The sequence below is a fragment of the Dromaius novaehollandiae genome, chromosome 5, assembly GCF_036370855.1.
Source record: "Dromaius novaehollandiae isolate bDroNov1 chromosome 5, bDroNov1.hap1, whole genome shotgun sequence".
NCBI lineage: Eukaryota > Metazoa > Chordata > Aves > Casuariiformes > Dromaiidae > Dromaius > Dromaius novaehollandiae.
Window position 1 is genome coordinate 14,124 of NC_088102.1, and position 68,314 is coordinate 82,437.

At 55.3% G+C, this 68,314-nt stretch overlaps 1 long non-coding RNA gene across 1 annotated transcript in view; it reads right to left on the reverse strand.

Annotated features, from left to right (window-relative positions):
• Nucleotides 1–642, reverse strand: part of LOC135328627 (uncharacterized) — a 1,339-nt gene extending 697 nt beyond the window's left edge. The window contains exons 1-3 of the long non-coding RNA XR_010389586.1: nt 586–642; nt 168–339; nt 1–49 (exon numbers count right to left, since the gene is read on the reverse strand). The exon at nt 1–49 is cut by the window's left edge and continues 535 nt beyond it. This is a non-coding gene — a long non-coding RNA (uncharacterized LOC135328627). The remainder of the gene's footprint in view (nt 50–167; nt 340–585) is intronic.
• Nucleotides 643–68,314: the final 67,672 nt, after the last annotated feature.

Below are 68,314 nucleotides of genomic sequence, written 5' to 3' on the forward strand. Positions count from 1 at the left end.
CTCTTCACACTCTTCACATAAAGTCTAGACTCTTCCATAACTCTGCATACTACAAAAAAAACTTACTCACTTCCTCTTGGAACAGAGCTGACAATATTTCTGAGGAGCAGCAGAACATCTGGCAAGCAAGCCGGAAACCAGAGTAGCTGACGAGAACGATATCTCACATGCATCCACATTACTGGACATAAGGCACACAAGCACTACGTAGAGCGGAAACGTAGATGGAAATGTTTTCCGGGGACCCCTGTTCTGTCCTTTTCTCTGCAATCCAGCTGAGGGACAAACAATTCTTCGAGTGTCATCATCTTCAAAGAGCCGAGCGATGAAGCTGCATCCCTTCCGCAATAAACACAGAAACGCAACAAAACAATACTGATGGTTAACAAAAGATACGACTGCAGACGCGGAAGCCCTCTTCCACCCCTGAACGCCCCGCGCCAAGACACCGACGCAAAACCGAAACTGCCTGCTTTAAGCGATTTTTCTGGCAGGCTTACGGCTCCACCTTCAGCCATCCCGTTGCTCTAATCTTAAGGAACAGCCTTTGCATCTCCAAATGCAGCAATAACTCTTCCTGGATACCTTTGCTTCTGCAAATGCTGCTATTCGCCGAGACAAGTTCAGACCACTAACCCCAAAGGACAGCAAACGCAGAATGAACTCCCTGCCACCAGGCCCTCGGTTTATGTACCCCTAGCCCCGCCCACTGCCCTACCCACAAGCCCTGGGAAGGGGAGGGGCAAAGCACTGCCAGCCATAAAGACAGAGGGCTAGGGAAGAGCAAGGCTTTTGCTTCCACTCTGTAGCTAGGCTGCAGAGCACAGAAAGGCTAAACAGACCTCTTGGATAAAATGGACCATCTTCTTTGTTACTAAGACTTCATATACTGTATCCATAATACCAGGAGGTCTGTTATTAAATTCTTTTACCCTAACTAGCACTAGCCTTTACACTGAAAACTAGAAATCAGTTCTGCTTAGGCTTAGAAAGAAAACTACAAGATTCCACATAACCTATAAAGGGAACGCTACACCACACTGCTCTAATTGCTTCACACCTGTATTGAATACAGCTGTTGTAGGAAGACAGCATTTCCTCTAGGGCAAACCAAGATATCTAAATAACCCCCCGGAACAACGCTGCTTCTGTAATGTGAGTACTTCCAAACAGGGGTATTTCCTGTATAGTACCTAGAGTGCTTAGAAAAAGGGGCCACTGGGTGGAATGGAGAGTTCCCCACGGGAATACTACCTCTGTATGCCTAAGTGGAGGACTCGCACGAGGAGGGAAGAGGGATGCTAAGAGGGCTGGAGAACCCACGCAGGGCTCTGGGGCACAACAAAGGCTTCCAGAAGCAGTTATGAATGGATGACAGTGGTCACACAAGGACTAAAGGGCCAAAACAGAGCTCAGGCACAAAAGAAAGGCTGACAGAGTAGTCCAGAGTAAAATAAAGGGGTTCCTCAGAGCTCTACAGGACCAATAGAGGTCTATGCAGCACAACAAAGCTCTAAAGAAGAATCCAGAGCAGATTAGATATCTCTTACGCAGACTAGAGAACAACTAAAAGAAGGCAGAAGAGAACAAGTAAAGCCTCCAAAGGGGTTCAGAAGAAAACATGGGTACTCAGGCACCTAAACAATGAAAACAGCGCTCTAGGGCATAAGAGAGGGCTCAGGAAGAATTCTGAGACCACTAAATAACTCCTAAAGGAAATAGCCAAAAGACAGCTCTAGGGAACAAGGAAGGACAAAAGAGTAGTCCAGAGGCCACTAGAGAGGTGCTAAGCAGCCCGCATGGCCAAGGAATGACTCTGGAGAACAAGGCAGAAATCTGAAGGGCTTCTGAGGAGACTAGAGAATTCCAAAGGGGGCTGTGCAGCCAGAGGACAGCTCTGGTGCAGAACAAGCACCACACCCCAGGAGTGGTTCTGAGCAGACCAGAAGGCTCCTAAGGGGACTAAAAGGCAAAAAAACCAAAACTGGCTAACGTGACTGACTTCAGGAGGTGCTCTGAGGAGACAGGAAGGCTCTTATACTATGCAGATGACCAAAACAGGGCTGTGGGGCACAACGAAGGCCTCCAGATGGGTTCTCAGTGCACTATAGGGGGTCCTAAGGGAACTGGAGATCCAAAACACAGCTTTGGATCATGAAAAAGGCCTTTACAAGCCTGCTGAGGGGACTAGAGGGGTGCTGAGGGGTCTGGAGGACAAAGAGAGCTCTGCACAGAAAAATAAAAGCACAAGAGATGAGACCAAAGCAGAACAGAGGGCTGCTAAGTCTGGTAGGGGAACAAAAAAGGGCTCCACAGCATGAAGAAAAGCTCAACAGGAATTCTGAGGCTTCTAACAGGGTCCTAAAGTACTCTAGATATCCAAAATGGAGCTCTGAGGCAAAAAAAAGGTTAATCGGATTAGGGCTCGAAGACAGCCAGGTGGCCCAATTCAGTGGAAAACAGTCGTTGAGAGCGCAGTAGAAGGGTGCTAAGGCGTCTACACTGTCAAGAAATGCTTCTGGGGAAGAAGGGAGAAATCTGGAGGGGTTGCGAGGAGACTAGAGGGGGTCTAAGGCATCTGGAAGGCCAGAACAGAGCTGCGGGGCCCCATTCTGTGATAAAGAGGGGTCCAGAGCGCACTAGAGGGGTACTAAGGCGTCTACACTGTCAAGAAATGGTCTGGGCAAGAAGGAAGAAATCTAGAGGGGTGCCAAGGAGACTAGAGGGTGTCTAAGGGGCCTAGCGGGCCAGAAGACAGCCAGGTGGCCCAATTCCGTGGAAAAAGGGGTCCAGAGCACAGCAGAGAGCTGCTAAGGCGTCTACATCATCACGCAATACCCCTGGGCAAGAAGGGAGAAATCTGGAGGTGTTGCGAGGAGACTAGAGGGGGTCTAAGGGGCCTGGGGGGCCAGAAGAGAGCTGGGGGGCCCCACACTGTGGAAAAGAGGGGTTCAGAGCACACTAGAGGGGTGCTAAGACATCTACATGGTCAAGAAATGGCTCTGGGCAAGAAGGGAGAAATCTGCAAGGGTTGCGAGGAGACTAGAGGGTGTCTAAGGGGTCTGCGGGACCAGAAGAGAGGTGGAGGGCCGCATTCTGTGGAAAAGAGGGATCCAGAGCGCAGTAGATGGGTGCAAAGGTGTCTACAGGGTCAAGAAATGCCTCTGGGGAAGAAGGGAGAAATCTGGAGGGGTTGTGAGGAGGCTAGAGGGTGTCCAAGGAGTCGGAGGGTCCCGAAGAGAGCTGGGGGACACCATTCTGTGGAAAAGAGGGGTCCAGAGTGCACTAGAGGGGTGCTAAGGGGTCTACACTGTCAAGAAATGGCTCTGGGAAAGAAGGGAGAAATCTGGAGGGGTTGCGAGGAGACTAGAAAATGTCTAAGGGGTCTGGGGCGCCACAAGAGAGCTGGTGTCCCAATTCTGTGGAAAAGAGGGGTTCAGGGTGCAGAAGAGGGGTACTAAGGCATGCAGATATTCAAGAAAGGGCTCTGGGGAAGAAGGGAGAAATCTGGAGGTGTTGTGAGGAGACTAGAGGGTGTCTAAGGGCTCTAGGGGCCAGAAGATAGCTGGGGGGAGCATTCTGGGGAAAAGAGGGGTCCAGAGTGCACTAGAGGAGTGCTAGGGCATCTACATGGTCCATAAATGCCTCTGGGGAAGAAGGGAGAAATCTGGAGGGATTGCAAGGAGACTAGAGGGTGTCTAAGGGGCATGGGGGCGACAAGAGAGCTGGGGGGGCCCATTCTGTGGAAAAGAGGGCTCCAGCACACACTACAGGGGTGCTAAGGGGTCTACACTGTCAAGAACTGCCTCTGCGGACGAAGGGAGCAATCTGGAGGGGTTGCGAGGAGACTAGAGGGTGTCTAAGGGGTCTGGGGGGCCAAAAGAGAGCTGGGGGGCGCAATTATGTCATAAAGAGGGCTCCAAAGCGCACTGGAGGGGTGCTAAGGCATCTACATGGTTCAGAAATGCCTCTGGGAAGAAGAGAGAAATCTGGAGGGGTTGCGAGGAGACTAGAGGGTGTCTAAGGGGTCTGCAGGTCCCAAAGATATCTGGGGGGCACAATTGTGTAGAAAAGACGGGTCCAGAGCGCACTAGAGGGGTGCTAAGGCATCTACACTGTCAAGAAATGTCTCTGGGGAAGAAGGGAGAAATCTGGAGGGGTTGCCAGGAGACTAGAGGGTGTCTAAGCGGCCGGGGGTCCCAAAGACAGCTGGGGTCCCCATTCTGTAGAAAAGAGTAGTCCAGAGTGCGCTAGAGGGGTGCTAAGCTGTGTACATGGTCCAGAAATGCCTCTGCGGAAGAAGGGAAAAATCTGGAGGGGTTGCGAGGAGACTAGAGGGGGTCTAAGGGGTCTGGAGGTCCCAAAGATATCTGGGGGGCACAACTGTATAGAAAAGAGGGGTCCAGAGCGCACTAGAGGGGTGCTAAGGCGTCTACATGGTTCAGAAATGCCTCTGGGAAGAAGGGAGAAATCTGGAGGGGTTGCGAGGAGACTAGAGGGTGTCTAAGGGGTCTGGGGAAGCAGAAGAGAGCTAGAGGGCCCTATTCTTTGGAAAAGAGGGGTCCAGAGTGCACTAGAGGGGTGCTAAGGTGTGTGCATGGTCTAGAAATGGCTCTGGGGAAGAAGGGAGAAATCTGGAGGGGTTGCCAGGAAACTAGAGGGTGTCTAAGGGGTCTGGGGGGCCAGAAGAGAGCTGGGGGGCCCAATTCTGTGGAAAAGAGGGGTCCAGAGTGCACTAGAGGGGTGCTAACGCATCTATACTGTCAAGAAATGTCTCTGGGGAAGAAGGGAGCAATCTGGAGGGGTTTCGAGGAGACTAGAGGGAGTCTAAGGGCTCTGGGGGTCCAGAAGAGAGCTGGGGGGCCCAATTCTGTGTAACAGAGGACTCCAGAGCGCACTAGACGAGTGCTAAGGAGTCTACATGGTCCAGAAATGCCTCTGGGGAAGAAGGGAGAAATCTGGAGGGGTTGCGAGGAGACTAGAGGGTGTCTAAGGGGTGTGCAGGACCCACAGATATCTGGGGGTCACAATTGTGTACAAAAGAGGGGTCCAGAGCACACTAGACCAGTGCTAAGGGATCTACACTGTCAAGAAATGCCTCTGGGGAAGAAGGGAGAAATCTGGAGGGATTGCAAGGAGACTCCAGGGTGTCTAAGGGGTCTGGGGGCCCGAAGAGAGCTGGGGGGGGGGCCATTCTTTGGAAAAGGGGGGTCCACAGCACACTAGAGGAGTGCTAAGGCGCCTACACTGTCAAGAAATGCCTCTGGAGAAGAAGGGAGAAATCTGCAGGGGTTGCCAGGAAGCTAGAGGGTGTCTAAAGGGCCTCGGGGCCCAGAAGAGAGGTGCGGGGCCCAATTCTGTGGTAAAAAGGGCTCAAGAGTGCACTAGAGGAGTGCTATGGCGTATACACTGTCAAAAATGCCTCTGGGGAAGAAGGGAGCAAGCTGGAGGGGTTGCGAGGAGACTAGAGGGTGTCTAAGGGGGCTGAGGTTTCCGAAGAGAGGTGGGGAGCCCCATTCTGTGGAAAAGAGGAGTCCAGAGCGCACTAGAGGGGTGCTAAGGTGTCTACATGGTCCAGAAATGCCTCTGGGGAAGAGGGGAGAAATCTGGAGGGGTTGCGAGGAGACTAGAGCGTGTCTCATGGGTCTGGAGGTCCCAAAGATATCTGGATGGCCCAACTCTGTGGAAAAGAGGGGTCCAGAGCGCACTAGAGGGGTGCTAAGGCGTCTACATGGTTCAGAAACGCCTCTGGGGAAGAAGGGAGAAATCTGGAGACGTTGCGAGCACACCACAGGGTGTCTAAGGGGTCTGGGGGCCAGAAGAGAGCTGGGGGGGCCCATTCTGTGGAACAGAGAGGTCCAGCGCACACTAGAGCGGTGCTAAGGTGTCTACACTGTCAAGAAATACCTCTGGGGAAGAAGGGAGAAATCTGGAGGGGTTGCGAGGAGACTAGAGGCTGTCTAAGGGGGCTGGGGGGCCTGAAGAGAGCTGGGGGGGGCATTCTGGTGAAAAGAAGGGTCCAGAGTGCACTACAGGGGTGCTAAGGTGTCTCCATGATCAAGAAATGCCTCTGGAGAAGAAGGGAGAAATCTGGAGGGGTTGCGAGGAGACTAGAGGGTGTCTAAGGGGTGTGCAGGACCCAAAGATATCTGGGGGTCACAATTGTATACAAAAGAGGGGTCCAGAGCACACTAGACCAGTGCTAAGGTGTCTACACTGTCAGGAAATGCCTCTGGGGAAGAAGGGAGAAATCTGGAGGGATTGCAAGGAGACTCCAGGGTGTCTAAGCGGTCTGGGGGCCCAGAAGAGAGCTGGGGGGGGGGGGGCATTCTGTGGTAAACAGGGCTCAAGAGCGCACTAGAGGAGTGCTATGGCGTATACACTGTCAAAAATGCTTCTGGGGAAGAAGAGAGCAAGCTGGAGGGGTTGCGAGGAGACTAGAGGGTGTCTAAGGGGGCTGGAGGTCCCAAAGAAATCTGGGGGGCCCAATTATGTGATAAAGAGGGGTCCACAGTGCACTAGAGGGGTGCTAAGGCGTCTACATGGTTCAGAAATGCCTCTGGGGAAGAAGGGAGAAATCTGGAGGGGTTGCGAGGAGACTAGAAGGTGTCTAAGGGGTGTGGAGGTCCCAAAGATATATAGGGGTCACAACTGTGTAGAAAAGAGGGGTGCAGAGCGCACTAGAGGGGTGCTAAGGCATCTACACTGCCAAGAAATGCCTCTGGGGAAGAAGGGATAAATCTGCAGGGGTTGCGAGGAGATTAGAGGGTGTCTAAGGGGTCTGCGGGGCCCGAAGAGATCTGGGGCCCAATTCTGTTTAACAGAGGGGTCCAGAGCGCACTAGAGGGGTGCTAAGGTGTCTACATGGTCCAGAAATGCCTCTGGGGAAGAAGGGAGACGTCTGGAGGGATTGCGAGGAGACTAGAGCATGTCTAAGGGGTCTGGAGGTCCCAAAGATATCTGGATGGCCCAAATCTGTGGAAAACAGGGGTCCAGGGCGCACTAGAGGGGTGCTAAGGCATCTACATGGTTCAGAAACGCCTCTGGGGAAGAAGGGAGAAATCTGGAGAGGTTGCGAGGAGACTAGAGGGTGTCTAAGGGGTCTGGGGGCCCAGAAGATAGCTGGGGGGCCCAATTCTCTGTAACAGAGGGCTCCAGAGCGCACTAGAGGGGTGCTAAGGCATCTACCCTGTCAAGAAATGCCTCTGGGGAAGAAGGGAGAAATCTGGAGGGGTTGCGAGGAGACTAGAGGGTGTCTAAGGGGCCTGGGGGGCCAGAAGAGAGCTGGGGGGGGCCATTCGGTGGAACAGAGAGGTCCAGCTCACACTAGAGGGGTGCTAAGGTGTCTACACTGTCAAGAAATGCCTCTGGGGAAGAAGGGAGAAATCTGGAGGGGTTGCCAGAAGACTAGAGGGAGTCTAAGGGCTTTGGGGGTCCAGAAGAGAGCTGGGGGGCCCAATTCTGTGGAAAAGAGGGGTCCAGAGCGCACTAGAGGAGTGCTAAGGAGTCTACATGGTCCAGAAATGCCTCTGGGGAAGAAGGGAGAAATCTGGAGGGGTTGCGAGGAGACTAGAGGATGTCTAAGGGGTGTGGAGGTCCAAAAGATATCTGGGGGTCACAACTGTGTAGAAAAGAGGGGTCCAGAGCACACTAGAGGGGTGCTAAGGCATCTACACTGTCAAGAAATGCCTCTGGGGAAGAAGAGAGAAATCTGGAGGGGTTGCCAGAAGACTAGAGGGAGTCTAAGGGCTCTGGGGGTCCAGAAGAGAGCTGGGGGGCCCTATTCTGTGGAAAAGAGGACTCCAGAGCGCACTAGAGGAGTGCTAAGGAGTCTACATGGTCCAGAAATGCCTCTGGGGAAGAAGGGAGAAATCAGGAGGGGTTGCGAGGAGACTAGAGGATGTCTAAGGGGTGTGGAGGTCCCAAAGATATCTGGGGGTCACAACTGTGTAGAAAAGAGGGGTCCAGAGCGCACTAGAGGGGTGCTAAGGCGTCTACATGGTCTAGAAATGCCTCTGGGGAAGAAGGGAGAAATCTGGAGGGGTTGCCAGGAGACTAGAGGGGGTCTAAGGGGTCTGGGGGGCCAGAAGAGAGCTGTGGGCCCTAATTCTGTGGAAAAGAGGAGTCCAGAGCACACTAGAGGGGTGCTAAGTGGTCTACACTGTCAAGAAATGGCTCTGAAGAAGAAGGGAGAAATCTGGAGGGGTTGCCAGGAGACTAGAGGGTGTCTAAGGGGGCTGGAGGTCCCAAAGATATCTGGGTGGCCCCATTGTGTGGAAAAGAGGTGTCCAGAGTGCACTAGAGGGGTGCTAAGCTGTGTACATGGTCCAGAAATGCCTCTGCGGAAGAAGGGAAAAATCTGGAGGGGTTGCCAGGAGACTAGAGGAGGTCTAAGGGGTCTGGAGGTCCCAAAGATATCTGGGGGGCACAACTGTATAGAAAAGAGGGGTCCAGAGCGCACTAGAGGGGTGCTAAGGCGTCTACATGGTTCAGAAATGCCTCTGGGAAGAAGGGAGAAATCTGGAGGGGTTGCGAGGAGACTAGAGGGTGTCTAAGGGGTCTGGGGAAGCAGAAGAGAGCTAGAGGGCCCTATTCTTTGGAAAAGAGGGGTCCAGAGTGCACTAGAGGGGTGCTAAGGTGTGTGCATGGTCTAGAAATGGCTCTGGGGAAGAAGGGAGAAATCTGGAGGGGTTGCCAGGAAACTAGAGGGTGTCTAAGGGGTCTGGGGGGCCAGAAGAGAGCTGGGGGGCCCAATTCTGTGGAAAAGAGGGGTCCAGAGCGCACTAGAGGGGGGCTAAGGCATCTATACTGTCAAGAAATGTCTCTGGGGAAGAAGGGAGCAATCTGGAGGGGTTTCGAGGAGACTAGAGGGAGTCTAAGGGCTCTGGGGGTCCAGAAGAGAGCTGGGGGGCCCAATTCTGTGGAAAAGAGGACTCCAGAGCGCACTAGACGAGTGCTAAGGAGTCTACATGGTCCAGAAATGCCTCTGGGGAAGAAGGGAGAAATCTGGAGGGGTTGCGAGGAGACTAGAGGGTGTCTAAGGGGTGTGCAGGACCCAAAGATATCTGGGGGTCACAATTGTATACAAAAGACGGGTCCAGAGCACACTAGACCAGTGCTAAGGGATCTACACTGTCAAGAAATGCCTCTGGGGAAGAAGGGAGAAATCTGGAGGGATTGCAAGGAGACTCCAGGGTGTCTAAGGGGTCTGGGGGCCTGAAGAGAGCTGGGGGGGGGCCATTCTTTGGAAAAGGGGGGTCCAGAGCACACTAGAGGAGTGCTAAGGCGCCTACACTGTCAAGAAATGCCTCTGGGGAAGAAGGGAGAAATCTGCAGGGGTTGCCAGGAAACTAGAGGGTGTCTAAAGGGCCTCGGGGCCCAGAAGAGAGGTGCGGGGCCCAATTCTGTGGTAAAGAGGGCTCAAGAGTGCACTAGAGGAGTGCTATGGCGTATACACTGTCAAAAATGCTTCTGGGGAAGAAGGGAGCAAGCTGGAGGGGTTGCGAGGAGACTAGAGGGTGTCTAAGGGGGCTGAGGTTTCCGAAGAGAGGTGGGGAGTCCCATTCTGTGGAAAAGAGGGGTCCAGAGCGCACTAGAGGGGTGCTAAGGTGTCTACATGGTCCAGAAATGCCTCTGGGGAAGAAGGGAGAAATCTGGAGGGGTTGCGAGGAGACTAGAGCGTGTCTCAAGGGTCTGGAGGTCCCAAAGATATCTGGATGGCCCAACTCTGTGGAAAAGAGGGGTCCAGCGCACACTAGAGCGGTGCTAAGGTGTCTACACTGTCAAGAAATGCCTCTGGGGAAGAAGGGAGAAATCTGGAGGGGTTGCCAGGAGACTAGAGGGTGTCTAAGGGGTCTGGGGGGCCAGAAGAGAGCCGGGGGGCCCAATTCTGTGGAAAAGAGGACTGTAGGGCGCACTAGAGGAGTGCTAAGGAGTCTACATGGTCCAGAAATGCCTCTGGGGAAGAAGGGAGAAATCTGGAGGGGTTGCGAGGAGACTAGAGGCTGTCTAAGGGGGCTGGGGGGCCTGAAGAGAGCTGGGGGGGGCATTCTGGTGAAAAGAAGGGTCCAGAGTGCACTACAGGGGTGCTAAGGTGTCTCCATGATCAAGAAATGCCTCTGGAGAAGAAGGGAGAAATCTGGAGGGGTTGCGAGGAGACTAGAGGGTGTCTAAGGGGTGTGCAGAACCCAAAGATATCTGGGGGTCACAATTGTGTACAAAAGAGGGGTCCAGAGCACACTAGACCAGTGCTAAGGTGTCTACACTGTCAGGAAATGCCTCTGGGGAAGAAGGGAGAAATCTGGAGGGATTGCAAGGAGACTCCAGGGTGTCTAAGCGGTCTGGGGGCCCAGAAGAGAGCTGGGGGAGGGGGGCATTCTGTGGTAAACAGGGCTCAAGAGCGCACTAGAGGAGTGCTATGGCGTATACACTGTCAAAAATGCTTCTGGGGAAGAAGGGAGCAATCTGGAGGGGTTGCGAGGAGACTAGAGGGTGTCTAAGGCGTCTGGAGGTCCCAAAGAAATCTGGGGGGCCCAATTATGTGATAAAGAGGTGTCCACAGTGCACTAGAGGGGTGCTAAGGCGTCTACATGGTTCAGAAATGCCTCTGGGGAAGAAGGGAGAAATCTGGAGGGGTTGCGAGGAGACTAGAGGGTGTCTAAGGGGTGTGGAGGTCCCAAAGATATCTGGGGGTCACAACTGTGTAGAAAAGAGGGGTCCAGAGCGCACTAGAGGGGTGCTAAGGCATCTACACTGCCAAGAAATGCCTCTGGGGAAGAAGGGATAAATCTGCAGGGGTTGCGAGGAGACTAGAGGGAGTCTAAGCGGGCTGGGGGCCCAGAAGAGAGCTGGGGGGCCCAATTGTGTTTAACAGAGGGGTCCAGAGTGCACTAGAGGTGTGCTAAGGCATCTACCCTGTCAAGAAATGGCTCTGGAGAAGCAGAGAGAAACCTGGAGGGGTTGCGAGGAGACTAGAGGGTGTCTAAGGGGTCTGCGGGGCCCGAAGAGATCTGGGGCCCAATTCTGTGTAACAGAGGGGTCCAGAGCGCACTAGAGGGGTGCTAAGGTGTCTACATGGTCCAGAAATGCCTCTGGGGAAGAAGGGAGAAGTCTGGAGGGGTTGCCAGGAGACTACAGCATGTCTAAGGGGTCTAGGGGCTCAGAAGATAGCTGGGGGGCCCAATTCTCTGTAACAGAGGGCTGCAGAGCGCACTAGAGGGGTGCTAAGGCATCTACCCTGTCAAGAAATGGCTCTGGAGAAGCAGGGAGAAATCTGGAGGGGTTGCAAGGAGACTAGAGGGTGTCTAAGGGGTCTGGGGGGTCAGAAGAGAGCTGGGGGGGGACATTCTGTGGAACAGAGAGGTCCAGCTCACACTAGAGCGGTGCTAAGGTGTCCAGAGGGGTCCAGAGAGCACTAGAGGGGTGCTAAGGCATCTACCCTGTCAAGAAATGCCTCTGGGGAAGAAGAGAGAAATCTGGAGGGTTGAGAGGAGACTAGAGGGGGTCTAAGGGGTCTAGAGGTCCCAAAGATATCTGGGGGGCACAACTGTATAGAAAAGAGGGGTCCAGAGCGCACTAGAGGGGTGCTAAGGCGTCTACATGGTCTAGAAATGCCTCTGGGGAAGAAGGGAGAAATCTGGAGGGGTTGCGAGGAGACTAGAGGGTGTCTAAGGGGTCTGGGGGGCCCAAAGAGAGCTGGGGGTCCTAATTCTGTGGAAAAGAGGAGTCCAGAGCACACTAGAGTGGTGCTAAGTGGTCTACACTGTGAAGAAATGGCTCTGAAGAAGAAGGGAGAAATCTGGAGGGGTTGCCAGAAGACTAGAGGGTGTCTAAGGGGTCTGGGGGGCCAGAAGAGAGCTGTGGGGCCCCATTCTGTGGAAAAGAGGGGTCCAGAGTGCACTAGAGGGATACTAAGGTGTCTACACTATCCAGAAATGGCTCTGGGGAAGACGGGAGCAATCTGGAGAGGTTGCGAGGACACTAGAGAGTGTCTAAGGGGTCTGGAGGTCCCAAAGATATCTGGGGGGCACAATTATGTGGAAAAGAGGGGTCCAGCGCACAATAGAGGGGTGCTAAGGTGTGTGCATGGTCTAAAATGCCTCTGGGGAAGAAGGGAGAAATGTGGAGGGGTTGCAAGGAGACTAGAGGATGTCTAAGGGGTCTGGAGGTCCCAAAGATATCTGGGGGGCACAACTGTGTAGAAAAGAGGGGTCCAGAGCGCACTAGAGGGGTGCTATGGCATCTACACTGTCAAGAAATGGCTCTGAGCAAGAAGAGAGAAATCTGGAGGGGTTGCCAGGAGACTAGAGGGTGTCTAAGGGGTCTGGGGGGCCAGAAGAGAGCTGGGGGGCCCTATTCTGTGGAGCAGAGGGCTCCAGAGCACAGTAGAGGGGTGCTAAGGCATCTACCCTGTCAAGAAATGGCTCTGGAGAAGCAGAGAGAAACCTGGTGGGGTTGCGAGGAGACTAGAGGGAGTCTAAGGGGTCTGGGGGGCCCGAAGAGATCTGGGGCCCAATTCTGTGTAACAGAGGGCTCCAGAGTGCACTAGAGGGGTGCTAAGGCATCTACCCTGTCAATAAATGCCTCTGGAGAAGAAGAGAGAAATCTGGAGGGTTGAAAGGAGACTAGAGGGGGTCTAAGGGGTCTGGAGGTCCCAAAGATATCTGGGGGGCACAACTGTATAGAAAAGAGGGGTCCAGAGCGCACTAGAGAGGTTCTAACAGGTCTACATGGTCTAGAAATGCCTCTGGGGAAGAAGGGAGAAATCTGGAGGGGTTGCGAGGAGACTAGAGGGTGTCTAAGGGGTCTGGGGGGCCAGAAGAGAGCTGGGGGGCCCTATTCTGTGGAAAAGAGGGGTCCACAGTGCACTAGAGGGGTGCTAAGGCATCTACATGTTCCTGAAATGCCTCTGGGGAAGAAGGGAGAAATCTGGAGGGGTTGCCAGGAGACTAGAGGGTGTCTAAGGGGTGTGGAGGTCCCAAAGATATCTGGGGAGCACAATTGTGTACAAAAGAGGGGTCCAGAGCACACTAGAGGGGTGCTAAGCTGTTTACACGGTCAAGAAATGCCTCTGGGGAAGGAGGGATAAATCTGGAGGGGTTGCCAGGAGACTAGAGAGTGTCTAATGAGTCTGAGGGGCCCAAAGACAACTGGGGGGCCCCATTCTGTGGAAAGGAGGGGTCCAGAAGGCACTAAAGAGGTGGCAAGTGGTCTACACTGTCAAGAAATGGCTCTGGAGAAGCAGGGAGAAATCTGGAGGGGTTGCCAGGAGACTAGAGGGTGTCTAAGGGGGCTGAGGTTTCCGAAGAGAGGTGGGGAGCCCCATTCTGTGGAAAAGAGGGGTCCAGAGCGCACTAGAGGGGTGCTAAGGCGTCTACATGGTCCACAAATGCCTCTGGGGAAGCAGGGAGAAATCTGGAGGGGTTGCAAGGAGACTAGAGGGTGTCTAAGGGGTCTGGGGGCCCAGAAGAGAGCTGGGCGGCCCTATTCTGTGGAACAGAGAGGTCCAGCGCCCACTAGAGTGGTGCTAAGGCGTCTACACTGTCTAGAAATGCCTCTGGGGAAGAAGGGAGAAATCTGGAGGGGTTGCGAGGAGACTAGAGGGTGTCTAAGGGCTCTGGGGGCTCAGAAGAGAGCTGGGGGGCCCAATTCTGTGGAACAGAGGGGTCCAGCACGCACTTGAGGGGTGCTAAGGCGTCTACATGGTCTAGAAATGCCGCTGGGGAAGAAGGGAGAAATCTGGAGGGGTTGCGAGGAGAGTAGAGGGTGTCTCAAGGGTCTGGAGGTCCCAAAGATATATGGGGGACACAACTGTATAGAAAAGAGGGGTCCTGAGCGCACTAGAGGTGTTCTAACAGGTCTACATGGTCTAGAAATGCCTCTGGGGAAGAAGGGAGAAATCTGGAGGGGTTGCAAGGAGACTAGAGGGTGTCTAAGGGGCCTGGGGTGCCCGACCAGAGCTAGGGGGGCCCATTCTGTGGAAAAGAGGGCTCCGGAGGGCACTAGAGGGGTGTTAAGGCGTCTACACTGTCAAGAAATGCCTCTGGCGAAGAAGGGAAAAATCTGGAGGGGTTACGAGGAGACTAGAGGGTGTCTAAGGGGGCTGGAGGTCCCAAAGATATCTGGGGGGCCCCATTCTGTGGAAAAGAGGGGTCCACAGTGCACTAGAGGGGTGCTAAGGCATCTACACTATCAAGAAATGGCTCTGAGGAAGAAGGGAGAAATCTGGAGGAGTTGCCAGGAGACTAGAGGGTGTCTACGGGGTCTGGGGGACCAGAAGAGAGCTGAGGGGCCCCATTCTGTGGAAAAGAGGGGTCCACAGTGCACTAGAGGGGTGCTAAGGTGTCTACACTGTCCAGAAATGGCTCGGGGGAAGACGGGAACAATCTGGAGGGGTTGCGAGGACACTAGAGAGTGTCTAAGGGGTCTGGAGGTCCCAAAGATATCTGGGGGGCCCAATTCTGTGGAACAGAGGGGTCCACAGTGCACTAGAGGGGTGCTAAGGCATCTACACTATCAAGAAATGGCTCTGGGGAAGAAGGGAGAAATCTGGAGGGGTTGCGAGGAGACTAGAGGGTGTCTAAGGGGTCTGGGGGGCCAGAAGAGAGCTGGGGGGGCCCATTCTGTAGAACAGAGAGGTCCAGTGCACACTAGAGCGGTGCTAAGGTGTCTACACTGTCAAGAAATGCCTCTGGGGAAGAAGGGAGAAATATGGAGGGGTAGCCAGGAGACTAGAGGCTGTCTAAGGGGGCTGGGGGGGCATTCTGTGGAAAAGAGGGGTCCAGAGTGCACTAGAGGGGTGCTAAGGTGTCTACATGGTGCAGAAATGCCTCTGGGGAAGAAGGGAGCAATCTGGAGGGGTTGCGAAGAGACTAGAGGGTGTCTAAATCGTCTGGAGGTCACAAAGAAATCTGGGGGGGCCAATTATGTGGAAAAGAGGAGTCCAGAGCGCACTAGAGGGGTGCTAAGGCGTCTACATGGTCCAGAAATGCCTCTGGGGAAGAAGGGAGAAATCTGGAGGGGTTGCCAGGAGACTAGAGGGTGTCTAAGGGATCTGGGGGGCCAGAAGAGTGCTGGGGGGCCCCATTCTGTGGAACAGAGGGGTCCAGAGCGCACTAGAGGGGTGCTAAGGCGTCTACATGGTCCAGAAATGCCTCTGGGGAAGAAAGGAGAAATCTGGAGGGGTTGCAAGGAGACTAGAGGCTGTCTAAGGGGTCTGGAGATGCCAAAGATATATGGGAGGCCCCATTCCGTGGAAAAGAGGGCTCCAGAGCGCACTAGAGGGGTGCTAAGGCGTCTACATGGTCCAGAAATGCCTCTGGGGAAGAAGGGAGAAATCTGGAGGGGTTCCGAGGAGACTAGAGGGAGTCTAAGGGGGCTGGAGGTCCCAAAGATATCTGGGGGACACAACTGTATAGAAAAGAGGGGTCCAGAGCGCACTAGAGGGGTGCTAAGACGTCTACACTGTCAAGAAATGCCTCTGGGGAAGAAGGGAGAAATGTGGAGGGGTTGCGAGGAGACTAGAGGGTGTCTAAGGGCTCTGAGGGGCCAGAAGAGAGCTGGAGGCCCCATTCTGTGGAAAAGAGTGGTCCAGAGTGCACTAAAGGGGTGCTAAGGTGTCTACATGGTCCAGAAATGCCTCTGGGGAAGAAGGGCGAAATCCGGAGGGGTTGCGAGGGGACTAGAGAGAGTCTGACGGGTCTGGTGGCCCAGAAGAGAGCTGGGGTTCCCATTCTGTGGCAAAAAGGGGTCCAGAGCACACTACAGGGATGCTAAGGCGTCTACATGGTCCAGAAATGCCTCTGGGAAAGAAGGGAGAAATCTGGAGGGGTTACGAGGAGACTAGAAGGTGTCTAAGGGGTCTGGAGGTCCCAAAGAAATCTGGGGGGCACAATTATGTGCAGAAGAGGGGTCCAGAGTGCACTAGAAGGGTGCTTAGGCGTCCACATGGTCCACAAATGCCTCTGGGGAAGAAGGGAGAAATCTGGAGGGGTTCCGAGGAGACTAGAGGGGATCTAAGGGGTCTGGAGGTCGCAAAGATATCTGGGGGACACAACTGTATAGAAAAGAGGGGTCCAGAGCGCACTAGAGGGGTTCTAACAGGTCTACATGGTCTAGAAATGCCTCTGCGGAAGAAGGGAGAAATCTGGAGGGAATGAGAGGAGACTAGAGGGTGTCTAAGGCGTCTGGGGGGCCAGAAGAGATCTGGGGGGGCCCATTCTGTGGAAAAGAGGGGTCCAGAGTGCACTACAGGGGTGCTAAGGCGTCTACACTGTCAAGAAATGTCTCTGGGGAAGAAGGGAGAAATCTGGAGGGGTTGCCAGGAGACTAGAGGGGATCTAAGGGGTTTGGAGGTCCCAAAAATATCTGGGGGACACAACTGTGTAGAGAAGAGGGGTCCAGAGCACACTAGAGGGGTGCTAAGGGGTCTACACTGTCCAAAAATGGCTCTGAGGAAGAAGGGAGAAATCTGGAGGGGTTGTGAGGAGACTAGAGGGTGTCTAAGGGGCCTGGGGGGCAGAAGAGAGCTGGGGGGCCCATTCTGTGGAACAGAGGGGTCCGGAGTGCACTAGAGGGGTGCTAAGGCGTCTACACTGTCAAGAAATGCCTCTGGGGAAGAAGGGAGAAATCTGGAGGGGTTGCCAGGAGACTAGAAGGTGTCTAAGGGGCCTGGGGGGCCAGAAGAGAGCTGGAGGCCCCATTCTGTGGAAAAAAGGGGTCCAGAGCACACTAGAGGTGTGCTAAGGTGTCTACATGGTCCAGAAATGTCTCTGGGGAAGAAGGGAGAAATCTGGAGGGGTTCCGAGGAGACTAGAGGGGATCTAAGGGGTCTGGAGGTCGCAAAGATATCTGGGGGACACAACTGTATAGAAAAGAGGGGTCCAGAGCGCACTAGAGGGGTGCTAAGACGTCTACACTGTCAAGAAATGCCTCTGGGGAAGAAGGGAGAAATGTGGAGGGGTTGCGAGGAGACTAGAGGGTGTCTAAGGGCTCTGAGGGGCCAGAAGAGAGCTGGAGGCCCCATTCTGTGGAAAAGAGTGGTCCAGAGTGCACTAAAGGGGTGCTAAGGTGTCTACATGGTCCAGAAATGGCTCTGGGGAAGAAGGGCGAAATCTGGAGGGGTTGCGAGGAGACTAGAGAGGGTCTAACGAATCTGGTGGCACAGCAGAAAGCTGAGGTTCCCATTCTGTGGCAAAGAGGGGTCCAGAGCGCACTACAGGGATGCTAAGGCGTCTACATGGTCCAGAAATGCCTCTGGGGAAGAAGGGCGAAATCCGGAGGGGTTGCGAGGGGACTAGAGAGAGTCTGACGGGTCTGGTGGCCCAGAAGAGAGCTGGGGTTCCCATTCTGTGGCAAAAAGGGGTCCAGAGCGCACTACAGGGATGCTAAGGCGTCTACATGGTCCAGAAATGCCTCTGGGAAAGAAGGGAGAAATCTGGAGGGGTTACGAGGAGACTAGAAGGTGTCTAAGGGGTCTGGAGGTCCCAAAGATATCTGGGGGACACAACTGTATAGAAAAGAGGGGTCCAGAGCGCACTAGAGGGGTTCTAACAGGTCTACATGGTCTAGAAATGCCTCTGCGGAAGAAGGGAGAAATCTGGAGGGATTGAGAGGAGACTAGAGGGTGTCTAAGGCGTCTGGGGGGCCAGAAGAGATCTGGGGGGGCCCATTCTGTGGAAAAGAGGGGTCCAGAGTGCACTACAGGGGTGCTAAGGCGTCTACACTGTCAAGAAATGTCTCTGGGGAAGAAGGGAGAAATCTGGAGGGGTTGCCAGGAGACTAGAGGGGGTCTAAGGGGTCTGGAGGTCCCAAAAATATCTGGGGGACACAACTGTGTAGAGAAGAGGGGTCCAGAGCACACTAGAGGGGTGCTAAGGGGTCTACACTGTCCAAAAATGGCTCTGAGGAAGAAGGGAGAAATCTGGAGGGGTTGTGAGGAGACTAGAGGGTGTCTAAGGGGCCTGGGGGCCAGAAGAGAGCTGAGGGGCCCATTCTGTGGAACAGAGGGGTCCGGAGTGCACTAGAGGGGTGCTAAGGCGTCTACATGGTCCAGAAATGTCTCTGGGGAAGAAGGGAGAAATCTGGAGCGGTTGCCAGGAGACTAGAGGGTGTCTAAGGGGTCTGGGGGGCCAGAAGAGAGCTGGGGGGCCCCATTCTGTGGAACAGAGGGGTCCAGAGCACACTAGAGGTGTGCTAAGGTGTCTACATGGTCCAGAAATGTCTCTGGGGAAGAAGGGAGAAATCTGGAGCGGTTGCCAGGAGACTAGAGGGTGTCTAAGGGGTCTGGGGGGCCAGAAGAGAGCTGGGGGGCCCCATTCTGTGGAACAGAGGGGTCCAGAGCGCACTAGAGGGGTGCTAAGGTGTCTACATGGTCCAGAAATGGCTCTGGGGAAGAAGGGAGAAATCTGGAGGGGTTGCAAGGAGACTAGAGGCTGTCTAAGGGGTCTGGAGATGCCAAAGATATATGGGGGGCCCCATTCTGTGGAAAAGAGGGCTCCAGAGCGCACTAGAGGGGTGCTAAGTGGTCTACACTGTCAAGAAATGCCTCTGGGGAAGAAGGGAGAAATCTGGAGAGGTTGCGAGGAGACTAGATGTTGTCTAAGAGGTCTGGGGGGCCAGAAGAGAGCTGGTGGGCCCAATTCTGTGGAAAAGAGGGGTCCAGAGTGCACTAGAGGCGTCCTAAAGCGTCTACATGGTCCAGAAATGCCTCTGGGGAAGAAGGGAGAAATCTGGAAGGGTTGCCAGGAGACTAGAGGGTGTCTAAGGGGTCTGGGGGGGCGAGAAGAGAGCTGGGGGGCCCAATGCTGTGGAAAAGAGGGCTCCAGAACATACTAGAGGGGTGCTAAGGCATCTACACTGTCAAGTAATGCCTCTGGGGAAGAAGGGAGAAATCTGGAGGAGTTGCGACGAGACTAGAGGGTGTCTAAGGGGTCTGGGGGGCCAGAAGAGAGCTGGGGGGGCCCATTCTGTGGAACAGAGAGGTCCAGCGCACACTAGAGCGGTGCTAAGGTGTCTACACTGTCAAGAAATGCCTCTGGGGAAGAAGGGAGAAATCTGGAGGGGTTGCAAGGAGACTAGAGGCTGTCTAAGGATGCTGGGGGGCCAGAAGAGAGCTGGGGGGGGCATTCTGTGGAAAAGAGGGATCCAGAGTGCACTAGAGGGGTGCTAAGGTGTCTACATGGTCCAGAAATGCCTCTGGGGAAGAAGGGAGCAATCTGGAGGGATTGCGAAGAGACTAGAGGGTGTCTAAAGCGTCTGGAGGCCCCAAAGAAATCTGGGGGGGCCAATTATGTGGAAAAGAGGGGTCCAGAGCGCAGTAGAGGGGTGCTAAGGCGTCTGTGTGGTCTAGAAATGCCTCTGGGGAAGAAGAGAGAAATCTGGAGGGTTGAGAGGAGACTAGAGGGTGTCTAAGGGGTCTGGAGGTCCCAAAGATATCTGGGGGACACAACTGTATAGAAAAGAGGGGTCCAGAGCACACTAGAGGGGTTCTAACAGGTCTACATGGCCTAGAAATGCCTCTGGGGAAGAAGGGAGAAATCTGGAGGGAGTGCGAGGAGACTAGAAGGTGTCTAAGGGGTCTGGGGGGCCAGAAGAGAGATGGGGGGGCCTATTCTGTGGAAAAGAGGGGTCCAGAGCGCACTAGAGGGGTGCTAAGGTGTCTACACTGTCAAGAAATGCCTCTGGGGAAGAAGGGAGAAATCTGGAGGGGTTGCGAGGAGACTAGAGAGTGTCTAAGGGGTCTGGGGGCCCAGAAGAGAGCTGGGGGGCCCAATTCTGTGATAAAGAGGGCTCCAGAGCACACTAGAGGAGTGCTAAGGCATCTACATGGTTCAGAAATGCCTCTGGGAAGAAGGGAGAAATCTGGAGGGGTTGCGAGGAGACTAGAAGGTGTCTAAGGGGTCTGCAGGTCCCAAAGATATCTGGGGGGCAAAATTGTGTAGAAAAGAGGGGTGCAGAGCGCACTAGAGGGGTGCTAAGGCATGTAGGTATTCAAGAAATGGCTCTGGGGAAGAAGGGAGAAATCTGGAGGGATTGCAAGGAGACTAGAGGGTGTCTAAAGGGTCTGTAGATCCCAAATATATCTTGATGGCCCAATTCTGTGGAAAAGAGGGGTCCAGAGTGCACTAGAGGGGTGCTAAGGCATCTACACTGTCAAGAAATGGCTCTGAGCAAGAAGGGAGAAATCTGGAGGGGTTGCGAGGAGACTAGAGGGTGTCTAAGAGGTCTGGGGGCCCAGAAGATACCTGGGGGGCCCCATTCTGTAGAACAGAGAGGTCCAGCGCGCACTAGAGGGGCGCTAAGGCGTCTGTGTGGTCTAGAAATGCCTCTGGGGAAGAAGGGAGAAATCTGGAGGGGTTGTGAGGAGACTAGAGGGTGTTTAAGGGGGCTGGAGATCCCAAAGATACATGGGGTGCCCAATTCTGTGGATAAGAGGGGTCCAGAGCACACTAGAGGGGTGCTAAGGCATCTACACTGTCAAGAAATGGCTCTGGGGAAGAAGGGAGAAATCTGGAGGGGTTGCGAGGAGACTAGAGGGTGTCTAAAGGGTCTGTAGATCCCAAATATATCTGGATGGCCCAATTCTGTGGAAAAGAGGAGTCCAGAGTGCACTAGAGCGGTGCTAAGTGGTCTACACTGTCAAGAAATGGCTCTGAGGAAGAAGGGAGAAATCTGGAGGGGTTGCGAGGAGACTAGAGGGTGTCTAAGGGGCCTGGGGGGCCAGAATAGAGCTGGGGGGCCCATTCTGTGGAACAGAGGGGTCCAGCGCCCACTAGAGGGGTGCTAAGGCATCTACCCTGTCAAGAAATGGCTCTGGGGAAGAAGGGAGAAATCTGGAGGGGTTGCAAGGAGACTAGAGTGTGTCTAAGGGGTCTGGGGGGCCAGAAGAGAGCTGAGGGAGCCCATTCTGTGGAACAGAGAGGTCCAGCGCACACTAGAGCGGTGCTAAGGTGTCTACACTGTCAAGAAATGCCTCTGGGGAAGAAGGGAGAAATCTGGAGGGGTTGCCAGGAGACTAGAGGCTGTCTAAGGGGGCTGGGGGGGGCATTCTGTGGAAAAGAGGGATCCAGAGTGCACTAGAGGGGTGCTAAGGTGTCTACATGGTCCAGAAATGCCTCTGGGGAAGAAGGGAGCAATCTGGAGGGGTTGCGAAGAGACTAGAGGGTGTCTAAAGCGTCTGGAGGTCCCAAAGAAATCTGAGGGGGCCAATTATGTGGAAAAGAGGAGTCCAGAGCGCACTAGAGGGGTGCTAAGGCATCTACATGGTCCAGAAATGCCTCTGGGGAAGAAGGGAGAAATCTGGAGGGGTTGCGAGGAGACTAGAGGGAGTCTAAGGGGGCTGGAGGTCCCAAAGATATCTGGGGGACACAACTGTATAGAAAAGAGGGGTCCAGAGCGCACTAGAGGGGTTCTAACAGGTCTACATGGCCTAGAAATGCCTCTGGGGAAGAAGGGAGAAATCTGGAGGGATTGCGAGGAGACTAGAAGGTGTCTAAGGGGTCTGGGGGGCCAGAAGAGAGCTGGGGGGGCCTATTCTGTGGAAAAGAGGGGTCCAGAGTGCACTAGAGGGGTGCTAAATTGTGTGCATTGTCTAGAAACGCCTCTGGGGAAGAAGGGAGCAATCTGGAGGGGTGGCGAGGAGACTAGAGGGGGTCTAAGGAGTCTGAGGTTTCCGAAGAGAGCAGGGGGGCCCCATTCTGTGGAAAAGAGGAGTCCAGAGCGCACTAGAGGGGTGCTAAGGTGTCTACATGGTCCAGAAATGGCTCTGAGGAAGAAGGGAGCAATCTGGAGGGGTTGCGAGGAGACTAGAGGGGGTCTAAGTGGTCTGGGGTCCAGAAGAGAGCTGGGGGGGGCATTCTGTGGCAAAGAGGGGTCCAGAGCGCACTAGAGAGGTGCTAAGGGGTCTACATGGTCCAGAAATGCCTCTGGGGAAGAAGGGAGAAATCTGGAGGGGTTACGAGGAGACTAGAAGGTGTCTAAGGGGTCTGGAGGTCCCAAAGAAATCTGGGGGGCACAATTATGTGCAGAAGAGGGGTCCAGAGTGCACTAGAAGGGTGCTTAGGCGTCCACATGGTCCACAAATGCCTCTGGGGAAGAAGGGAGAAATCTGGAGGGGTTCCGAGGAGACTAGAGGGGATCTAAGGGGTCTGGAGGTCGCAAAGATATCTGGGGGACACAACTGTATAGAAAAGAGGGGTCCAGAGCGCACTAGAGGGGTTCTAACAGGTCTACATGGTCTAGAAATGCCTCTGCGGAAGAAGGGAGAAATCTGGAGGGATTGAGAGGAGACTAGAGGGTGTCTAAGGCGTCTGGGGGGCCAGAAGAGATCTGGGGGGGCCCATTCTGTGGAAAAGAGGGGTCCAGAGTGCACTACAGGGGTGCTAAGGCGTCTACACTGTCAAGAAATGTCTCTGGGGAAGAAGGGAGAAATCTGGAGGGGTTGCCAGGAGACTAGAGGGGGTCTAAGGGGTCTGGAGGTCCCAAAAATATCTGGGGGACACAACTGTGTAGAGAAGAGGGGTCCAGAGCACACTAGAGGGGTGCTAAGGGGTCTACACTGTCCAAAAATGGCTCTGAGGAAGAAGGGAGAAATCTGGAGGGGTTGTGAGGAGACTAGAGGGTGTCTAAGGGGCCTGGGGGCCAGAAGAGAGCTGGGGGGCCCATTCTGTGGAACAGAGGGGTCCGGAGTGCACTAGAGGGGTGCTAAGGCGTCTACATGGTCCAGAAATGTCTCTGGGGAAGAAGGGAGAAATCTGGAGCGGTTGCCAGGAGACTAGAGGGTGTCTAAGGGGTCTGGGGGGCCAGAAGAGAGCTGGGGGGCCCCATTCTGTGGAACAGAGGGGTCCAGAGCACACTAGAGGTGTGCTAAGGTGTCTACATGGTCCAGAAATGTCTCTGGGGAAGAAGGGAGAAATCTGGAGCGGTTGCCAGGAGACTAGAGGGTGTCTAAGGGCTCTGGGGGGCCAGAAGAGAGCTGGGGGGCCCCATTCTGTGGAACAGAGGGGTCCAGAGCGCACTAGAGGGGTGCTAAGGCGTCTACATGGTCCAGAAATGGCTCTGGGGAAGAAGGGAGAAATCTGGAGGGGTTGCAAGGAGACTAGAGGCTGTCTAAGGGGTCTGGAGATGCCAAAGATATATGGGGGGCCCCATTCTGTGGAAAAGAGGGCTCCAGAGCGCACTAGAGGGGTGCTAAGTGGTCTACACTGTCAAGAAATGCCTCTGGGGAAGAAGGGAGAAATCTGGAGAGGTTGCGAGGAGACTAGATGTTGTCTAAGAGGTCTGGGGGGCCAGAAGAGAGCTGGTGGGCCCAATTCTGTGGAAAAGAGGGGTCCAGAGTGCACTAGAGGCGTCCTAAAGCGTCTACATGGTCCAGAAATGCCTCTGGGGAAGAAGGGAGAAATCTGGAAGGGTTGCCAGGAGACTAGAGGGTGTCTAAGGGGTCTGGGGGGGCGAGAAGAGAGCTGGGGGGCCCAATGCTGTGGAAAAGAGGGCTCCAGAACATACTAGAGGGGTGCTAAGGCATCTACACTGTCAAGTAATGCCTCTGGGGAAGAAGGGAGAAATCTGGAGGAGTTGCGACGAGACTAGAGGGTGTCTAAGGGGTCTGGGGGGCCAGAAGAGAGCTGGGGGGGCCCATTCTGTGGAACAGAGAGGTCCAGCGCACACTAGAGCGGTGCTAAGGTGTCTACACTGTCAAGAAATGCCTCTGGGGAAGAAGGGAGAAATCTGGAGGGGTTGCAAGGAGACTAGAGGCTGTCTAAGGATGCTGGGGGGCCAGAAGAGAGCTGGGGGGGGCATTCTGTGGAAAAGAGGGATCCAGAGTGCACTAGAGGGGTGCTAAGGTGTCTACATGGTCCAGAAATGCCTCTGGGGAAGAAGGGAGCAATCTGGAGGGATTGCGAAGAGACTAGAGGGTGTCTAAAGCGTCTGGAGGCCCCAAAGAAATCTGGGGGGGCCAATTATGTGGAAAAGAGGGGTCCAGAGCGCAGTAGAGGGGTGCTAAGGCGTCTGTGTGGTCTAGAAATGCCTCTGGGGAAGAAGAGAGAAATCTGGAGGGTTGAGAGGAGACTAGAGGGTGTCTAAGGGGTCTGGAGGTCCCAAAGATATCTGGGGGACACAACTGTATAGAAAAGAGGGGTCCAGAGCACACTAGAGGGGTTCTAACAGGTCTACATGGCCTAGAAATGCCTCTGGGGAAGAAGGGAGAAATCTGGAGGGAGTGCGAGGAGACTAGAAGGTGTCTAAGGGGTCTGGGGGGCCAGAAGAGAGATGGGGGGGCCTATTCTGTGGAAAAGAGGGGTCCAGAGCGCACTAGAGGGGTGCTAAGGTGTCTACACTGTCAAGAAATGCCTCTGGGGAAGAAGGGAGAAATCTGGAGGGGTTGCGAGGAGACTAGAGAGTGTCTAAGGGGTCTGGGGGCCCAGAAGAGAGCTGGGGGGCCCAATTCTGTGATAAAGAGGGCTCCAGAGCGCACTAGAGGAGTGCTAAGGCATCTACATGGTTCAGAAATGCCTCTGGGAAGAAGGGAGAAATCTGGAGGGGTTGCGAGGATACTAGAAGGTGTCTAAGGGGTCTGCAGGTCCCAAAGATATCTGGGGGGCAAAATTGTGTAGAAAAGAGGGGTGCAGAGCGCACTAGAGGGGTGCTAAGGCATGTAGGTATTCAAGAAATGGCTCTGGGGAAGAAGGGAGAAATCTGGAGGGATTGCAAGGAGACTAGAGGGTGTCTAAAGGGTCTGTAGATCCCAAATATATCTTGATGGCCCAATTCTGTGGAAAAGAGGGGTCCAGAGTGCACTAGAGGGGTGCTAAGGCATCTACACTGTCAAGAAATGGCTCTGAGCAAGAAGGGAGAAATCTGGAGGGGTTGCGAGGAGACTAGAGGGTGTCTAAGAGGTCTGGGGGCCCAGAAGATACCTGGGGGGCCCCATTCTGTAGAACAGAGAGGTCCAGCGCGCACTAGAGGGGCGCTAAGGCGTCTGTGTGGTCTAGAAATGCCTCTGGGGAAGAAGGGAGAAATCTGGAGGGGTTGTGAGGAGACTAGAGGGTGTTTAAGGGGGCTGGAGATCCCAAAGATACATGGGGTGCCCAATTCTGTGGATAAGAGGGGTCCAGAGCACACTAGAGGGGTGCTAAGGCATCTACACTGTCAAGAAATGGCTCTGGGGAAGAAGGGAGAAATCTGGAGGGGTTGCGAGGAGACTAGAGGGTGTCTAAAGGGTCTGTAGATCCCAAATATATCTGGATGGCCCAATTCTGTGGAAAAGAGGAGTCCAGAGTGCACTAGAGCGGTGCTAAGTGGTCTACACTGTCAAGAAATGGCTCTGAGGAAGAAGGGAGAAATCTGGAGGGGTTGCGAGGAGACTAGAGGGTGTCTAAAGGGGCCTGGGGGGCCAGAATAGAGCTGGGGGGCCCATTCTGTGGAACAGAGGGGTCCAGCGCCCACTAGAGGGGTGCTAAGGCATCTACCCTGTCAAGAAATGGCTCTGGGGAAGAAGGGAGAAATCTGGAGGGGTTGCAAGGAGACTAGAGAGTGTCTAAGGGGTCTGGGGGGCCAGAAGAGAGCTGAGGGAGCCCATTCTGTGGAACAGAGAGGTCCAGCGCACACTAGAGCGGTGCTAAGGTGTCTACACTGTCAAGAAATGCCTCTGGGGAAGAAGGGAGAAATCTGGAGGGGTTGCCAGGAGACTAGAGGCTGTCTAAGGGGGCTGGGGGGGGCATTCTGTGGAAAAGAGGGATCCAGAGTGCACTAGAGGGGTGCTAAGGTGTCTACATGGTCCAGAAATGCCTCTGGGGAAGAAGGGAGCAATCTGGAGGGGTTGCGAAGAGACTAGAGGGTGTCTAAAGCGTCTGGAGGTCCCAAAGAAATCTGAGGGGGCCAATTATGTGGAAAAGAGGAGTCCAGAGCGCACTAGAGGGGTGCTAAGGCATCTACATGGTCCAGAAATGCCTCTGGGGAAGAAGGGAGAAATCTGGAGGGGTTGCGAGGAGACTAGAGGGAGTCTAAGGGGGCTGGAGGTCCCAAAGATATCTGGGGGACACAACTGTATAGAAAAGAGGGGTCCAGAGCGCACTAGAGGGGTTCTAACAGGTCTACATGGCCTAGAAATGCCTCTGGGGAAGAAGGGAGAAATCTGGAGGGATTGCGAGGAGACTAGAAGGTGTCTAAGGGGTCTGGGGGGCCAGAAGAGAGCTGGGGGGGCCTATTCTGTGGAAAAGAGGGGTCCAGAGTGCACTAGAGGGGTGCTAAATTGTGTGCATTGTCTAGAAACGCCTCTGGGGAAGAAGGGAGCAATCTGGAGGGGTGGCGAGGAGACTAGAGGGGGTCTAAGGAGTCTGAGGTTTCCGAAGAGAGCAGGGGGGCCCCATTCTGTGGAAAAGAGGAGTCCAGAGCGCACTAGAGGGGTGCTAAGGTGTCTACATGGTCCAGAAATGGCTCTGAGGAAGAAGGGAGCAATCTGGAGGGGTTGCGAGGAGACTAGAGGGGGTCTAAGTGGTCTGGGGTCCAGAAGAGAGCTGGGGGGGGGCATTCTGTGGCAAAGAGGGGTCCAGAGCGCACTAGAGAGGTGCTAAGGGGTCTACATGGTCCAGAAATGCCTCTGGGGAAGAAGGGAGAAATCTGGAGACGTTGCGAGGAGACTAGAGGGTGTCTAAGGGGTCTGGGGGGCCAGAAGAGAGCTGTGGGGCCCCATTCTGTGGAAAAGAGGGGTCCAGAGTGCACTAGAGGGGTGCTAAGGTGTCTACATGGTCCAGAAATGCCTCTGGGGAAGAAGGGAGAAATCTGGAGACGTTGCGAGGAGACACCACAGGGTGTCTAAGTGGTCTGGGGGCCCAGAAGAGAGCTGGGGGGGCCCCATTCTGTGGAAAAGAGGGGTCCAGAGCGCACTAGAGGGGTGCTAAAGCGTCTACACTGTCAAGAAATGCCTCTGGGGAAGAAGGGAGAAATGTGGAGGGGTTGCGAGGAGACTAGAGGGTGTCTAAGGGCTCTGAGGGGCCAGAAGAGAGCTGGAGGCCCCATTCTGTGGAAAAGAGTGGTCCAGAGTGCACTAAAGGGGTGCTAAGGTGTCTACATGGTCCAGAAATGGCTCTGGGGAAGAAGGGCGAAATCTGGAGGGGTTGCGAGGAGACTAGAGAGGGTCTAACGAATCTGGTGGCACAGCAGAAAGCTGAGGTTCCCATTCTGTGGCAAAGAGGGGTCCAGAGCGCACTACAGGGATGCTAAGGCGTCTACATGGTCCAGAAATGCCTCTGGGGAAGAAGGGCGAAATCCGGAGGGGTTGCGAGGGGACTAGAGAGAGGCTGACGGGTCTGGTGGCCCAGAAGAGAGCTGGGGTTCCCATTCTGTAGCAAAAAGGGGTCCAGAGCGCACTACAGGGATGCTAAGGCGTCTACATGGTCCAGAAATGCCTCTGGGAAAGAAGGGAGAAATCTGGAGGGGTTACGAGGAGACTAGAAGGTGTCTAAGGGGTCTGGAGGTCCCAAAGAAATCTGGGGGGCACAATTATGTGGAGAAGAGGGGTCCAGAGTGCACTAGAGGGGTGCTTATGCGTCCACATGGTCCACAAATGCCTCTGGGGAAGAAGGGAGAAATCTGGAGGGGTTCCAAGGAGACTAGAGAGGATCTAAGGGGTCTGGAGATCGCAAAGATATCTGGGGGACACAACTGTATAGAAAAGAGGGGTCCAGAGCGCACTAGAGGGGTTCTAACAGGTCTACATGGTCTAGAAATGCCTCTGCGGAAGAAGGGAGAAATCTGGAGGGATTGCGAGGAGACTAGAGGGTGTCTAAGGGGTCTGGGGGGCCAGAAGAGATCTGGGGGGGCCCATTCTGTGGAAAAGAGGGGTCCAGAGTGCACTACAGGGGTGCTAAGGCGTCTACACTGTCAAGAAATGTCTCTGGGGAAGAAGGGAGAAATCTGGAGGGGTTGCCAGGAGACTAGAGGGGGTCTAAGGGGTCTGGAGGTCCCAAAAATATCTGGGGGACACAACTGTGTAGAGAAGAGGGGTCCAGAGCACACTAGAGGGGTGCTAAGGGGTCTACACTGTCCAAAAATGGCTCTGAGGAAGAAGGGAGAAATCTGGAGGGGTTGTGAGGAGACTAGAGGGTGTCTAAGGGGCCTGGGGGGCCAGAAGAGAGCTGGAGGCCCCATTCTGTGGAAAAAAGGGGTCCAGAGCACACTAGAGGTGTGCTAAGGTGTCTACATGGTCCAGAAATGTCTCTGGGGAAGAAGGGAGAAATCTGGAGCGGTTGCCAGGAGACTAGAGGGTGTCTAAGGGGTCTGGGGGGCCAGAAGAGTGCTGGGGGGCCCCATTCTGTGGAACAGAGGGGTCCAGAGCGCACTAGAGGGGTGCTAAGGCGTCTACATGGTCCAGAAATGGCTCTGGGGAAGAAGGGAGAAATCTGGAGGGGTTGCAAGGAGACTAGAGGCTGTCTAAGGGGTCTGGAGATGCCAAAGATATATGGGGGGCCCCATTCTGTGGAAAAGAGGGCTCCAGAGCGCACTAGAGGGGTGCTAAGTGGTCTACACTGTTAAGAAATGCCTCTGGGGAAGAAGGGAGAAATCTGGAGAGGTTGCGAGGAGACTAGATGTTGTCTAAGAGGTCTGGGGGGCCAGAAGAGAGCTGGTGGGCCCAATTCTGTGGAAAAGAGGGGTCCAGAGTGCACTAGAGGGGTGCTAAGGTGTCTACATGGTCCAGAAATGCCTCTGGGGAAGAAGGGAGAAATCTGGAAGGGTGGCAAGGAGACTAGAGAGTGTCTAAGGGGTCTGGGGGGGCGAGAAGAGAGCTGGGGGGCCCAATTCTTTGGAAAAGAGGGGTCCAGAACATACTAGAGGGGTGCTAAGGCGTCTACACTGTCAAGTAATGCCTCTGGGGAAGAAGGGAGAAATCTGGAGGGGTTGCGACGAGACTAGAGGGTGTCTAAGGGGTCTGGGGGGCCAGAAGAGAGCTGGGGGGGCCCATTCTGTGGAACAGAGAGGTCCAGCGCACACTAGAGCGGTGCTAAGGTGTCTACACTGTCAAGAAATGCCTCTGGGGAAGAAGGGAGAAATCTGGAGGGGTTGCCAGGAGACTAGAGGCTGTCTAAGGGGGCTGGGGGGCCAGAAGAGAGCTGGGGGGGGGCATTCTGTGGAAAAGAGGGGTCCAGAGTGCACTAGAGGGGTGCTAAGGTGTCTACACTGTCCAGAAATGCCTCTGGGGAAGAAGGGAGCAATCTGGAGGGGTTGCGAAGAGACTAGAGGGTGTCTAAAGCGTCTGGAGGCCCCAAAGATATCTGGGGGGGCCAATTATGTGGAAAAGAGGGGTCCAGAGCGCACTAGAGGGGTGCTAAGGCGTCTACATGGTCCAGAAATGCCTCTGGGGAAGAAGAGAGAAATCTGGAGGGATTGCGAGGAGACTAGAGGGAGTCTAAGGGGGCTGGGGGCCCAGAAGAGATCTGAGGCCCAGTTCTGTGTAACAGAGGGCTCCATAGTGCACTAGAGGGGTGCTAAGGCATCTATCCTGTCAACAAATGCCTCTGGGGAAGAAGAGAGAAATCTGGAGGGTTGAGAGGAGACTAGAGGGTGTCTAAGGGGTCTGGAGGTCCCAAAGATATCTGGGGAGCACAATTGTGTTCAAAAGAGGGGTCCAGAGCACACTAGAGGGGTTCTAACAGGTCTACATGGCCTAGAAATGCCTCTGGGGAAGAAGGGAGAAATCTGGAGGGATTGCGAGACTAGAAGGTGTCTAAGGGGTCTGGGGGGCCAGAAGAGAGCTGGGGGAGCCTATTCTGTGGAAAAGAGGGGTCCAAAGTGCACTAGAGGGGTGCTAAGTTGTGTACATTGTCTAGAAATGCCTCTGGGGAAGAAGGGAGCAATCTGGAGGGGTGGCGAGGAGACTAGAGGGGGTCTAAGGAGTCTGAGGTTTCCGAAGAGAGCAGGGGGGCCCCATTCTGTGGAAAAGAGGGGTCCAGAGCGCACTAGAGGGGTGCTAAGGTGTCTACACTGTCAAGAAATGCCTCTGGGGAAGAAGGGAGAAATCTGGAGGGGTTGTGAGGAGACTGCACGGTGTCTAAGGGGTCTGGGGGGCCAAAAGAGAGCTGGGGGTGCCCATTCTGTGGTAAAGAGGGGTCCAGAGTGCACTAGAGGGGTGATAAGGTGTTTGCACCGTCAAGAAATGGCTCTGGGGAGGAAGGGAGAAATCTGGAGGGGTTGCCAGGAGACTAGAGGGTGTCTAATGAGTCTGAGGGGCCCAAAGACATCTGGGGGGCCCCATTCTGTGGAAAGGAGGGGTCCAGAAGGCACTAGAGAGGTGGCAAGTGGTCTACACTGTGAAGAAATGGCTCTGGGCAAGAAGGGAGAAATCTGGAGGGGTTGCGAGGAGACTAGAGGGTGTCTAAGGGGGCTGAGGCTTCCGAAGAGAGGTGGGGGGCCCCATTCTGTGGAAAAGAGGGGTTCAGAGCGCACTAGAGGGGTGCTAAGGCGTCTACATGGTCTAGAAATGCCTCTGGGGGAGAAGGGAGCAATCTGGAGGAATTGCAAAGAGACTAGAGGGTGTCTAAGGGGGCTGGGCGGCTCGAACAGAGCTGGGGGGCCTCATTCTGTGGAAAAGACGGGTCCAGAGCACAATACACGGGTGCTAAGGTGTGTGCATGGTCTAGAAAAGGCTCTGGGGAAGAAGGGAGAAATCTGGAGGGGTTGCCAGCAGACTAGAGGGTGTCTAAGTGGGTTGTGGGGCCACAAGAGAGGTGGGGGGCCCCATTCTGTGGAAAAGAGGGGTCCAGAGTGCACTAGAGGGGTGCTAAGGGGCATCTACACTGTCAAGAAATGCCTCTGGGGAAGAAGGGAGAAATCTGGAGGGGTTGCGAGTAGACTAGAAGGGGTCTAAGGGGTCTGGAGATCCCAAAGATATCTGGGGGACACAACTGTGTGGAAAAGAGGGGTCCAGAGCGCACGAGAAGGGTTCTAACAGGTCTACATGGTCTAGAAAGGCCTCTGGGGAAGAAGGGAGAAATCTGGAGGGGTTGCGAGGAGACGAGAGAGTGTCTAAGGGGTCTGGGGAGCCAGAAGAGAGCTAGAGGGCCCTATTCTGTGGAAATGAGGGCTCCAGAGTGCACTAGAGGGGTGCTAAGGCGTCTACATGGTCTAGAAATGCCTCTGGGGAAGAAGGGAGAAATCTGGAGGGGTTGCGAAGAGACTAGAGGGTGTCTAAGGGGCCTGGGGGGCCTGAAAACAGCTGGGGTCCCCATTCTGTGGAAAAGAGGGGTCCAGAGCACACTAGAGGGGTGCTAAGGTGTCTACACTGTCAAGAAATGCCTCTGTGGAAGAAAGGAGAAATCTGGAAGGGATGCGAGCAGACTAGAGAGTGTGTAAGGGCTCTGGGGGGCCACAAAAGAGGTGGAGGACCCAATGCTGTGGCAAAGAGGGGTCCAGAGTGCACTAGAGGGGTGCTAAGGCATCTAAATGGTTGAGAAATGCCTCTGGGGAAAAAGGGAGCAATCTGGAGGGGTTGCGAGGAGACTAGAGGATGTCTAAGGGGTCTGGAGGTCCCAAAGATATCTGGGGGGCACAACTGTGTGGAAAAGAGGGGTCCAAAGCGCACTAGAGGGGTGCTGAGGTGTCTACACTGTGAAGAAATGCCTCTGGGGAAGAAGGGAGAAATCTGGAGGGGTTGCGAGGAGACTAAAGGGGGTCTAAAGGGTCCGAGGGGCCAGAAGAGAGCTGGGGGGCCCCATTCTGTGGAAAAGAGGGGTCCAGAGTGCACTAGAGGGGTGCTACGGCCTCTACACTGTCAAGAAATGCCTCTGGGGAAGAAGGGAGAAATCTGGAAGGTTTGTGAGCACACTAGAGGGTGTCCAAGGCGTCTGGGGGGCCAGAACAGAGCTGTCGGGGCCATTCTGTGGAAAAGAGTGGTCCAGAGCACACTAGAGGGGTGCTAAGGCGTCTACACTGTCAAGAAATGCCTCTGGGGAAGAAGGGAGAAATCTGGAGGGGTTGCGAGGAGACTAGGGGGTGTCTAAGGGGTCTGGGGGGCCAGAAGAGTGCTGGGGGGCCCAATTCTGTGGAAAAGAGGGGTCCAGAGCGCACTAGAGGGGTGCTAAGTCGTCTGCTTGGTCAAGAAATGGCTCTGGGGAAGAAAGGAGAAATCTGGAGGGGTTGTGAGGAGACTAGAGGGTGTCTAAGGGGGCTGGGGGGCCCAAAGATATCTGGGTGGCCCAATTCTGTGGAAAAGAGGGCTCCAGAGCACACTAGATGGGTGCTAAGGGGTCTACACTGTCAAGAAATGCCTCTGGGGAAGAAGGGAGAAATCTGGAGGGGTTGCGAGGAGACTAGAGGGTGTCTAACAGGGCTAGAAGCCCAGAAGAGAGGTGCGGGGCCCCATTCTGTGGAGAAGAGGGGTCCAGAGCACACTAGAGGGGTGCTAAAGCGTCTACACTGTCAAGAAATGCCTCTGGGGAAGAAGGGAGAAATGTGGAGGGGTTGTGAGGAGACTAGAGGGTGTCTAAGGGGTCTGAGGGGCCAGAAGAGAGCAGGGGGGCCCCATTCTGTGGAAAAGAGTGGTCCAGAGTGCACTAAAGGGGTGCTAAGGTGTCTACATGGTCCAGAAATGGCTCTGGGGAAGAAGGGCGAAATCTGGAGGGGTTGCGAGGAGACTAGAGAGGGTCTAACGAATCTGGTGGCACAGCAGAAAGCTGAGGTTCCCATTCTGTGGAAAAGAGGGGTCCAGAGCGCACTACAGGGATGCTAAGGCGTCTACATGGTCCAGAAACGCCTCTGGGGAAGAAGGGCGAAATCTGGAGGGGTTGCGAGGGGACTAGAGAGAGTCTGACGGGTCTGGTGGCCCAGAAGAGAGCTGGGGTTCCCATTCTGTGGCAAAAAGGGGTCCAGAGCGCACTACAGGGATGCTAAGGCGTCTACATGCTCCAGAAATGCCTCTGGGAAAGAAGGGAGAAATCTGGAGGGGTTACGAGGAGACTAGAAGGTGTCTAAGGGGTCTGGAGGTCCCAAAGAAATCTGGGGGGCACAATTATGTGGAGAAGAGGGGTCCAGAGTGCACTAGAGGGGTGCTTAGGCGTCCACATGGTCCACAAATGCCTCTGGGGAAGAAGGGAGAAATCTGGAGGGGTTCCGAGGAGACTAGAGGGGATCTAAGGGGTCTGGAGGTCGCAAAGATATCTGGGGGACACAACTGTATAGAAAAGAGGGGTCCAGAGCGCACTAGAGGGGTTCTAACAGGTCTACATGGTCTAGAAATGCCTCTGCGGAAGAAGGGAGAAATCTGGAGGGATTGAGAGGAGACTAGAGGGTGTCTAAGGGGTCTGGGGGGCCAGAAGAGATCTGGGGGGGCCCATTCTGTGGAAAAGAGGGGTCCAGAGTGCACTACAGGGGTGCTAAGGCGTCTACTTGGTCAAGAAATGTCTCTGGGGAAGAAGGGAGAAATCTGGAGGGGTTGCCAGGAGACTAGAGGGGGTCTAAGGGGTCTGGAGGTCCCAAAGATATCTGGGGGACACAACTGTGTAGAGAAGAGGGGTCCAGAGCACACTAGAGGGGTGCTAAGGCGTCTACATGGTCCAGAAATGGCTCTGAGGAAGAAGGGAGAAATCTGGAGCGGTTGCCAGGAGACTAGAGGGTGTCTAAGGGGTCTGGGGGGCCAGAAGAGTGCTGGGGGGCCCCATTCTGTGGAACAGAGGGGTCCAGCGCACACTAGAGGGGTGCTAAGGCGTCTACATGGTCTAGAAATGCCTCTGGGGAAGAAGGGAGAAATCTGGAGGGGTTGCCAGGAGACTAGAGGGTGTCTAAGGGGCCTGGGGGGCCTGAAGACAGCTGGGGTCCCCATTCTGTGGAAAAGAGTGGTCCAGAGCACACTAGAGGGGTGCTAAGGTGTCTACACTGTCAAGAAATGCCTCTGGGGAAGAAAGGAGAAATCTGGAAGGGATGCGAGCAGACTAGAGAGTGTGTAAGGGCTCTGGGGGGCCACAAAAGAGGTGGAGGACCCAATGCTGTGGCAAAGAGGGGTCCAGAGTGCACTAGAGGGATGCTAAGGCATCTAAATGGTTGAGAAATGCCTCTGGGGAAAAAGGGAGCAATCTGGAGGGGTTGCGAGGAGATTAGAGGGTGTCTAAGGGGTCTGGGGGGCCAGAAGAGAGCTGGGGGGGGCATTCTGTGCAAAAGAGGGGTCAAGAGCGCACTAAAGGGGTGCTAAAGCATCTACACTGTCAAGAAATGCCTCTGGGGAAGAAGGGAGAAATCTGGAGGGGTTGCGAGGAGACTAGAAGGTGTCTAAGGGGTCTGGGGGGCCAGAAGAGAGCTGGGGGAGCCTATTCTGTGGAAAAGAGGGGTCCAAAGTGCACTAGAGGGGTGCTAAGTTGTGTACATTGTCTAGAAATGCCTCTGGGGAAGAAGGGAGCAATCTGGAGGGGTGGCGAGGAGACTAGAGGGGGTCTAAGGAGTCTGAGGTTTCCGAAGAGAGCAGGGGGGCCCCATTCTGTGGAAAAGAGGGGTCCAGAGCGCACTAGAGGGGTGCTAAGGTGTCTACACGGTCAAGAAATGCCTCTGGGGAAGAAGGGAGAAATCTGGAAGGGTTGCGAGGAGACTAGAGGGTGTCTAAGGTGTGTGGAGGTCCCAAAGATATCTGGGGAGCACAATTGTGTTCAAAAGAGGGGTCCAGAGCACACTAGAGGGGTTCTAAGGTGTCTACACGGTCAAGAAATGCCTCTGGGGAAGAAGGGAGAAATCTGGAGGGGTTGTGAGGAGACTGCAAGGTGTCTAAGGGGTCTGGGGGGCCAAAAGAGAGCTGGGGGTGCCCATTCTGTGGTAAAGAGGGGTCCAGAGTGCACTAGAGGGGTGATAAGGTGTCTGCACCGTCAAGAAATGGCTCTGGGGAGGAAGGGAGAAATCTGGAGGGGTTGCCAGGAGACTAGAGGGTGTCTAATGAGTCTGAGGGGCCCAAAGACATCTGGGGGGCCCCATTCTGTGGAAAGGAGGGGTCCAGAAGGCACTAGAGAGGTGGCAAGTGGTCTACACTGTGAAGAAATGGCTCTGGGCAAGAAGGGAGAAATCTGGAGGGGTTGCGAGGAGACTAGAGGGTGTCTAAGGGGGCTGAGGTTTCCGAAGAGAGGTGGGGGGCCCCATTCTGTGGAAAAGAGGGGTTCAGAGCGCACTAGAGGGGTGCTAAGGCGTCTACATGGTCTAGAAATGCCTCTGGGGAAGAAGGGAGAAATCTGGAGGGGTTGCGAGGAGACTAGAGGGTGTCTAAGGGCTCTGGGGGCCCAGAAGAGAGCTGGGGGCCCAATTCTCTGTAACAGAGGGCTCCAGCGCAGACTAGAGCGGTGCTAAGGCGTCTACACTGTCAAGAAATGCCTCTGGGGAAGAAGGGAGAAATCTGGAGGGGTTGCTAGTAGACTAGAAGGGGTCTAAGGGGTCTGGAGGTCCCAAAGATATGTGGGGGACACAAGTGTATAGAAAAGAGGGATCCACAGCGCACTACAGGAGTTCTAACAAGTCTACATGGTCTAGAAATGCCTCTGGGGGAGAAGGGAGAAATCTGGAGGGATTGAGAGGAGACTAGAGGGTGTCTAAGGGGCCTGGGGGGCCCGACCAGAGCTGGAGGGCCCCATTCTGTGGAAAAGAGGGCTCCGGAGGACACTAGAAGGGTGCTAAGGCATCTACACTGTCCAGAACTGCCTCTGGGGACAAAGGGAGCAATCTGGAGGAATTGCAAAGAGACTAGAGGGTGTCTAAGGGGCCTGGGCGGCTCGAACAGAGCTGGGGGGCCTCATTCTGTGGAAAAGACGGGTCCAGAGCACAATACACGGGTGCTAAGGTGTGTGCATGGTCTAGAAAAGGCTCTGGGGAAGAAGGGAGAAATCTGGAGGGGTTGCCAGCAGACTAGAGGGTGTCTAAGTGGGCTGTGGGGCCACAAGAGAGGTGGGGGGCCCCATTCTGTGGAAAAGAGGGGTCCAGAGTGCACTAGAGGGGTGCTAAGGGGCATCTACACTGTCAAGAAATGCCTCTGGGGAAGAAGGGAGAAATCTGGAGGGGTTGCGAGTAGACTAGAAGGGGTCTAAGGGGTCTGGAGATCCCAAAGATATCTGGGGGACACAACTGTGTGGAAAAGAGGGGTCCAGAGCGCACTAGAGGGGTGCTAAGGCGTCTACATGGTCTAGAAAGGCCTCTGGGGAAGAAGGGAGAAATCTGGAGGGGTTGCGAGGAGACTAGAGGGTGTCTAAGGGGCCTGGGGGGCCTGAAAACAGCTGGGGTCCCCATTCTGTGGAAAAGAGGGGTCCAGAGCACACTAGAGGGGTGCTAAGGTGTCTACACTGTCAAGAAATGCCTCTGTGGAAGAAAGGAGAAATCTGGAAGGGATGCGAGCAGACTAGAGAGTGTGTAAGGGCTCTGGGGGGCCACAAAAGAGGTGGAGGACCCAATGCTGTGGCAAAGAGGGGTCCAGAGTGCACTAGAGGGGTGCTAAGGCATCTAAATGGTTGAGAAATGCCTCTGGGGAAAAAGGGAGCAATCTGGAGGGGTTGCGAGGAGACTAGAGGATGTCTAAGGGGTCTGGAGGTCCCAAAGATATCTGGGGGGCACAACTGTGTGGAAAAGAGGGGTCCAAAGCGCACTAGAGGGGTGCTAAGGTGTCTACACTGTGAAGAAATGCCTCTGGGGAAGAAGGGAGAAATCTGGAGGGGTTGCGAGGATACTAGAGGGTGTCTAAAGGGTCCGAGGGGCCAGAAGAGAGCTGGGGGGCCCAATTCTGTGGAAAAGAGGGGTCCAGAGCGCACTAGAGGGGTGCTAAGGCGTCTACACGGTCAATGAATGCCTCTGGGGAAGAAGGGAGAAATCTGGAGGGGTTGCGAGGAGACTAGGGGGTGTCTAAGGGGTCTGGGGGGCCAGAAGAGTGCTGGGGGGCCCAATTCTGTGGAAAAGAGGGGTCCAGAGCGCACTAGAGGGGTGCTAAGTCGTCTGCTTGGTCAAGAAATGGCTCTGGGGAAGAAAGGAGAAATCTGGAGGGGTTGTGAGGAGACTAGAGGGTGTCTAAGGGGGCTGGGGGGCCCAAAGATATCTGGGTGGCCCAATTCTGTGGAAAAGAGGGCTCCGGAGCACACTAGATGGGTGCTAAAGCGTCTACACTGTCAAGAAATGCCTCTGGGGAAGAAGGGAGAAATCTGGAGGGGTTGCGAGGAGACTAGAGGGTGTCTAACAGGGCTAGAAGCCCAGAAGAGAGGTGCGGGGCCCCATTCTGTGGAGAAGAGGGGTCCAGAGCACACTAGAGGGGTGCTAAAGCGTCTACACTGTCAAGAAATGCCTCTGGGGAAGAAGGGAGAAATGTGGAGGGGTTGCGAGGAGACTAGAGGGTGTCTAAGGGGTCTGAGGGGCCAGAAGAGAGCAGGGGGGCCCCATTCCGTGGAAAAGAGGGCTCCAGAGCGCACTAGAGGGGTGCTAAGGCGTCTACATGGTCCAGAAATGCCTCTGGGGAAGAAGGGAGAAATCTGGAGGGGTTGCGAGGAGACTAGAGGGAGTCTAAGGGGGCTGGAGGTCCCAAAGATATCTGGGGGACACAACTGTATAGAAAAGAGGGGTCCAGAGCGCACTAGAGGGGTGCTAAGACGTCTACACTGTCAAGAAATGCCTCTGGGGAAGAAGGGAGAAATCTGGAGGGGTTGCCAGGAGACTAGAGGGTGTCTAAGGGGCCTGGGGGGCCTGACGACAGCTGGGGTCCCCATTCTGTGGAAAAGAGTGGTCCAGAGCACACTAGAGGGGTGCTAAGGTGTCTACACTGTCAAGAAATGCCTCTGGGGAAGAAAGGAGAAATCTGGAAGGGATGCGAGCAGACTAGAGAGTGTGTAAGGGCTCTGGGGGGCCACAAAAGAGGTGGAGGACCCAATGCTGTGGCAAAGAGGGGTCCAGAGTGCACTAGAGGGGTGCTAAGGCATCTAAATGGTTGAGAAATGCCTCTGGGGAAAAAGGGAGCAATCTGGAGGGGTTGCGAGGAGATTAGAGGGTGTCTAAGGGGTCTGGGGGGCCAGAAGAGAGCTGGGGGGGGCATTCTGTGCAAAAGAGGGGTCAAGAGCGCACTAAAGGGGTGCTAAAGCATCTACACTGTCAAGAAATGCCTCTGGGGAAGAAGGGAGAAATCTGGAGGGGTTGCGAGGAGACTAGAGGGTGTCTAAGGGGTCTTATGGGCCAAAAGAGAGCTGGGGGACTCCGTTGTGTGGAAAAGAGGGGTCCAGAGTGCACTAGAGGGGAGCTAAGGCGTCTACACGGTCAATGAATGGCTCTGGGGAAGAAGGGAGAAATTTGGAGGGATTGCGAGGACCATAGAGGGTGTCTAAGAGGGCTAGAGGCCCACGAGAGAGCTGGGTGGGGGTCATTCTGTGGCAAAGAGGGGTCCAGAATGCACTAGTCGGGTGCGAAGGTGTCCACATGGTCCAAAAATGGCTCTGGGGAAGAAGGGAGAAATCTGGAGGGGTTGCGAGGAGACTAGAGGCTGTCTAAGGGATCTGGAGATGCCAAAGATATATGGGGGGCCCCATTCTGTGGAAAAGAGGGCTCCAGAGCGCACTAGAGGGGTGCTAAGTGGTCTACACTGTCAAGAAATGCCTCTGGGGAAGAAGGGAGAAATGTGGAGAGGTTGCGAGGAGACTAGATGTTGTCTAAGAGGTCTGGGGGGCCAGAAGAGAGCTGGTGGGCCCAATTCTGTGGAAAAGAGTGGTCCAGAGTGCACTAGAGGTGTCCTAAAGCGTCTACATGGTCCAGAAATGCCTCTGGGGAAGAAGGGAGAAATCTGAAAGGGAGGCGAGGAGACTAAAGAGTGTCTAAGGGGTCTGGGGGGGCGAGAAGAGAGCTGGGGGGCCCAATTCTGTGGAAAAGAGGGCTCCAGAACATACTAGAGGGGTGCTAAGGCGTCTACACTGTCAAGAAATGCCTCTGGGGAAGAAGGGAGAAATCTGGAGGAGTTGCGAGCACACTAGAGGACATCTAAGGAGTCTGGGGGGACAGAAAAGACCTGGGGGAGCCCAATTCTGCAGAAAAGAGGCGTCCAGAGCGCACTAGAGGGGTGCTAAGGTGTCTACACTATCCAGAAATGCCTCTGGGGAAGAAAGGAGAAATCTGGAAGGGATGCGAGCAGACTAGAGAGTGTCTAAGGGGTCTGGGGGGCCAGAAGAGAGCTGGAGGGCGCCATTTTGTGGAATACAGGGCTCCAAAGTGCACTAGAGGGGTGCTAAGGCGTCTACACTGTCAAGAAATGGCTCTAGGGAAGAAAGAGGAAGTCTGGAGGGGTTACGAGGAGACTAGAGGGTGTCTAACGGGTATAGGGGGCCCGAAGACAGCTGGGGGCCCCATTCTGTGGAAAAGAGTGGTCCAGAGCGCACTAGAAGGGTGCCAAGGTGTCTACACTGTCAAGAAATGCCTCTGGGGAAGAAGGGAGAAATCTGGAGGGGTTGCGAGGAGACTAGAGGGTGTCTAAGGGGTCTGGGGGAGCAGAAGAGAGCTGGGGGGGGCATTCTGTGGAAAAGAGGGGTCCAGAGTGCACTAGAGGGGTGCTAAGGCATCTACACTGTCAAGAAATGCCTCTGGGGAAGAAGGGAGAAATCTGTAGGGGCTGGCGAGGACCACAGAGGCTGTCTAAGAGGGCTAGAGGCCCACAAGAGAGCTGGGGGGGGGGCCATTCTGTGGCAAAGAGGGGTCCAGAGTGCACTAGAGGTGTGCTGATGGGTCTACACGCTCCAGAAATGACTCTGGGGAAGAAGGGAGAAATCTGGAGGGGTTGCGAGGAGACTAGAGGGGGTCTAAGGGGCCTGGGGGGCCAGAAGAGATCTGCGGGGCCCAATTCTGTGGAAAAGAGGGGTCCAGAACCCACTACAGGGTTGCTAAGGCATCTACACTGTCAAGAAATGCCTCTGCGGAAGAAGGGAGAAATCTGGAGGGGTTGCGAGGAGACTAGAGGGTGTCTAAGGGGCCTGGGGGGCCAGAAGAGAGCTGCGGGGCCCAACTGTGTGGAAAAGAGGGGTCCAGAGCACACTGGAGAGGTGCTAAGGCGTCTACACTGTCAAGAAATGGCTCTGGGGAAGAAGGGAGAAATCTGGAGGGGTTGCGAGGAGACTAAAGGGGGTCTAAGGGGTCTGGGGGGCCAGAAGAGAGCTGGGGGGGGCCCATTCTGTGGCAAAGAGGGGTCCAGCGCACACTAGAGGGGTGCTAAGGTGTCTCCATGGTCAAGAAATGCCTCTGGGGGAAGAAGGGAGAAATCTGGAGGGGTTGTGAGCACACTAGAGGGTGTCCAAGGCGTCTGGGGGGCCAGAAGAGAGCTGTGGGGCCCCATTCTGTGGAAAAGAGGGCTCCAGAACATACTAGAGGGGTGCTAAGGTGTCTACATGGTCCAGAAATGCCTCTGGGGAAGAAGGGAGAAATCTGGAGACGTTGCGAGCACACCACAGGGTGTCTAAGGGGTCTGGGGGCCAGAAGAGAGCTGGGGGGGCCCCATTCTGTGGAACAGAGGGTTCCAGCGCACACTAGAGGGGTGCTAAGGCGTCTACATGGTCTAGAAATGCCTCTGGGGAAGAAGGGAGAAATGTGGAGGGGTTGCGAGGAGACTAGAGGGTGTCTAAGGGGTCTGGGGGCCCAGAAGAGATCTGGGGGGCCCCATTCTGTGGAAAAGAGGGGTCCAGAGCGCACTAGAGGGGTGCTAAAGCGTCTACACTGTCAAGAAATGGCTCTGGGGAAGAAAGGAGAAATCTGGAGGGGTTGTTAGGAGACTAGAGGGTGTCTAAGGGATCTGGAGATCCCAAGGATATCTGGGGGGGGCCAATTCTGTGGAAAAGAGGGGTCCAGAGTGCACTAGAGGGGTGCTAAGGGGTCTACACTGTCAAGAAATGCCCCTGGGGAAGAAGGGAGAAATATGGAGGGGTTGCGAGTAGATTAGAGCGTGTCTAAAGGGTCTGGGGTGGCAGAAGAGAGCTGGGGGGGGCATTCTGTGGAAAAGAGGGGTCCAGAGCGCACTAGAGGGGTGCTAAGGTGTCTACATGGTCTAGAAATGCCTCTGGGGAAGAAGGGAGAAATCTGGAGGGGTTGCCAGGAGACTAGAGGGTGTCTAAGGGATCTGGAGGTCCCAAAGATCTCTGGGGGCCCCATTCTGTGGAAAAGAGGGGTCCAGAGCGCAGTAGAGGGGTGCTAAGGCATCTACACTGTCAAGAAATGGCTCTGGCGAAGAAGGGAGAAATCTGGAGGGGTTGCGAGGAGACTGGAGGGCGTCTAAGGGGTCTGGGGAGCCAGAAGAGAGCTGGGGGGCCCATTCTGTGGAAAAGAGGGCTCCAGAGCGCACTAGAGGGGTGCCAAGATGTCTACATGGTCCAGAAATGCCTCCGGGGAAGAAGGGAGAAATCTGGAAGGGTGGCGAGGAGACTAGAGGGTGTCTAAAGCGTCTGGGGGGCCAGAAGAGAGCTGGGGGGGCCGATTCTGTGGAAAAGAAGGGTCCAGAGCATACTAGAGGGGTGCTAAGGCGTCTACACTGTCCATAAATGCTTCTGGGAAAGAAGGGAGAAATCTGGAGGGGTTGCGAGGAGACTAGGGGGTGTCTAAGGGGTCTGGGGGGCCAGAAGAGTGCTGGGGGGCCCAATTCTGTGGAAAAGAGGGGTCCAGAGTGCACTAGAGGGGTGCTAAGTCGTCTGCTTGGTCAAGAAATGGCTCTGGGGAAGAAAGGAGAAATCTGGAAGGGTTGTGAGGAGACTAGAGGGTGTCTAAGGCGGCTGGGGGGCCCAAAGATATCTGGGTGGCCCCATTCTGTGGAAAAGAGGGGTCGAGAGCAGACTAGAGGGGTGCTAAGGGGTCTACACTGTCAAGAAATGCCTCTGGGAAGAAGGGAGAAATCTGGAGGGGTGCCAAGAAGACTAGAGAGGATCTAAGGGGTCTGGAGGTCCCAAAGATATCTGGGGAGCCCCATTCTGTAAAAAAGACGGCTCCAGGGCGTGCTAGAGGGGTGCTAAGGGGTCTACATGGTCTAGAAATGCCTCTGGGGAAGAAGGGAGAAATCTGGAGGGATAGCGAGGAGACTAGAGGGTGTGTAAGGGGCCTGGAGATCCAAAAGATATCTGGGTGGCCCAATTCTGTGGAAAAGAGGGGTCCAGAGCACACTAGAGGGGTGCTAAGGGGTCTACACTGTTAAGAAATGCCTCTGGGGAAGAAGGGAGAAATCTGGAGGGGTTGTGAGGAGACTAGAGGGTGTCTAACAGGGCTAGAAGCCCAGAAGAGAGGTGCGGGGCCCCATTCTGTGGAAAAGAGGGGTCCAGAGCGCACTAGAGGGGTGCTAAGTGGTCTACACTGTCAAGAAATGCCTCTGGGGAAGAAGGGAGAAATCTGGAGAGGTTGCGAGGAGACTAGATGTTGTCTAAGAGGTCTGGGGGGCCAGAAGAGAGCTGGTGGGCCCAATTCTGTGGAAAAGAGTGGTCCAGAGTGCACTAGAGGTGTCCTAAAGCATCTACATGGTCCAGAAATGCCTCTGGGGAAGAAGGGAGAAATCTGGAAGGGTGGCGAGGAGACTAGAGAGTGTCTAAGGGGTCTGGGGGGGCGAGAAGAGAGCTGGGGGGCCCAATTCTGTGGAAAAGAGGGCTCCAGAACATACTAGAGGGGTGCTAAGGCGTCTACACTGTCAAGAAATGCCTCTGGGGAAGAAGGGAGAAATCTGGAGGAGTTGCGAGCACACTAGAGGACATCTAAGGAGTCTGGGGGGACAGAAAAGACCTGGGGGAGCCCAATTCTGCAGAAAAGAGGCGTCCAGAGCGCACTAGAGGGGTGCTAAGGTGTCTACACTATCCAGAAATGCCTCTGGGGAAGAAAGGAGAAATCTGGAAGGGATGCGAGCAGACTAGAGAGTGTCTAAGGGGTCTGGGGGGCCAGAAGAGAGCTGGAGGGCGCCATTTTGTGGAATACAGGGCTCCAAAGTGCACTAGAGGGGTGCTAAGGCGTCTACACTGTCAAGAAATGGCTCTAGGGAAGAAAGAAGAAGTCTGGAGGGGTTGCGAGGAGACTAGAGGGTGTCTAACGGGTATAGGGGGCCCAAAGACAGCTGGGGGCCCCATTCTGTGGAAAAGAGTGGTCCAGAGCGCACTAGAAGGGTGCCAAGGTGTCTACACTGTCAAGAAATGCCTCTGGGGAAGAAGGGAGAAATCTGGAGGGGTTGCGAGGAGACTAGAGGGTGTCTAAGGGGTCTGGGGGCCCAGAAGAGAGCTGGGGGGGGCATTCTGTGGAAAAGAGGGGTCCAGAGCGCACTAGAGGGGTGCTAAGGCATCTACACTGTCAAGAAATGCCTCTGGGGAAGAAGGGAGAAATCTGCAGGGGCTGGCGAGGACCACAGAGGCTATCTAAGAGGGCTAGAGGCCCACAAGAGAGCTGGGGGGGGGGGGGCATTCTGTGGCAAAGAGGGGTCCAGAGCGCACTAGAGGTGTGCTGATGGGTCTACACGCTCCAGAAATGCCTCTGGGGAAGAAGGGAGAAATCTGGAGGGATTGCAAGGAGACTAGAGGGTGTCTAACACGGCTAGAAGCCCAGAAGAGAGCTGGGAGGCCCAATTCTGTGGAAAAGAGGGCTCCAGAACATACTAGAGGGGTGCTAAGGCATCTACACTGTCAAGAAATGCCTCTGGGGAAGAAGGGAGAAATCTGTAGGGGCTGGCGAGGACCACAGAGGCTATCTAAGAGGGCTAGAGGCCCACAAGAGAGCTGGGGGGGGGGGGCCATTCTGTGGCAAAGAGGGGTCCAGAGCGCACTAGAGGTGTGCTGATGGGTCTACACGCTCCAGAAATGACTCTGGGGAAGAAGGGAGAAATCTGGAGGGGTTGCGAGGAGACTAGAGGGGGTCTAAGGGGCCTGGGGGGCCAGAAGAGATCTGCGGGGCCCAATTCTGTGGAAAAGAGGGGTCCAGAACCCACTACAGGGGTGCTAAGGCATCTACACTGTCAAGAAATGCCTCTGCGGAAGAAGGGAGAAATCTGGAGGGGTTGCGAGACTAGAGGGGATCTAAGGGCTCTGGGGGAGCAGAAGATAGCTGGGGGGCCCCATTCTGTGGAAAAGAAGGCCCCAAAGTGCACTAGAGGGGTGCTAAGGCATCTACACTGTCAAGAAATGCCTCTGCGGAAGAAGGGAGAAATCTGGAGGGGTTGCGAGGAGACTAGAGGGTGTCTAAGGGGCCTGGGGGGCCAGAAGAGAGCTGCGGGGCCCAACTGTGTGGAAAAGAGGGGTCCAGAGCACACTAGAGAGGTGCTAAGGCGTCTACACTGTCAAGAAATGGCTCTGGGGAAGAAGGGAGAAATCTGGAGGGGTTGCGAGGAGACTAAAGGGGGTCTAAGGGGTCTGGGGGGCCAGAAGAGAGCTGGGGGGGGCCCATTCTGTGGCAAAGAGGGGTCCAGCGCACACTAGAGGGGTGCTAAGGTGTCTCCATGGTCAAGAAATGCCTCTGGGGGAAGAAGGGAGAAATCTGGAGAGGTTACGAGGAGACTAGAGGGTGTCTAAGGAGTCTGGGGGGCCAGAAGAGAGCTGTGGGGCCCCATTCTGTGGAAAAGAGGGGTGCAGAGCACACTAGAGGGGTGCTAAGGTGTCTACATGGTCCAGAAATGCCTCTGGGGAAGAAGGGAGAAATCTGGAGACGTTGCGAGCACACCACAGGGTGTCTAAGGGGTCTGGGGGCCAGAAGAGAGCTGGGGGGGCCCCATTCTGTGGAACAGAGGGTTCCAGCACACACTAGAGGGGTGCTAAGGCGTCTACATGGTCTAGAAATGCCTCTGGGGAAGAAGGGAGAAATGTGGAGGGGTTGCGAGGAGACACCACAGGGTGTCTAAGTGGTCTGGGGGCCCAGAAGAGATCTGGGGGGCCCCATTCTGTGGAAAAGAGGGGTCCAGAGCGCACTAGAGGGGTGCTAAAGCGTCTACACTGTCAAGAAATGGCTCTGGGGAAGAAAGGAGAAATCTGGAGGGGTTGCGAGGAAACTAGAGGGTGTCTAAGGGATCTGGAGATCCCAAGGATATCTGGGGGGGGCCAATTCTGTGGAAAAGAGGGGTCCAGAGCGCACTAGAGGTGTGCTGATGGGTCTACACTGTCCAGAAATGCCTCTGGGGAAGAAGGGAGAAATATGGAGGGGTTGCGAGGAGACTAGAGGGGGTCTAAGGGGCCTGGGGGGCCAGAAGAGATCTGCGGGGCCCAATTCTGTGGAAAAGAGGGGTCCAGAACCCACTACAGGGGTGCTAAGGCATCTACACTGTCAAGAAATGCCTCTGCGGAAGAAGGGAGAAATCTGGAGGGGTTGCGAGGAGACTAGAGGGGATCTAAGGGCTCTGGGGGAGCAGAAGATAGCTGGGGGGCCCCATTCTGTGGAAAAGAAGGCCCCAAAGTGCACTAGAGGGGTGCTAAGGCATCTACACTGTCAAGAAATGCCTCTGCGGAAGAAGGGAGAAATCTGGAGGAGTTGCGAGGAGACTAGAGGGTGTCTAAGGGGCCTGGGGGGCCAGAAGAGAGCTGCGGGGCCCAACTGTGTGGAAAAGAGGGGTCCAGAGCACACTAGAGAGGTGCTAAGGCGTCTACACTGTCAAGAAATGGCTCTGGGGAAGAAGGGAGAAATCTGGAGGGGTTGCGAGGAGACTAAAGGGGGTCTAAGGGGTCTGGGGGGCCAGAAGAGAGCTGGGGGGGGCCCATTCTGTGGCAAAGAGGGGTCCAGCGCACACTAGAGGGGTGCTAAGGTGTCTCCATGGTCAAGAAATGCCTCTGGGGGAAGAAGGGAGAAATCTGGAGGGGTTGTGAGCACACTAGAGGGTGTCCAAGGCGTCTGGGGGGCCAGAAGAGAGCTGTGGGGCCCCATTCTGTGGAAAAGAGGGCTCCAGAACATACTAGAGGGGTGCTAAGGTGTCTACATGGTCCAGAAATGCCTCTGGGGAAGAAGGGAGAAATCTGGAGACGTTGCGAGCACACCACAGGGTGTCTAAGGGGTCTGGGGGCCAGAAGAGAGCTGGGGGGGCCCCATTCTGTGGAACAGAGGGTTCCAGCGCACACTAGAGGGGTGCTAAGGCGTCTACATGGTCTAGAAATGCCTCTGGGGAAGAAGGGAGAAATGTGGAGGGGTTGCGAGGAGACTAGAGGGTGTCTAAGGGGTCTGGGGGCCCAGAAGAGATCTGGGGGGCCCCATTCTGTGGAAAAGAGGGGTCCAGAGCGCACTAGAAGGGTGCTAAAGCGTCTACACTGTCAAGAAATGCCTCTGGGGAAGAAAGGAGAAATCTGGAGGGGTTGTTAGGAGACTAGAGGGTGTCTAAGGGATCTGGAGATCCCAAGGATATCTGGGGGGGGGCCAATTCTGTGGAAAAGAGGGGTCCAGAGTGCACTAGAGGGGTGCTAAGGGGTCTACACTGTCCAGAAATGCCTCTGGGGAAGAAGGGAGAAATATGGAGGGGTTGCGAGTAGATTAGAGCGTGTCTAAAGGGTCTGGGGTGGCAGAAGAGAGCTGGGGGGGGGGGCATTCTGTGGAAAAGAGGGGTCCAGAGCGCACTAGAGGGGTGCTAAGGTGTCTACATGGTCTAGAAATGCCTCTGGGGAAGAAGGGAGAAATCTGGAGGGGTTGCCAGGAGACTAGAGGGTGTCTAAGGGATCTGGAGGTCCCAAAGATCTCTGGGGGCCCCATTCTGTGGAAAAGAGGGGTCCAGAGCGCAGTAGAGGGGTGCTAAGGCATCTACACTGTCAAGAAATGGCTCTGGCGAAGAAGGGAGAAATCTGGAGGGGTTGCGAGGAGACTGGAGGGCGTCTAAGGGGTCTGGGGAGCCAGAAGAGAGCTGGGGGGCCCATTCTGTGGAAAAGAGGGCTCCAGAGCGCACTAGAGGGGTGCCAAGATGTCTGCATGGTCCAGAAATGCCTCCGGGGAAGAAGGGAGAAATCTGGAAGGGTGGCGAGGAGACTAGAGGGTGTCTAAAGCGTCTGGGGGGCCAGAAGAGAGCTGGGGGGGCCGATTCTGTGGAAAAGAAGGGTCCAGAGCATACTAGAGGGGTGCTAAGGCGTCTACACTGTCCATAAATGCTTCTGGGAAAGAAGGGAGAAATCTGGAGGGGTTGCGAGGAGACTAGAGGGTGTCTAAGGGGCCTGGGGGGCCAGCAGACAGCTGGGGGGCCGAATTCTGTGGCAAAGAGGGGTCCAGAGTGCACTAGAGGGGTGCTACGGCGTCTACACTGTCAAGAAATGCCTCTGGGGAAGAAGGGAGAAATCTGGAAGGTTTGTGAGCACACTAGAGGGTGTCCAAGGCGTCTGGGGGGCCAGAACAGAGCTGTCGGGGCCATTCTGTGGAAAAGAGTGGTCCAGAGCACACTAGAGGGGTGCTAAGGCGTCTACACTGTCAAGAAATGCCTCTGGGGAAGAAGGGAGAAATCTGGAGGGGTTGCAAGGAGACTAGGGGGTGTCTAAGGGGTCTGGGGGGCCAGAAGAGTGCTGGGGGGCCCAATTCTGTGGAAAAGAGGGGTCCAGAGTGCACTAGAGGGGTGCTAAGTCGTCTGCTTGGTCAAGAAATGGCTCTGGGGAAGAAAGGAGAAATCTGGAAGGGTTGTGAGGAGACTAGAGGGTGTCTAAGGGGGCTGGGGGGCCCAAAGATATCTGGGTGGCCCCATTCTGTGGCAAAGAGGGGTCGAGAGCACACTAGAGGGGTGCTAAGGGGTCTACACTGTCAAGAAATGCCTCTGGGGAAGAAGGGAGAAATCTGGAGGGGTGCCAAGAAGACTAGAGAGGATCTAAGGGGTCTGGAGGTCCCAAAGATATCTGGGGAGCCCCATTCTGTAAAAAAGACGGCTCCAGGGCGTGCTAGAGGGGTGCTAAGGGGTCTACATGGTCTAGAAATGCCTCTGGGGAAGAAGGGAGAAATCTGGAGGGATAGCGAGGAGACTAGAGGGTGTGTAAGGGGCCTGGAGATCCAAAAGATATCTGGGTGGCCCAAATCTGTGGAAAAGAGGGGTCCAGAGCACACTAGAGGGGTGCTAAGGGGTCTACACTGTTAAGAAATGCCTCTGGGGAAGAAGGGAGAAATCTGGAGAGGTTGCGAGGAGACTAGATGTTGTCTAAGAGGTCTGGGGGGCCAGAAGAGAGCTGGTGGGCCCAATTCTGTGGAAAAGAGTGGTCCAGAGTGCACTAGAGGTGTCCTAAAGCATCTACATGGTCCAGAAATGCCTCTGGGGAAGAAGGGAGAAATCTGGAAGGGTGGCGAGGAGACTAGAGAGTGTCTAAGGGGTCTGGGGGGGCGAGAAGAGAGCTGGGGGGCCCAATTCTGTGGAAAAAAGGGCTCCAGAACATACTAGAGGGGTGCTAAGGCGTCTACACTGTCAAGAAATGCCTCTGGGGAAGAAGGGAGAAATCTGGAGGAGTTGCGAGCACACTAGAGGACATCTAAGGAGTCTGGGGGGACAGAAAAGACCTGGGGGAGCCCAATTCTGCAGAAAAGAGGCGTCCAGAGCGCACTAGAGGGGTGCTAAGGTGTCTACACTATCCAGAAATGCCTCTGGGGAAGAAAGGAGAAATCTGGAAGGGATGCGAGCAGACTAGAGAGTGTCTAAGGGGTCTGGGGGGCCAGAAGAGAGCTGGAGGGCGCCATTTTGTGGAATACAGGGCTCCAAAGTGCACTAGAGGGGTGCTAAGGCGTCTACACTGTCAAGAAATGGCTCTAGGGAAGAAAGAAGAAGTCTGGAGGGGTTGCGAGGAGACTAGAGGGTGTCTAACGGGTATAGGGGGCCCGAAGACAGCTGGGGGCCCCATTCTGTGGAAAAGAGTGGTCCAGAGCGCACTAGAAGGGTGCCAAGGTGTCTACACTGTCAAGAAATGCCTCTGGGGAAGAAGGGAGAAATCTGGAGGGGTTGCGAGGAGACTAGAGGGTGTCTAAGGGGTCTGGGGGCCCAGAAGAGAGCTGGGGGGGGCATTCTGTGGAAAAGAGGGGTCCAGAGCGCACTAGAGGGGTGCTAAGGCATCTACACTGTCAAGAAATGCCTCTGGGGAAGAAGGGAGAAATCTGTAGGGGCTGGCGAGGACCACAGAGGCTATCTAAGAGGGCTAGAGGCCCACAAGAGAGCTGGGGGGGGGGGCCATTCTGTGGCAAAGAGGGGTCCAGAGCGCACTAGAGGTGTGCTGATGGGTCTACACGCTCCAGAAATGACTCTGGGGAAGAAGGAAGAAATCTGGAGGGGTTGCGAGGAGACTAGAGGGGGTCTAAGGGGCCTGGGGGGCCAGAAGAGATCTGCGGGGCCCAATTCTGTGGAAAAGAGGGGTCCAGAACCCACTACAGGGGTGCTAAGGCATCTACACTGTCAAGAAATGCCTCTGCGGAAGAAGGGAGAAATCTGGAGGGGTTGCAAGGAGACTAGAGGGGATCTAAGGGCTCTGGGGGAGCAGAAGATAGCTGGGGGGCCCCATTCTGTGGAAAAGAAGGCCCCAAAGTGCACTAGAGGGGTGCTAAGGCATCTACACTGTCAAGAAATGCCTCTGCGGAAGAAGGGAGAAATCTGGAGGAGTTGCGAGGAGACTAGAGGGTGTCTAAGGGGCCTGGGGGGCCAGAAGAGAGCTGCGGGGCCCAACTGTGTGGAAAAGAGGGGTCCAGAGCACACTAGAGAGGTGCTAAGGCGTCTACACTGTCAAGAAATGGCTCTGGGGAAGAAGGGAGAAATCTGGAGGGGTTGCGAGGAGACTAAAGGGGGTCTAAGGGGTCTGGGGGGCCAGAAGAGAGCTGGGGGGGGCCCATTCTGTGGCAAAGAGGGGTCCAGCGCACACTAGAGGGGTGCTAAGGTGTCTCCATGGTCAAGAAATGCCTCTGGGGGAAGAAGGGAGAAATCTGGAGAGGTTACGAGGAGACTAGAGGGTGTCTAAGGAGTCTGGGGGGCCAGAAGAGAGCTGTGGGGCCCCATTCTGTGGAAAAGAGGGGTGCAGAGCACACTAGAGGGGTGCTAAGGTGTCTACATGGTCCAGAAATGCCTCTGGGGAAGAAGGGAGAAATCTGGAGACGTTGCGAGCACACCACAGGGTGTCTAAGGGGTCTGGGGGCCAGAAGAGAGCTGGGGGGGCCCCATTCTGTGGAACAGAGGGTTCCAGCACACACTAGAGGGGTGCTAAGGCGTCTACATGGTCTAGAAATGCCTCTGGGGAAGAAGGGAGAAATGTGGAGGGGTTGCGAGGAGACACCACAGGGTGTCTAAGTGGTCTGGGGGCCCAGAAGAGATCTGGGGGGCCCCATTCTGTGGAAAAGAGGGGTCCAGAGCGCACTAGAGGGGTGCTAAAGCGTCTACACTGTCAAGAAATGGCTCTGGGGAAGAAAGGAGAAATCTGGAGGGGTTGCGAGGAAACTAGAGGGTGTCTAAGGGATCTGGAGATCCCAAGGATATCTGGGGGGGGCCAATTCTGTGGAAAAGAGGGGTCCAGAGCGCACTAGAGGTGTGCTGATGGGTCTACACGCTCCAGAAATGACTCTGGGGAAGAAGGGAGAAATCTGGAGGGGTTGCGAGGAGACTAGAGGGGGTCTAAGGGGCCTGGGGGGCCAGAAGAGATCTGCGGGGCCCAATTCTGTGGAAAAGAGGGGTCCAGAACCCACTACAGGGGTGCTAAGGCATCTACACTGTCAAGAAATGCCTCTGCGGAAGAAGGGAGAAATCTGGAGGGGTTGCAAGGAGACTAGAGGGGATCTAAGGGCTCTGGGGGAGCAGAAGATAGCTGGGGGGCCCCATTCTGTGGAAAAGAAGGCCCCAAAGTGCACTAGAGGGGTGCTAAGGCATCTACACTGTCAAGAAATGCCTCTGCGGAAGAAGGGAGAAATCTGGAGGAGTTGCGAGGAGACTAGAGGGTGTCTAAGGGGCCTGGGGGGCCAGAAGAGAGCTGCGGGGCCCAACTGTGTGGAAAAGAGGGGTCCAGAGCACACTAGAGAGGTGCTAAGGCGTCTACACTGTCAAGAAATGGCTCTGGGGAAGAAGGGAGAAATCTGGAGGGGTTGCGAGGAGACTAAAGGGGGTCTAAGGGGTCTGGGGGGCCAGAAGAGAGCTGGGGGGGGCCCATTCTGTGGCAAAGAGGGGTCCAGCGCACACTAGAGGGGTGCTAAGGTGTCTCCATGGTCAAGAAATGCCTCTGGGGGAAGAAGGGAGAAATCTGGAGGGGTTGTGAGCACACTAGAGGGTGTCCAAGGCGTCTGGGGGGCCAGAAGAGAGCTGTGGGGCCCCATTCTGTGGAAAAGAGGGCTCCAGAACATACTAGAGGGGTGCTAAGGTGTCTACATGGTCCAGAAATGCCTCTGGGGAAGAAGGGAGAAATCTGGAGACGTTGCGAGCACACCACAGGGTGTCTAAGGGGTCTGGGGGCCAGAAGAGAGCTGGGGGGGCCCCATTCTGTGGAACAGAGGGTTCCAGCGCACACTAGAGGGGTGCTAAGGCGTCTACATGGTCTAGAAATGCCTCTGGGGAAGAAGGGAGAAATGTGGAGGGGTTGCGAGGAGACTAGAGGGTGTCTAAGGGGTCTGGGGGCCCAGAAGAGATCTGGGGGGCCCCATTCTGTGGAAAAGAGGGGTCCAGAGCGCACTAGAGGGGTGCTAAAGCGTCTACACTGTCAAGAAATGGCTCTGGGGAAGAAAGGAGAAATCTGGAGGGGTTGTTAGGAGACTAGAGGGTGTCTAAGGGATCTGGAGATCCCAAGGATATCTGGGGGGGGGGCCAATTCTGTGGAAAAGAGGGGTCCAGAGTGCACTAGAGGGGTGCTAAGGGGTCTACACTGTCAAGAAATGCCTCTGGGGAAGAAGGGAGAAATGTGGAGGGGTTGCGAGTAGATTAGAGCGTGTCTAAAGGGTCTGGGGTGGCAGAAGAGAGCTGGGGGGGGGGGCATTCTGTGGAAAAGAGGGGTCCAGAGCGCACTAGAGGGGTGCTAAGGTGTCTACATGGTCTAGAAATGCCTCTGGGGAAGAAGGGAGAAATCTGGAGGGGTTGCCAGGAGACTAGAGGGTGTCTAAGGGATCTGGAGGTCCCAAAGATCTCTGGGGGCCCCATTCTGTGGAAAAGAGGGGTCCAGAGCGCAGTAGAGGGGTGCTAAGGCATCTACACTGTCAAGAAATGGCTCTGGCGAAGAAGGGAGAAATCTGGAGGGGTTGCGAGGAGACTAGAGGGTGTCTAAGGGGCCTGGGGAGCCAGAAGAGAGCTGGGGGGCCCATTCTGTGGAAAAGAGGGCTCCAGAGCGCACTAGAGGGGTGCCAAGATGTCTACATGGTCCAGAAATGCCTCCGGGGAAGAAGGGAGAAATCTGGAAGGGTGGCGAGGAGACTAGAGGGTGTCTAAAGCGTCTGGGGGCCAGAAGAGAGCTGGGGGGGCCGATTCTGTGGAAAAGAAGGGTCCAGAGCATACTAGAGGGGTGCCAAGGCGTCTACACTGTCCATAAATGCTTCTGGGAAAGAAGGGAGAAATGTGGAGGGGTTGCGAGGAGACTAGAGGGTGTCTAAGGGGCCTGGGGGGCCAGCAGACAGCTGGGGGGCCCAATTCTGTGGAAAAGAGGGGTCCAGAGTGCACTAGAGGGGTGCTAAGGTGTCTACATGGTCCAGAAATGCCTCTGGGGAAGAAGGGAGAAATCTGGAGACGTTGTGAGCACACCACAGGGTGTCTAAGGGGTCTGGAGGTCCCAAAGATCTCTGGGGGCCCCATTCTGTGGAAAAGAGGGGTCCAGAGCGCAGTAGAGGGGTGCTAAGGCATCTACACTGTCAAGAAATGGCTCTGGCGAAGAAGGGAGAAATCTGGAGGGGTTGCGAGGAGACTAGAGGGTGTCTAAGGGGCCTGGGGGGCCAGCAGACAGCTGGGGGGCCCAATTCTGTGGCAAAGAGGGGTCCAGAGTGCACTAGAGGGGTGCTACGGCGTCTACACTGTCAAGAAATGCCTCTGGGGAAGAAGGGAGAAATCTGGAAGGTTTGTGAGCACACTAGAGGGTGTCCAAGGCGTCTGGGGGGCCAGAACAGAGCTGTCGGGGCCATTCTGTGGAAAAGAGTGGTCCAGAGCACACTAGAGGGGTGCTAAGGGGTCTACACTGTCAAGAAATGCCTCTGGGGAAGAAGGGAGAAATCTGGAGGGGTTGCAAGGAGACTAGGGGGTGTCTAAGGGGTCTGGGGGGCCAGAAGAGTGCTGGGGGGCCCAATTCTGTGGAAAAGAGGGGTCCAGAGCGCACTAGAGGGGTGCTAAGTCGTCTGCTTGGTCAAGAAATGGCTCTGGGGAAGAAAGGAGAAATCTGGAAGGGTTGTGAGGAGACTAGAGGGTGTCTAAGGGGGCTGGGTGGCCCAAAGATATCTGGGTGGCCCAATTCTGTGGAAAAGAGGGGTCGAGAGCACACTAGAGGGGTGCTAAGGGGTCTACACTGTCAAGAAATGCCTCTGGGGAAGAAGGGAGAAATCTGGAGGGATTGCAAGGAGACTAGAGGGTGTCTAACACGGCTAGAAGCCCAGAAGAGAGCTGGGAGGCCCAATTCTGTGGAAAAGAGGGCTCCAGAACATACTAGAGGGGTGCTAAGGCGTCTACACTGTCAAGAAATGCCTCTGGGGAAGAAGGGAGAAATCTGGAGGAGTTGCGAGCACACTAGAGGACATCTAAGGAGTCTGGGGGGACAGAAAAGACCTGGGGGAGCCCAGTTCTGCAGAAAAGAGGCGTCCAGAGCGCACTAGAGGGGTGCTAAGGTGTCTACACTATCCAGAAATGCCTCTGGGGAAGAAAGGAGAAATCTGGAAGGGATGCGAGCAGACTAGAGAGTGTCTAAGGGGTCTGGGGGGCCAGAAGAGAGCTGGAGGGTGCCATTTTGTGGAATACAGGGCTCCAAAGTGCACTAGAGGGGTGCTAAGGCGTCTACACTGTCAAGAAATGGCTCTAGGGAAGAAAGAAGAAGTCTGGAGGGGTTGCGAGGAGACTAGAGGGTGTCTAACGGGTATAGGGGGCCCGAAGACAGCTGGGGGCCCCATTCTGTGGAAAAGAGTGGTCCAGAGCGCACTAGAAGGGTGCCAAGGTGTCTACACTGTCAAGAAATGCCTCTGGGGAAGAAGGGAGAAATCTGGAGGGGTTGCGAGGAGACTAGAGGGTGTCTAAGGGGTCTGGGGGCCCAGAAGAGAGCTGGGGGGAGCATTCTGTGGAAAAGAGGGGTCCAGAGTGCACTAGAGGGGTGCTAAGGCATCTACACTGTCAAGAAATGACTCTGGGGAAGAAGGGAGAAATCTGGAGGGGTTGCGAGACTAGAGGGGATCTAAGGGCTCTGGGGGAGCAGAAGATAGCTGGGGGGCCCCATTCTGTGGAAAAGAGGGCTCCAGAACATACTAGAGGGGTGCTAAGGTGTCTACATGGTCCAGAAATGCCTCTGGGGAAGAAGGGAGAAATCTGGAGACGTTGCGAGCACACCACAGGGTGTCTAAGGGGTCTGGGGGCCAGAAGAGAGCTGGGGGGGCCCCATTCTGTGGAACAGAGGGTTCCAGCGCACACTAGAGGGGTGCTAAGGCGTCTACATGGTCTAGAAATGCCTCTGGGGAAGAAGGGAGAAATGTGGAGGGGTTGCGAGGAGACTAGAGGGTGTCTAAGGGGTCTGGGGGCCCAGAAGAGATCTGGGGGGCCCCATTCTGTGGAAAAGAGGGGTCCAGAGCGCACTAGAGGGGTGCTAAAGCGTCTACACTGTCAAGAAATGCCTCTGGGGAAGAAGGGAGAAATATGGAGGGGTTGCGAGTAGATTAGAGCGTGTGTAAAGGGTCTGGGGTGGCAGAAGAGAGCTGGGGGGGGGGCATTCTGTGGAAAAGAGGGGTCCAGAGCGCACTAGAGGGGTGCTAAAGTGTCTACATGGTCTAGAAATGCCCCTGGGGAAGAAGGGAGAAATCTGGAGGGGTTGCCAGGAGACTAGAGGGTGTCTAAAGGATCTGGAGGTCCCAAAGATCTCTGGGGGCCCCATTCTGTGGAAAAGAGGGGTCCAGAGCGCAGTAGAGGGGTGCTAAGGCATCTACACTGTCAAGAAATGCCTCTGGCGAAGAAGGGAGAAATCTGGAGGGGTTGCGAGGAGACTGGAGGGCGTCTAAGGGGCCTGGGGAGCCAGAAGAGAGCTGGGGGGCCCATTCTGTGGAAAAGAGGGGTCCAGAGCGCACTAGAGGGGTGCCAAGATGTCTACATGGTCCAGAATTGCCTCCGGGGAAGAAGGGAGAAATCTGGAAGGGTGGCGAGGAGACTAGAGGGTGTCTAAAGCGTCTGGGGGGCCAGAAGAGAGCTGGGGGGGCCGATTCTGTGGAAAAGAAGGGTCCAGAGCATACTAGAGGGGTGCTAAGGCGTCTACACTGTCCATAAATGCTTCTGGGAAAGAAGGGAGAAATCTGGAGGGGTTGCGAGGAGACTAGAGGGTGTCTAAGGGGCCTGGGGGGCCAGCAGACAGCTGGGGGGCCGAATTCTGTGGCAAAGAGGGGTCCAGAGCGCACTAGAGGGGTGCTACGGCGTCTACACTGTCAAGAAATGCCTCTGGGGAAGAAGGGAGAAATCTGGAGGGGTTGTGAGCACACTAGAGGGTGTCCAAGGCGTCTGGGGGGCCAGAACAGAGCTGTCGGGGCCATTCTGTGGAAAAGAGTGGTCCAGAGCACACTAGAGGGGTGCTAAGGCATCTACACTGTCAAGAAATGCCTCTGGGGAAGAAGGGAGAAATCTGGAGGGGTTGCAAGGAGACTAGGGGGTGTCTAAGGGGTCTGGGGGGCCAGAAGAGTGCTGGGGGGCCCAATTCTGTGGAAAAGAGGGGTCCAGAGCGCACTAGAGGGGTGCTAAGTCGTCTGCTTGGTCAAGAAATGGCTCTGGGGAAGAAAGGAGAAATCTGGAAGGGTTGTGAGGAGACTAGAGGGTGTCTAAGGGGGCTGGGGGGCCCAAAGATATCTGGGTGGCCCCATTCTGTGGCAAAGAGGGGTCCAGAGCACACTAGAGGGGTGCTAAGGGGTCTACACTGTCAAGAAATGCCTCTGGGGAAGAAGGGAAAAATCTGGAGGGATTGCAAGGAGACTAGAGGGTGTCTAACACGGCTAGAAGCCCAGAAGAGAGCTGCGGGGCCCCATTCTGTGGAAAAGAGGGGTCCAGAGCACACTAGAGGGGTGCTAAGGTGTCTACATAGTCAAGAAATGCCTCTGGGGAAGACAGGAGAAATCTGGAGGGGTGCCAAGAAGACTAGAGAGGATCTAAGGGGTCTGGAGGTCCCAAAGATATCTGGGGAGCCCCATTCTGTAAAAAAGACGGCTCCAGGGCGTGCTAGAGGGGTGCTAAGGGGTCTACATGGTCTAGAAATGCCTCTGGGGAAGAAGGGAGAAATCTGGAGGGATAGCGAGGAGACTAGAGGGTGTGTAAGGGGCCTGGAGATCCAAAAGATATCTGGGTGGCCCAATTCTGTGGAAAAGAGGGGTCCAGAGCACACTAGAGGGGTGCTAAGGGGTCTACACTGTCAAGAAATGCCTCTGGGGAAGAAGGGAGAAATCTGGAGGGGTTGTGAGGAGACTAGAGGGTGTCTAACAGGGCTAGAAGCCCAGAAGAGAGGTGCGGGGCCCCATTCTGTGGAAAAGAGGGGTCCAGAGCGCACTAGAGGGGTGCTAAGGGGTCTACACTGTCAAGAAATGCCTCTGGGGAAGAAGGGAGAAATCTGGAGAGGTTGCGAGGAGACTAGAGGGTGTCTAAGGGGCCTGGGGGGCCAGCAGACAGCTGGGGGGCCGAATTCTGTGGCAAAGAGGGGTCCAGAGTGCACTAGAGGGGTGCTACAGCGTCTACACTGTCAAGAAATGCCTCTGGGGAAGAAGGGAGAAATCTGGAGGGGTTGTGAGCACACTAGAGGGTGTCCAAGGCGTCTGGGGGGCCAGAACAGAGCTGTCGGGGCCATTCTGTGGAAAAGAGTGGTCCAGAGCACACTAGAGGGGTGCTAAGGGGTCTACACTGTCAAGAAATGCCTCTGGGGAAGAAGGGAGAAATCTGGAGGGGTTGTGAGGAGACTAGAGGGTGTCTAACAGGGCTAGAAGCCAAGAAGAGAGGTGCGGGGCCCCATTCTGTGGAAAAGAGGGGTCCAGAGCGCACTAGAGGGGTGCTAAGGGGTCTACACTGTCAAGAAATGCCTCTGGGGAAGAAGGGAGAAATCTGGAGAGGTTGCGAGGAGACTAGATGTTGTCTAAGAGGTCTGGGGGGCCAGAAGAGAGCTGGTGGGCCCAATTCTGTGGAAAAGAGGGGTCCAGAGTGCACTAGAGGCGTCCTAAAGCGTCTACATGGTCCAGAAATGCCTCTGGGGAAGAAGGGAGAAATCTGGAAGGGTGGCGAGGAGACTAGAGAGTGTCTAAGGGGTCTGGGGGGGCGAGAAGAGAGCTGGGGGGCCCAATTCTGTGGAAAAGAGGGCTCCAGAACATACTAGAGGGGTGCTAAGGCGTCTACACTGTCAAGAAATGCCTCTGGGGAAGAAGGGAGAAATCTGGAGGAGTTGCGAGCACACTAGAGGACGTCTAAGGAGTCTGGGGGGACAGAAAAGACCTGGGGGGAGCCCAATTCTGCAGAAAAGAAGCATCCAGAGCGCACTAGAGGGGTACTAAGGTGTCTACACTATCCAGAAATGCCTCTGGGGAAGAAAGGAGAAATCTGGAAGGGATGCGAGCAGACTAGAGAGTGTCTAAGGGGTCTGGGGGTCCACAAAAGAGCTGGAGGACCGAATGCTGTGGCAAAGAGGGGTCCAGAGTGCACTAGAGGGGTGCTAAGGCATCTAAATGGTCGAGAAATGCCTCTGGGGAAAAAGGGAGCAATCTGGAGGGGTTGCGAGGAGACTAGAGGGTGTCTAAGGGGCCTGGGGGGCCAGAAGAGAGCTGGGGGGGCATTCTGTGCAAAAGAGGGGTCAAGAGAGCACTAAAAGGGTGCTAAAGCATCTACACTGTCAAGAAATGCCTCTGGGGAAGAAGGGAGAAATCTGGAGGGGTTGCGAGGCGACTAGAGGGTGTGTAAGGGGTCTTATGGGCCAAAAGAGAGCTGGGGGACCCCGTTGTGTGGAAAAGAGGGGTCCAGAGTGCAATAGAGGGGAGCTAAGGCGTCTACACGGTCAATGAATGGCTCTGTGGAAGAAGGGAGAAATGTGGAGGGATTGCGAGGACCATAGAGGGTGTCTAAGAGGGCTAGAGGCCCACAAGAGAGCTGGGTGGGGGGCCATTCTGTGGCAAAGAGGGGTCCAGAATGCACTAGACGGGTGCGAAGGTGTCTACATGGTCCAGAAATGGCTCTGGGGAAGAAGGGAGAAATCTGGAGGGGTTGCGAGGAGACTAGAGGCTGTCTAAGGGATCTGGAGATGCCAAAGATATATGGGGGGCCCCATTCTGTGGAAAAGAGGGGTCCAGAGCGCACTAGAGGGGTGCTAAGGCATCTACACTGTCAAGAAATGCCTCTGGGGAAGAAGGGAGAAATCTGGAGACGTTGCGAGGAGACTAGATGTTGTCTAAGAGGTCTGGGGGGCCAGAACAGAGCTGGGGGGCCCAATTCTGTGGAAAAGAGGGCTCCAGAACATACTAGAGGGGTGCTAAGGCGTCTACACTGTCAAGAAATGCCTCTGGGGAAGAAGGGAGAAATCTGGAGGGGTTGCGAGCACACTAGAGGACGTCTAAGGAGTCTGGGGGGACAGAAAAGACCTGGGGGGAGCCCAATTCTGCAGAAAAGAGGCATCCAGAGCGCACTAGAGGGGTGCTAAGGTGTCTACACTATCCAGAAATGCCTCTGGGGAAGAAAGGAGAAATCTGGAAGGGATGCGAGCAGACTAGAGAGTGTCTAAGGGGTCTGGGGGGCCAGAAGAGAGCTGGAGGGCGCCATTTTGTGGAATACAGGGCTCCAAAGTGCACTAGAGGGGTGCTAAGGCGTCTACACTGTCAAGAAATGGCCCTAAGGAAGAAAGAAGAAGTCTGGAGGGGTTGCGAGGAGACTAGAGGGTGTCTAACGGGTACAGGGGGCCCAAAGACAGCTGGGGGCCCCATTCTGTGGAAAAGAGTGGTCCAGAGCGCACTAGAGGGGTGCCAAGGCGTCTACACTGTCAAGAAATGCCTCTGGGGAAGAAGGGAGAAATCTGGAGGGGTTGCGAGGAGACTAGAGGGTGTCTAAGGGGTCTGGGGGAGCAGAAGAGAGCTGGGGGGGGCATTCTGTGGAAAAGAGGGGTCCAGAGCGCACTAGAGGGGTGCTAAGGCATCTACACTGTCAAGAAATGCCTCTGGGAAAGAAGGGAGAAATGTGGAAGGGGTGGCGAGGACCACAGAGGCTGTCTAAGAGGGCTAGAGGCCTACAAGAGAGCTGGGGGGGGGGGCCATTCTGTGGCAAAGAGGGGTCCAGAGCGCACTAGAGGTGTGCTGATGGGTCTACATGCTCCAGAAATGACTCTGGGGAAGAAGGGAGAAATCTGGAGGGGTTGCGAGGAGACTAGAGGGGGTCTAAGGGGCCTGGGGGGCCAGAAGAGACCTGCGGGGCCCAATTCTGTGGAAAAGAGGGGTCCAGAACCCACTACAGGGGTGCTAAGGCATCTACACTGTCAAGAAATGCCTCTGCGGAAGAAGGGAGAAATCTGGAGGAGTTGCGAGGAGACTGGAGGGGATCTAAGGGCTCTGGGGGAGCAGAAGAGAGCTGCGGGGCCCAACTGTGTGGAAAAGAGGGGTCCAGAGCACACTAGAGGGGTGCTAAGGCATCTACACTGTCAAAAAATGTCTCTGGGGAAAAAGGGAGAAATCTGGAGGGGTTGCGAGGAGACTAAAGGGGGTCTAAGGGGTCTGGGGGGCCAGAAGAGAGCTGGGGGGGGCCATTCTGTGGCACAGAGGGGTGCAGCGCACACTAGAGGGGTGCTAAGGTGTCTACATGGTCCAGAAATGCCTCTGGGGGAAGAAGGGAAAAATCTGGAGGGGTTGCGAGGAGACTAGAGGGTGTCTAAGGAGTCTGGGGGGCCAGAAGAGAGCTGTGGGGCCCCATTCTGTGGAAAAGAGGGGTGCAGAGCGCACTAGAGGGGTGCTAAGGGGTCTACACTGTCAAGAAATGCCTCTGGGGAAGAAGGGAGAAATCTGGAGACGTTGCGAGCACACCACAGGGTGTCTAAGGGGTCTGGGGGCCAGAAGAGAGCTGGGGGGGCCCCATTCTGTGGAACAGAGGGTTCCAGCGCACACTAGAGGGGTGCTAAGGCGTCTACATGGTCTAGAAATGCCTCTGGGGAAGAAGGGAGAAATCTGGAGGGGTTGCGAGCACACTAGAGGACATCTAAGGAGTCTGGGGGGACAGAAAAGACCTGGGGGGAGCCCAATTCTGCAGAAAAGAGGCATCCAGAGCGCACTAGAGGGGTGCTAAGGTGTCTACACTATCCAGAAATGCCTCTGGGGAAGAAAGGAGAAATCTGGAAGGGATGCGAGCAGACTAGAGAGTGTCTAAGGGGTCTGGGGGGCCAGAAGAGAGCTGGAGGGCGCCATTTTGTGGAATACAGGGCTCCAAAGTGCACTAGAGGGGTGCCAAGGTGTCTACACTGTCAAGAAATGCCTCTGGGGAAGAAGGAAGAAGTCTGGAGGGGTTGCGAGGAGACTAGAGGGTGTCTAACGGGTATAGGGGGCCCGAAGACAGCTGGGGGCCCCATTCTGTGGAAAAGAGTGGTCCAGAGCGCACTAGAGGGGTGCTAAGGCATCTACACTGTCAAGAAATGCCTCTGGGGAAGAAGGGAGAAATCTGTAGGGGCTGGCGAGGACCACAGAGGCTATCTAAGAGGGCTAGAGGCCCACAAGAGAGCTGGGGGGGGGGGGCCATTCTGTGGCAAAGAGGGGTCCAGAGCGCACTAGAGGTGTGCTGATGGGTCTACACGCTCCAGAAATGACTCTGGGGAAGAAGGAAGAAATCTGGAGGGGTTGCGAGGAGACTAGAGGGGGTCTAAGGGGCCTGGGGGGCCAGAAGAGATCTGCGGGGCCCAATTCTGTGGAAAAGAGGGGTCCAGAACCCACTACAGGGGTGCTAAGGCATCTACACTGTCAAGAAATGCCTCTGCGGAAGAAGGGAGAAATCTGGAGGGGTTGCAAGGAGACTAGAGGGGATCTAAGGGCTCTGGGGGAGCAGAAGATAGCTGGGGGGCCCCATTCTGTGGAAAAGAAGGCCCCAAAGTGCACTAGAGGGGTGCTAAGGCATCTACACTGTCAAGAAATGCCTCTGCGGAAGAAGGGAGAAATCTGGAGGAGTTGCGAGGAGACTAGAGGGTGTCTAAGGGGCCTGGGGGGCCAGAAGAGAGCTGCGGGGCCCAACTGTGTGGAAAAGAGGGGTCCAGAGCACACTAGAGAGGTGCTAAGGCGTCTACACTGTCAAGAAATGGCTCTGGGGAAGAAGGGAGAAATCTGGAGGGGTTGCGAGGAGACTAAAGGGGGTCTAAGGGGTCTGGGGGGCCAGAAGAGAGCTGGGGGGGGCCCATTCTGTGGCAAAGAGGGGTCCAGCGCACACTAGAGGGGTGCTAAGGTGTCTCCATGGTCAAGAAATGCCTCTGGGGGAAGAAGGGAGAAATCTGGAGAGGTTACGAGGAGACTAGAGGGTGTCTAAGGAGTCTGGGGGGCCAGAAGAGAGCTGTGGGGCCCCATTCTGTGGAAAAGAGGGGTGCAGAGCACACTAGAGGGGTGCTAAGGTGTCTACATGGTCCAGAAATGCCTCTGGGGAAGAAGGGAGAAATCTGGAGACGTTGCGAGCACACCACAGGGTGTCTAAGGGGTCTGGGGGCCAGAAGAGAGCTGGGGGGGCCCCATTCTGTGGAACAGAGGGTTCCAGCACACACTAGAGGGGTGCTAAGGCGTCTACATGGTCTAGAAATGCCTCTGGGGAAGAAGGGAGAAATGTGGAGGGGTTGCGAGGAGACACCACAGGGTGTCTAAGTGGTCTGGGGGCCCAGAAGAGATCTGGGGGGCCCCATTCTGTGGAAAAGAGGGGTCCAGAGCGCACTAGAGGGGTGCTAAAGCGTCTACACTGTCAAGAAATGGCTCTGGGGAAGAAAGGAGAAATCTGGAGGGGTTGCGAGGAAACTAGAGGGTGTCTAAGGGATCTGGAGATCCCAAGGATATCTGGGGGGGGCCAATTCTGTGGAAAAGAGGGGTCCAGAGCGCACTAGAGGTGTGCTGATGGGTCTACACGCTCCAGAAATGACTCTGGGGAAGAAGGGAGAAATCTGGAGGGGTTGCGAGGAGACTAGAGGGGGTCTAAGGGGCCTGGGGGGCCAGAAGAGATCTGCGGGGCCCAATTCTGTGGAAAAGAGGGGTCCAGAACCCACTACAGGGGTGCTAAGGCATCTACACTGTCAAGAAATGCCTCTGCGGAAGAAGGGAGAAATCTGGAGGGGTTGCAAGGAGACTAGAGGGGATCTAAGGGCTCTGGGGGAGCAGAAGATAGCTGGGGGGCCCCATTCTGTGGAAAAGAAGGCCCCAAAGTGCACTAGAGGGGTGCTAAGGCATCTACACTGTCAAGAAATGCCTCTGCGGAAGAAGGGAGAAATCTGGAGGAGTTGCGAGGAGACTAGAGGGTGTCTAAGGGGCCTGGGGGGCCAGAAGAGAGCTGCGGGGCCCAACTGTGTGGAAAAGAGGGGTCCAGAGCACACTAGAGAGGTGCTAAGGCGTCTACACTGTCAAGAAATGGCTCTGGGGAAGAAGGGAGAAATCTGGAGGGGTTGCGAGGAGACTAAAGGGGGTCTAAGGGGTCTGGGGGGCCAGAAGAGAGCTGGGGGGGGCCCATTCTGTGGCAAAGAGGGGTCCAGCGCACACTAGAGGGGTGCTAAGGTGTCTCCATGGTCAAGAAATGCCTCTGGGGGAAGAAGGGAGAAATCTGGAGGGGTTGTGAGCACACTAGAGGGTGTCCAAGGCGTCTGGGGGGCCAGAAGAGAGCTGTGGGGCCCCATTCTGTGGAAAAGAGGGCTCCAGAACATACTAGAGGGGTGCTAAGGTGTCTACATGGTCCAGAAATGCCTCTGGGGAAGAAGGGAGAAATCTGGAGACGTTGCGAGCACACCACAGGGTGTCTAAGGGGTCTGGGGGCCAGAAGAGAGCTGGGGGGGCCCCATTCTGTGGAACAGAGGGTTCCAGCGCACACTAGAGGGGTGCTAAGGCGTCTACATGGTCTAGAAATGCCTCTGGGGAAGAAGGGAGAAATGTGGAGGGGTTGCGAGGAGACTAGAGGGTGTCTAAGGGGTCTGGGGGCCCAGAAGAGATCTGGGGGGCCCCATTCTGTGGAAAAGAGGGGTCCAGAGCGCACTAGAGGGGTGCTAAAGCGTCTACACTGTCAAGAAATGGCTCTGGGGAAGAAAGGAGAAATCTGGAGGGGTTGTTAGGAGACTAGAGGGTGTCTAAGGGATCTGGAGATCCCAAGGATATCTGGGGGGGGGGCCAATTCTGTGGAAAAGAGGGGTCCAGAGTGCACTAGAGGGGTGCTAAGGGGTCTACACTGTCAAGAAATGCCTCTGGGGAAGAAGGGAGAAATGTGGAGGGGTTGCGAGTAGATTAGAGCGTGTCTAAAGGGTCTGGGGTGGCAGAAGAGAGCTGGGGGGGGGGGCATTCTGTGGAAAAGAGGGGTCCAGAGCGCACTAGAGGGGTGCTAAGATGTCTACATGGTCTAGAAATGCCTCTGGGGAAGAAGGGAGAAATCTGGAGGGGTTGCCAGGAGACTAGAGGGTGTCTAAGGGATCTGGAGGTCCCAAAGATCTCTGGGGGCCCCATTCTGTGGAAAAGAGGGGTCCAGAGCGCAGTAGAGGGGTGCTAAGGCATCTACACTGTCAAGAAATGGCTCTGGCGAAGAAGGGAGAAATCTGGAGGGGTTGCGAGGAGACTAGAGGGTGTCTAAGGGGCCTGGGGAGCCAGAAGAGAGCTGGGGGGCCCATTCTGTGGAAAAGAGGGCTCCAGAGCGCACTAGAGGGGTGCCAAGATGTCTACATGGTCCAGAAATGCCTCCGGGGAAGAAGGGAGAAATCTGGAAGGGTGGCGAGGAGACTAGAGGGTGTCTAAAGCGTCTGGGGGCCAGAAGAGAGCTGGGGGGGCCGATTCTGTGGAAAAGAAGGGTCCAGAGCATACTAGAGGGGTGCTAAGGCGTCTACACTGTCCATAAATGCTTCTGGGAAAGAAGGGAGAAATGTGGAGGGGTTGCGAGGAGACTAGAGGGTGTCTAAGGGGCCTGGGGGGCCAGCAGACAGCTGGGGGGCCCAATTCTGTGGAAAAGAGGGGTCCAGAGTGCACTAGAGGGGTGCTAAGGTGTCTACATGGTCCAGAAATGCCTCTGGGGAAGAAAGGAGAAATCTGGAGAAGATGCGAGCACACCACAGGGTGTCTAAGGGGTCTGGAGGTCCCAAAGATCTCTGGGGGCCCCATTCTGTGGAAAAGAGGGGTCCAGAGCGCAGTAGAGGGGTGCTAAGGCATCTACACTGTCAAGAAATGGCTCTGGCGAAGAAGGGAGAAATCTGGAGGGGTTGCGAGGAGACTAGAGGGTGTCTAAGGGGCCTGGGGGGCCAGCAGACAGCTGGGGGGCCCAATTCTGTGGCAAAGAGGGGTCCAGAGTGCACTAGAGGGGTGCTACGGCGTCTACACTGTCAAGAAATGCCTCTGGGGAAGAAGGGAGAAATCTGGAAGGTTTGTGAGCACACTAGAGGGTGTCCAAGGCGTCTGGGGGGCCAGAACAGAGCTGTCGGGGCCATTCTGTGGAAAAGAGTGGTCCAGAGCACACTAGAGGGGTGCTAAGGGGTCTACACTGTCAAGAAATGCCTCTGGGGAAGAAGGGAGAAATCTGGAGGGGTTGCAAGGAGACTAGGGGGTGTCTAAGGGGTCTGGGGGGCCAGAAGAGTGCTGGGGGGCCCAATTCTGTGGAAAAGAGGGGTCCAGAGCGCACTAGAGGGGTGCTAAGGCATCTACACTGTCAAGAAATGGCTCTGGGGAAGAAAGGAGAAATCTGGAAGGGTTGTGAGGAGACTAGAGGGTGTCTAAGGGGGCTGGGTGGCCCAAAGATATCTGGGTGGCCCAATTCTGTGGAAAAGAGGGGTCGAGAGCACACTAGAGGGGTGCTAAGGGGTCTACACTGTCAAGAAATGCCTCTGGGGAAGAAGGGAGAAATCTGGAGGGATTGCAAGGAGACTAGAGGGTGTCTAACACGGCTAGAAGCCCAGAAGAGAGCTGGGAGGCCCAATTCTGTGGAAAAGAGGGCTCCAGAACATACTAGAGGGGTGCTAAGGCGTCTACACTGTCAAGAAATGCCTCTGGGGAAGAAGGGAGAAATCTGGAGGAGTTGCGAGCACACTAGAGGACATCTAAGGAGTCTGGGGGGACAGAAAAGACCTGGGGGAGCCCAATTCTGCAGAAAAGAGGCGTCCAGAGCGCACTAGAGGGGTGCTAAGGTGTCTACACTATCCAGAAATGCCTCTGGGGAAGAAAGGAGAAATCTGGAAGGGATGCGAGCAGACTAGAGAGTGTCTAAGGGGTCTGGGGGGCCAGAAGAGAGCTGGAGGGTGCCATTTTGTGGAATACAGGGCTCCAAAGTGCACTAGAGGGGTGCTAAGGCGTCTACACTGTCAAGAAATGGCTCTAGGGAAGAAAGAAGAAGTCTGGAGGGGTTGCGAGGAGACTAGAGGGTGTCTAACGGGTATAGGGGGCCCAAAGATATCTGGGTGGCCCCATTCTGTGGCAAAGAGGGGTCCAGAGCACACTAGAGGGGTGCTAAGGGGTCTACACTGTCAAGAAATGCCTCTGGGGAAGAAGGGAAAAATCTGGAGGGATTGCAAGGAGACTAGAGGGTGTCTAACACGGCTAGAAGCCCAGAAGAGAGCTGCGGGGCCCCATTCTGTGGAAAGGAGGGGTCCAGAGCACACTAGAGGGGTGCTAAGGTGTCTACATAGTCAAGAAATGCCTCTGGGGAAGACAGGAGAAATCTGGAGGGGTGCCAAGAAGACTAGAGAGGATCTAAGGGGTCTGGAGGTCCCAAAGATATCTGGGGAGCCCCATTCTGTAAAAAAGACGGCTCCAGGGCGTGCTAGAGGGGTGCTAAGGGGTCTACATGGTCTAGAAATGCCTCTGGGGAAGAAGGGAGAAATCTGGAGGGATAGCGAGGAGACTAGAGGGTGTGTAAGGGGCCTGGAGATCCAAAAGATATCTGGGTGGCCCAATTCTGTGGAAAAGAGGGGTCCAGAGCACACTAGAGGGGTGCTAAGGGGTCTACACTGTCAAGAAATGCCTCTGGGGAAGAAGGGAGAAATCTGGAGGGGTTGTGAGGAGACTAGAGGGTGTCTAACAGGGCTAGAAGCCCAGAAGAGAGGTGCGGGGCCCCATTCTGTGGAAAAGAGGGGTCCAGAGCGCACTAGAGGGGTGCTAAGGGGTCTACACTGTCAAGAAATGCCTCTGGGGAAGAAGGGAGAAATCTGGAGAGGTTGCGAGGAGACTAGAGGGTGTCTAAGGGGCCTGGGGGGCCAGCAGACAGCTGGGGGGCCGAATTCTGTGGCAAAGAGGGGTCCAGAGTGCACTAGAGGGGTGCTACAGCGTCTACACTGTCAAGAAATGCCTCTGGGGAAGAAGGGAGAAATCTGGAGGGGTTGTGAGCACACTAGAGGGTGTCCAAGGCGTCTGGGGGGCCAGAACAGAGCTGTCGGGGCCATTCTGTGGAAAAGAGTGGTCCAGAGCACACTAGAGGGGTGCTAAGGGGTCTACACTGTCAAGAAATGCCTCTGGGGAAGAAGGGAGAAATCTGGAGGGGTTGTGAGGAGACTAGAGGGTGTCTAACAGGGCTAGAAGCCAAGAAGAGAGGTGCGGGGCCCCATTCTGTGGAAAAGAGGGGTCCAGAGCGCACTAGAGGGGTGCTAAGGGGTCTACACTGTCAAGAAATGCCTCTGGGGAAGAAGGGAGAAATCTGGAGAGGTTGCGAGGAGACTAGATGTTGTCTAAGAGGTCTGGGGGGCCAGAAGAGAGCTGGTGGGCCCAATTCTGTGGAAAAGAGGGGTCCAGAGTGCACTAGAGGCGTCCTAAAGCGTCTACATGGTCCAGAAATGCCTCTGGGGAAGAAGGGAGAAATCTGGAAGGGTGGCGAGGAGACTAGAGAGTGTCTAAGGGGTCTGGGGGGGCGAGAAGAGAGCTGGGGGGCCCAATTCTGTGGAAAAGAGGGCTCCAGAACATACTAGAGGGGTGCTAAGGCGTCTACACTGTCAAGAAATGCCTCTGGGGAAGAAGGGAGAAATCTGGAGGAGTTGCGAGCACACTAGAGGACGTCTAAGGAGTCTGGGGGGACAGAAAAGACCTGGGGGGAGCCCAATTCTGCAGAAAAGAAGCATCCAGAGCGCACTAGAGGGGTACTAAGGTGTCTACACTATCCAGAAATGCCTCTGGGGAAGAAAGGAGAAATCTGGAAGGGATGCGAGCAGACTAGAGAGTGTCTAAGGGGTCTGGGGGTCCACAAAAGAGCTGGAGGACCGAATGCTGTGGCAAAGAGGGGTCCAGAGTGCACTAGAGGGGTGCTAAGGCATCTAAATGGTCGAGAAATGCCTCTGGGGAAAAAGGGAGCAATCTGGAGGGGTTGCGAGGAGACTAGAGGGTGTCTAAGGGGCCTGGGGGGCCAGAAGAGAGCTGGGGGGGCATTCTGTGCAAAAGAGGGGTCAAGAGAGCACTAAAAGGGTGCTAAAGCATCTACACTGTCAAGAAATGCCTCTGGGGAAGAAGGGAGAAATCTGGAGGGGTTGCGAGGAGACTAGAGGGTGTCTAAGGGGTCTTATGGGCCAAAAGAGAGCTGGGGGACCCCGTTGTGTGGAAAAGAGGGGTCCAGAGTGCACTAGAGGGGAGCTAAGGCGTCTACACGGTCAATGAATGGCTCTGTGGAAGAAGGGAGAAATGTGGAGGGATTGCGAGGACCATAGAGGGTGTCTAAGAGGGCTAGAGGCCCACAAGAGAGCTGGGTGGGGGGCCATTCTGTGGCAAAGAGGGGTCCAGAATGCACTAGACGGGTGCGAAGGTGTCTACATGGTCCAGAAATGGCTCTGGGGAAGAAGGGAGAAATCTGGAGGGGTTGCGAGGAGACTAGAGGCTGTCTAAGGGATCTGGAGATGCCAAAGATATATGGGGGGCCCCATTCTGTGGAAAAGAGGGGTCCAGAGCGCACTAGAGGGGTGCTAAGGCATCTACACTGTCAAGAAATGCCTCTGGGGAAGAAGGGAGAAATCTGGAGACGTTGCGAGGAGACTAGATGTTGTCTAAGAGGTCTGGGGGGCCAGAACAGAGCTGGGGGGCCCAATTCTGTGGAAAAGAGGGCTCCAGAACATACTAGAGGGGTGCTAAGGCGTCTACACTGTCAAGAAATGCCTCTGGGGAAGAAGGGAGAAATCTGGAGGGGTTGCGAGCACACTAGAGGACG